A 72089-nucleotide genomic window follows, 5' to 3' on the forward strand; every position below is an offset into this window, starting at 1 on the left:
ATTTCCCATGGATGATATTGCCATACATAGTGGTGGCACCGTTACGAAAACCAGGAAGCGGAACCCGATTCCAGGCACTCACTTCCGGTCCTGTCCCGCCTTTGCCAGTTGTCCAGGTCTCCGTTGTGGCATTTCTCCTTTGGTTCAGGATCCACTCCAAGACAGCATCTCTCTTAGGGGCCAAGACATTTTCATCTCCTTTAATTCAGTTATTTGGCCTTTCCATGTCTTTGCTGATCTTGACTTTTTTTTATTTCTTAAAGATCAGACAGGTTATTTTGTAGGATGGATTTCTCACAATGAGATTACTCTCACAATGAGATGAGATTGAGGTGACACATTCTTTGGCAGGAATATCACACACACACAAAATGATAGCTTTGCAGGGGTCTTATCAGGAGGCTGGTGGTGTTTCTTGATTAATGATGATGCTTCTTTTGATGACAAGGACAGGGGCCACCTGCAGTTGCCACCCCTGGGCTACCCTCCTTCTTCTTAAGTAATTAATAAATAATCTGAAACATCCTCTGAAACTTCTTCAACTAACACATTTTTACCCACCACTTTTAGTTTTTGTTCAAGATTTTCTCCCAGCTATCACAAGATGATGGCTTTTATACACTTTTGGAGTCCTCATTTGTTCCATTTTATTCCGACTTTAAGAAAAAGATCTTTGGGCTGGGAATGTGGCTTAGTGGTAGAGTGTTTGCTTAGTCCTGAGTTTGATTCTTCAGCACTACATAAACAGAAAAGGCTGGAAGTGGCGCAGTGGCTCAAGTGGTAGAGTGCTAGCCTTGAGCAAAAGAAGCTCAGGGATGGTGCCCAGGCCCTAAGTTCAAGCCCCAGGATTGGCAATAAGAGAGAGAGAGAGAGAGAGAGAGAGAATATTCTCTTTCTCCCCACTCCCATTTGGCAGCCTATTTATTCATTATCAATGCAGAAGGATAAACTCTTTTATTCAATGTGTTATAATCCATTTGTATCTTTTTTGGATGTTCACATCCACAAATCCTTTAAATATGGTGCTAGAAACAAGAGCCACTTCTTGAATGTCAAGACACAAGACAGCTTTGGATGTAAAAGAAATTGCCAAGAAAGTAAACAGTTTTGTTTTTGATTTCCTGCCTTCCAAAAAGAACCAGATGTTAGTAGAGAAAGCCTAGGGGAAATGTTAAGAAAAGTATAGAATCCTCAGACAACCGGATTTTGATGAAGAAGGAACAGGACTTAGGATTCCGCTCAAGTTGGCTACAGACTCACAGCTTCTAATCCTCTGCCTTTCCCAGTTCTGAGCTTTTTCCAGGAGGCAGAGAGGCCACAACCACTCCAACCCCACTAATGGCTCCCACAGACAATGGTTGCCACAGACAGTGGCTTCCACAGACAATGACTCCCACAGACAATGACTCCCACAGACAATGATTCTCACAGATAATGGCTCCCACAGACCAATGGCCACACAAACTTCCTGAAATGCTGGTGAGCAGGGGCAATCCCTGCTTGCTACTTTAATTCAGAAGAGACAGACATGTGGAACTACATCCTGAGCCTCCCCCTTGAATACAAGAAGACCCAGGGCAATCCATAGTGCATTGCTTTTCTAAATCAGTTTTTATTTGTGGACATGGGATAGCTTAAGGTTCTTTTTTTTGTGTCAGTCATGGGGCTTGAACTCTGGGCCTGGGTACTGTCCCTGAGCTCTTAGCTCAAGACTAGAGCTCTACCACTGGAGCCACAGCACCACTTCCAGCTTTTTCTACTTATGTGGTGCTGAGGAATCGAACCCAGAGCCTCATATGTGGGAGGCAAACACTCTACCACTGAGCCACTTTGGCAGCCCCTTAAGCTTCGTTCTTTATGTCCTGGTCAGATGTCCTTTATCTTAGGAATCTTCTCATTATTTTACCATAAAATCCTGATTTTGAGCCTGGCATTCAGAGGAGCCTGACCTGTGCTCCTTCCTCTCCTGCACCTTCCCTCCACACACCGATACCTTTCCATCTCCTGTGCCATTGCTCCACAGTCCAACATCTTGTTTTTATTCAAGCTTTCCCTCTACCTAGAACATTCTCACCCCTGGAATGGCTTCCATTTATTTTCAAAGACTCACCTGTTTAGGAAGAGCCAGGCAGGGTTTTACATTCTTATATATGAGTTTCACTAAAACTCATCATCCCCAGAGGAATAGCCTTGGTGAGATCTGCTTTCTCCTCCCGATGAATCGCAGGTGCTGTGAGTCGCATCATCTCCCTGTGCTTAGCATGAAAGCTGGCTGAGTTGTATCTCAGTCTGTAGGTGCTGCAGAGGTGGAAGTCATCTCAATGTCCCCAGTGGACTATGCTTTGGTCCAGCCTTTGGTGGAGAACTTGTCACCAGAGGAAAGTGAGGGTTCTGGGATTTGTTAACAAAAGGCAGAAAAAAGTGAAATGGAAATATCCAATGTCTACTAGATGGCATATGCATGAACGAAGGCCCCTTATGGCTATGCATGTGTTTATCACTACTGACTGATAGTGGATAATGCATTTCTACTGGTTAGGTAAGTTGAAAATACTGACTATAAATAGATAATACCACATTTTATAAGCCATACTTTTGTGACTTCAGATGTGGCATCTATCCATCTTTATTGATTTGGTATTTATAGAACCTCCATGGTTTTGTCTAACTACAAGAAGAATAAACAGATATGAAATGTGGTATGTAATGTATAATTTTTACTATATAAGATATTCTAACAAATGTTAGAATGCTAGTGTTAACTGCACCAAAGATTCTTCAAACAATAAATAAATGGCTAATAGGTAAAAGTGATAGCTACTTATAATCACAAATTGCAAGTTAAAATGATGATTTGTTACTTTTTAAACTATCAACTTTGCACGGTATTTTTAAGGAAAGACCCATTCTCACTATTGGTAAGCTTTTAAACTTCTAGAGACTTTCTGGAAAATAATTTGGTTATACATATATCAAACGCTTTAAAAAGTTTATACTGTTTAACTCTACTCAAGGAAATCTATGAGGAGAAAATTTCTTTAAAATGTTGATGAATGAGTTGTAGTCAAGAACTTATTCATGACAATAAGAAAAAAAACTAGGGAAAAACTGAATTACTAGATAATAGGAAAATAAATTACATAATATCCCTTTGGGGGAATATCTCACAATCATAAGAATAATATTTTCAAAAGCCATTTAATAGTGTGGGGAAAGCTAAAAATAGGGCATAAAACTATACACTACATCCCATTTTTGTGAAAGGTGTTTGGGCAACATAACAGACCTTTTTTTTCTTTATACATTTCTACTTTTTCCAAGTTTTTACAGTGACAAAGTAGTTTTGATTCTTTAAAACCCAAAATGGAAATAAAAAATGATACTTAATTGTCTTAGCCCCAGTAGAAACCAAGACACAAAGACCAAACAAGTGAGTGTTTTATTTCCTCAGAGAGTGAAAATGACTGACTTCAAGAAATCTCCAGAAGGCTGCTGTAAGCTCCTATTTCAAACAAATTGTGTGGTGTTTGTAATGGCTAAATTTGAAAAGACAGCCAGTATTATTCTCATCTGTGATATATCATTTCTGCCTCTGATATGATCTTTAAAAAGGGAGGAAAACTCATTTCTTCTTCCTTTTTTATTTTAACTCCTTACGACTGTGCAGACACCATTTGATAATAGAGACAGCTTTAAAACAGTGTGCCTCATTATATCAGAGCTAGTGTAACAAAAAAAAAATAATAGTCTCCTTCGCTCAAGATTATAAATGATTAATTTGGGAAGTAATACCAAACTGTTAAAAGCCACTGGACGAATCTACAGCCTTGTTTGGAAATCGCTGGTTTGAGTGACAGCCAGGGAAACAGAGAGGTCAAAGCCAGTATGGACCAGACAAGTCTAGCCCAGCCCTCTTCTGCCCACTGGCTTACTTTAGTTTAAAACCAGATAAACCACAGTTCCAGGCAGAAAAGATTTGCTTTCCATTATGGAGCCATTTGAGGTGAACAGGATAATACCTTAAGAAACAAGAACATTCTTAATTCTTCCCAATTAATATTTTATCAAACCTAAACACTTGCCACTTCTTCAGAACCACCGGAGTACCAAGATCTCATCTATAACGTAGCATGGCTTCTGATTTAAGTAGTACAAGAATTAAGAATATTCAATTCAGTGCCAACAAGAGTTGAGCATGGGAGTGCACCCCTGTAATTCCAGCATTTGGGAGATGTAGGCCAATCCAGGCTACAGAGTCATACCCTGCTTCAAAAAAAAAAAGTAAAAATGTAGTGCAAGAAAGATTATATTCACTTTCCTACTTTTTTTAGAATATTACTTTACTAAATGGCACAAATATCAGAGCAAACAAAACCCAAATAATAAAAAAGCCAATAATCGGAACTTGACTCTCATGAGTTCACTTTCATTAGCAACAGTTAGCCTAGGTTTGAATTTATATCCTTTCTCTCAACACTCCTTTCCTTTGGAAGACCGTATCTTTGCTCAGCTTGTAGCAAAAGATGCTAATTTGATCACACTGATTCTTCTTAATGCAAAGAGTGAATTGTTTTTAGACCTCTGGTGATTAATGTGGGTATTGATTAGCTGATCAATAAGGCCACAGTGTCTAATTATTGATAACCCCTCTCCAAATGAAAGATCGAGTGTAAAGACTTCTAGTTACAGAGTTCAAAATATTAAGTGATTCAATGTGATGCCCTGTAATTGAAAGTCAAACTAATCCCATAAATTAAATCAAAACAATCCATAGCATTTACCTGATAAATCCTTTGGAAGCTGTGTTTAACTTTCACGATACTGGCTCCTCCCCCACACACACATCTCCTTACAAAGCCCCCTGGATTAAAATATGCGCTTTGTTGGAGGAAATAAAAATTTTGCTGGTGTGACTTGTCTTTGGAAAGTAGGACATCCCAAGGCACTGTCACGATGCTTTCGTATTTTAAATACCAGCCTTGGCGCTGTGTTGCATCTTAGAAAGAGGAGCAGAGACAGCTCCACCAATGCCCAAGAGGGCAAAGCTCGTCCCTGACACCTAGAGTCACTGCTCAGGTCATACCAGTCTCCTCTCTTTCCTGGGGACAATTCAGGGGACATGGTGACTGTCACACAGCCATCGGGCGGGTGGGACAGGCCACCAAGTCCTTTGGAGCACAGTAGGCCTCATCTTGTACTAGGGCCAAGTTGACTCATGGAGTCAACTTAGCATGTGCCAAGAAAATAAAGCTTCCCGTATATTCTGAGATGACAGAGCATGAATGTCCACTGGTGCTGCGGGCGAGGTGGCAAATGTGGATCACTGAGTCTCTCTTGGTCTGTGGTTAACTTGTCTCCTTGGGGCATGTACTCCCTCTGGAAAATGTCTTCTGCCTCCTCTGCCCCTTGGACCTAGGTATGCATGTGCGGGGCGTGTGTGGTCCATGGGGGTGGAGAAAGGCTCATGTCTGGGTGGGCTTGAGCTGGCTTGGATTTCATGGAAATCCTCCCTAGCAGGGCAGATCTGATCCTAAGATCTGAGGTTGAGCCGTTTTAGCCTAATAGTCCTCCAAGCTTTTCCATTTTTGCATTTTTTTTTTTTTTGCCCAGGTTGGTGAGAACAGGGTCTCCAAGCAAGCTAGTCTACAAAACAACTCCTCTCCCTCCCACCACCTCCTCCTGCCCTGCCCCTCCCTCATCGCTGTATCCGGGCTTAGAACAAAATCCTACTGTATGCATATGACCCAAGCTGCTCCTATAGAAAGGACAATTTTATAGAAATTTAGAAAAACTTTCTCTTTTACAAAAAAAGGCCTTGCTTTTGGCAGGGGGAGGGGGGTTCTATTTTTAGCTAAAATAGAGTACCCTGCATCAATCCACACTTCAAATATATATTGATAGATATATAAATGTAATATCCATCTAGATATAAAATATAACACACACACACACATATATGCTGTGTAAAGTCTTGTTTTTGTTTTTCAGGCAGCCAATTAAGCCATATAAGAACAAGTAAGGCATCCTAGACTTCAGAGGCCAAAATCCCAGGGAAAGGAGAAGAACCCTGCGGAGAGGCTGTTTTCTGTGTCCTCTGCTCACCAGTGTTGGCTGTCTGTCGTGGGGAAGGTCAGTGTCTCACCAATGAGGACTGTTGGACTCCACTCTATCCACACAGCCAGAATCTAATCTGGGCCTTTCCCTTGGCAACACACACAAACCTCCACTCTGGGCAGATTTTTGACAAATAAACCTACAAAGCTTGTGGAAGGTGGAGAACGTGTCTTCCTGACCTTGGGGTAGGCAAGAATTTCTTTAAAAAAAAAATATACAGAAACATAATTCACAAGGGAAAAGACACATGAACAAGAAAGACCACTTCAAAATGAAGAATTTCTGTGACATCATTAAAACAAAAAGAAAAGCAACAATGGGAGAAGGCAATTGCAAGATATATATTTAACAAAGAATTTCTAGCCAGATATGTAACTATGTGACAGGTTGACAAGAAGGAAACTGACAAAACAACTTTAATGAGCAAAACAAACCAAAAGACAATGCACTTGAATAACATGCGAAGTGGGGAGATGCAAATTAAAACCACAGTGAGAATAAAAGCTACTACACAGGCAACTAAACAGATCTTTTAAAATCCCCGCAGAAAGTACTGGAGTTTTCATTCATTGCACCGGAACCTAAATGGTGGCATCTCTGTAATATAACATCAATGAAGTCATCAACAAAATCATCCAGCTGACACCATACACAATAGCATGGATACATCTCCTAAAGCCAGTTTGAAAAAGAATCCAGATAAAAATTCCCACACCAGATGAGCCATTCCATGTAAAGTTTTAAAAAACAGAAGAAGAAATAAAGCTTTGAGGACAGGAGTCAGACTGGTGCTAGACCCTGGGAAGGGCAGGAGCTAGAGTTCGCTCAGGCCCTTGCCCTGGTGGGCAGAGTGTATTCACAGTATACTGTTTGTCACTACATTATGTTCATTTCAAAAGTTTACCTTTTTAAGACAAAGCTATCTTTGGAGACAATTACCTTCATGCAGATCAGAAGTTCTACGTTAGAACTCAAAGGCTCGCTTTTGAACATCTTCCTTTATCTTTTCATTCTTGTCTGGCAGTTCCGCACAAGTCCCAGAGCCGTGGATGCCTCTGGCTGGATAGGAGAACCATCGAGAAAAAGAAAAGAACATGAGTCTATTTCAAAAAAAGTATTATCCCTGCCATACTTTTCATAAAACCCAGAATCAAAAGCACAGAGACAGATGTAAATTAAAACTGTGATACAGTTTCTTAAGATAATGGCAAAAAAGAAATATTTGAGAAGACTTGCTTCGTGGTAATGAAGCTATTTAGAAACAGATATGCATGTTATTTAATGACATAATGAATGAATATAACTGACCCATTCCTTTTTGTTGCTGTATTGGCAGTAGTGGTGTTTGAACTCAAAGCCTCACACTTGTTAGTCTGCCATCTAAGCCACAGCTCTGGCCCTACAAACACAAGTTCTAGATAGTATTAGTACATGCATCCCAGAAGGGAAGTTGGGGAAACACTTTGGACAGGGCATTGCTGTTGGCTATGGGATCTAGTATTGCCCTCTGTTGGAATCTAACTTAAGGACTTGCTAACAAGACTATTTTCTCAGTTTTGTTTAAAACATAAAGACATGAGGGGGAAATACCTCATAGGAAAATTATAGAAAAAATTCATTTTTATTCATAAGTAATTGTATATTTTCTAGAATGTGATATTTTCTATCCCATAAGCATATAATTAGTATATATCTTTTATATAGTGTGATACATTCCATAACCATATACAGTTATGATCTACTTTATACACAGTGATATATTGTATCCCATAAGCACCTATGATTACTGTGTACTCTCTGTGGTGTGATCTATGATACTCCGCAAACCCCTGCAGTTACAGGACGCTCCCCAGGTCCGCACTGGGTGTGGCCACCCCGCCTTCCTGCAGCCGGCTCGGTGCCCGCCCTGCGGTGGAGGCCGCACAGGCGCAGGGTGGACGCTACAAAGACGGCTTGGACGTGAGCAGACACGGGAAAGGTCATGTCCGACAATTATTCTTGCCCTGCTGGTCTCCAGGCTCATGGATTATTTACATAGTGCTATGCACGCGCTGGATCAGAGCGCAGAAGCCTCTCTCTCCAGGTTTCATGGTTGGTGGGGTAACTCTACTTCCATCTCATTCATTTAAGTCACAAGAATTCTGTATGCTCTCCAAGCAAGCAGGTAGCGCGAGGTTGGAGACCTGGGACAGCTCTGCCCACGGTCTGTGGCCACGGCACCCTGTGGAACCCATACCCAGCCTTCCTCTGGCAGCAGGAGATCTGCTTCCTTCTGAACCATGCCACTGGTACACAAGCATGCAAGGACCACCTCCCACAGAGGGAGGAGGGAGGGGAGAGGGGAAGAAGGGGGGAGGGCAAGGAAGAAAAGAGAGGAGAAAACATAAAGTAATGCTGTGATCCCCTACCCCTCCCCACCCCCACCCCGTGAGCTTTCTGCATTTTCTCATTTTCTTGAGAAACAGAAGACATTCCTGCACCCGGGTTCCTCGTGCTCACTCTTGCCATTTCCCCTTGAACTGGCTCCACCCAGAGTTTTACTTGCCACCTGCTCCCCAAGCCCCTCCCTCCCCCTCCCCATACCTGTTAAAACTTGGAAGCCATTCTCATCCAGCCAGCAGGCCAGCCACCTCAATGCCACTGGCGTCTCCCTGTTTCTGGAGATGCTTTCCACGCCAACACATTCTTCCACGCATCACTACCGCTCTTGCTCCGCCTCCTTTCTGGCCTCCTCATTCTCTTCCCACTGTCTGAGACATCAGGATGCCTCCAAGGTTTCTGCCTGATGGTCTCCTCTGCATGATTTCATCCCAAAAGTTCCCAGGTATGTGTCTCCAACCCTGACTTCTCTCCTAGGCTGTAAGGGCCGGGCTTCCATCACCACCCCATTTCCTGTTCTTCAATCATGCAAATGCTCTGGGACTGACAGCCCTCGGGTTGCATTAACTTCGTCTTTCATGACTCTCACCCAGTTTATCACCGCGCTCTCTGCTCTCCATCGCATAATCCATCCCAAGTTCCACCTCTCTGCCTTCACCATTACCACCCTCATCCACGTCTGCCACAGATAACCCAGTAGCCCCACCCACTCCTCTGTTTTCCATTCTTACCCTTCTACAATCACAAACACAATGCCATCAACATAGAATGTCAACCAGAACTGGACACACAGTTCAAGTGGTAGAGCACCTACCTACCAAATGTGAGGTTTCTGAGTTCAAATTAAATAATGAACTAAGTAGTAAATATTTCTCTCTTCCTTTCTAACCAGAACATTCCAAATGCTTCCAATTGTATGTAGATAAACTTGGAAGTCTTCCCGTAGCCTATAAAAGTCCTACAATACCTTAGAGACATTGTCTCACCTAATTTGTCTCTTCCTTAGATGCTCTTCTCTGATATTTTTGCAGCTCACTTCTAGACATTCCAGTCTGAAATCATTTGGGCATCTCCATGATTAGCAAAGATTATTGAACATGAGGAGAGACAAAAATTGAGAGTCCTCTTCTCTTTTCCTCTCACCAATGAGTACAAAAGGAATAGAAAGCTAGATTGAAAACCACTTTGTTGCAGTTCATCTGCATATGCAGTAAACTCTTTTTTCCATTCCAATGTGCTCAAGCAAAATTGTTAAACTTCCACATGAAAAGACACCTCGAATGTCTTATAAAAATTACCCCTTGTGATCATGTACATTAATAATTCCGTGCAAATCCATACATACTAGTTTGCACTCAGTAGATGGTCAGGAAGTACACAATAGATAAATGAAAAGTAAACCATTCATGACACTTAGTAGAAGCTTTTCTGTCTGAGAGGAATGACAAAAGCACATCTTAGGGAATTATTGTCATAGGAGGAAGCAGTTCTAATGGACAAACTCGTTGAACCAAATAAAAGTCAGTGCTGATTGAACTCTTGTTGGGATAGTTAATTTGTTCCAACTATCATTTATTGTAGTCTATTATCCCAATAACCTATTTACTCATATGCTAAGCACTAGAACTAAACACTTTTAAAGATAGAAGAAGAGAGAACAGGAGGTACTGGTCTGACCAATTCCCAATAGCTGTGGAAACCCACGGCCACGTCTGAAGCAACCAAGATCAAGGTAAGCCATTATGTAGACCATAACCTCTGACCTAAACCTTCGCTACCTTATTTCAATGCATTTTACTGAAGGAAGGCAATAACTGCCCTCATTCTTCTCTTGGTGGCTACTCGTTAAATTATTTAGAAATTACTAAATCAGAAATTTCAAGACAAACAATAGAAAAGATGGTTTCATACACCATTAGGAAAACACACACACAAAGAGTTGTTGTCTCTAAAACACTCTGATTTACTCAGATTGGAGAATAAATACATAAACATTTTAGGCTAATTTCATAGAGGACAATTCAGTTCCTATTAAACAATTCCTGATGGCATAAAATCCCCGACAGTTGGATCGGTAAATATAGTTTTCCTGAGTTACGTTTGAGAGAGAAAAATTACTTCATACTTAATAAGAATAACAACTATGAGTAAACTGAGTTGCTAAATAACATCTTCTTACATTTCACAAATATTTACCGTAGTCCTTTGCTGCATCAAACCGCGGACTCAGCACGGTATACATTTCTATAGCTCATGTGAATGCCTGGGCTCACTACATCCTCCAGCACTCTGGGGGTCCTTGCTATTATTATTTCCACTTTATTGTCAAATAAACAGAGACTTGGAAAATTCAAGCGCCAGGGTCAGTAAACAAGAAACGGAGATCATTCCTAACCCACAATTTTCCCATGGAATTAGATATCTTGCCTACAACTATGTAACTACTAAGTCCCCAAATAAAATCTTCGCCAGGTTTTCAGTCTCGATACTATAGATTTTCCGTGTTCTTTTCCACCAATCAAGGCCTGAAAGGCTCCATAAAAAAAACCACAAGCCTTCCCAGCATGGGTTTTGAGTTGTCCCCTCTCAAAGTGAGATATGTTATTTTGGGCAGTCTCATGTGATGAAAGAGATAATGGGCCTCTTTGGGCGGTAATAAAAACAAAACGACTGCTCTGACAGTAAGTAAAATAGAAATCGAAACTTTCAATAATAGGGGATTTTCTGATTTCACAGATGAGCCATCAAGAAACTAAGTTTTAAATCCTCGTGTTACGTTCTCTGTCATTTAAAATAATAACATGCCCATTTATGAAGTCCTCTGGGCTCATTTTAACATGTAAACAACTCGAATTCTATTTGAAAACTTGGGCTTTCATAGAAAAGATCAGAAGCAGGGAGCTACAGGGGGTGCTGGGGTCCAGGCTGGTGCTCCAGCGAGAGGCAGCGGGGCCTGCTCCACCAAAGCCAGGCCCAGCTGGCACCGGCCAGGACCCCATCGGGGAGCCAGGCACCTCGGGTTCCAGCCAATCACCCCTCGGGCAGTGCTTTTCTTGTCACTTTTACATTCTCATTTTGTTACTATTTTGGGGAGTGAAGATCTGCGTGACACGTGAAGGATCGACGGACATCGAGAGCAAAGGTCCACATACACCCAGCACGTCAGGCCTCAGCGCCTATTTTTGGTAGAGACCACGAAGTAATTAGGTCTAAAGGCAGACAGAAAGCAAAAGAACTCCTGGCAATCCTGGAGCAGACAAGAGAAGTGCAGGATCCGAGACTTTTAGCTTGTTTCCAGTCTAAGACATCAGCCTGTCGACATCTTAAAGATATAGGAAGGAGGCCCAAGACTCCCAGGCCAGAGATAAAAGATGATCTGTGTCAAAAGTCACAAACCACAAGCACTAGCATTTTCGCATCCGTTTCTCCCAAGTTCCTTGGGACAGCATAGCGAGCCCTGCACACACACACACACACACACACACACACACACACACACCACAGCTGCCTGCATGTGCGATGCACTATGGCACAGGGAAGGAAGGAAATGAGGAGCTTAGGAACATAGCAGGCTTGATAGTAGACAGAAAACACGCCGCCTTTCACTCTGGAGAGAAACACGAGTTCTACCTTCCAAGACATTTACAAGTATCTTGAAAAGAAAGTCCCAGACCACGAGGGCAGTGCCTCTGGTAGATGAGTGTAGGGAGGCCAGAGGCCTGGAGGGAGTGGCCTCCAGCCATAGGAAGGGAGGGCTGCAAAGTCAATCCTGCTGCACTTTCGGAAGAGCTGGATGAGGAGGAAAGAATCTGCCTTGCATGAGTTTTCCTATAAGTAGATTTACACAGATGTACATATGCAAATGTTTTATTAACTTTACTCCAGAAGAGTCTAGAAAGGGGATGGGGAAAGAGCCAGCCTAGGGCGGCGGGCACCTCCGACACACTTCATCTGAGAATGTCAGCCTAGCAGAAGGAAAATGCTGGAGTGTAGTTAGCACGTGGGACTTGTGCCCACCGAGGGAAGAAATCTGGGCTCCCACACGCTGATCTTTTTTCACTGTTGGCTTAGACCACTGCAAGGGGTGCTACAGCCCCAGGTCCTTAGAGCTCTGTGTCAGGAGAAGCCAGGTACAGGAACCAGCAAAGGTAAGAACAGAGGGGATCACAAGCACCCCCAAGACAGGGAGTTGGGGGAGAAGGATTGAATGATCTCTGAGTGCATAGAAGAGCCCAGATGCATGTGTACCGCTCGTAGACCACGCCTGCTGTTCCCAGCTTCCTCCAACTGATGGGCGCTCATCACTTCTAGGGCAAACCCTGCAGGAGACAGGCTGGTAAAGGACCTAATTGCTGCTCATGACCCTATTCTGCCACTTGCCGCTCTAGATTTCCCTGCAATGCTGCCAGTCTAGGTGGCTCTCTTGGCGGAATGAGCCATGCCTTCATCTCAAGAGATCTGAGCCCAGCGAGCTCCGTTGTATCAGGCTGTGGTTGCTGTCATTTTCCATTCACAAATTTCAAAAGGGGGCTGAAGAGCAGTGGAACAAAGGCCAGGGCATACCTCAGCACCATTTTGGGGTGCTGAGCAAGTACATAAGGGCAGCAGTGCTTCCCGATCAGAGACCAATTCCCCTCACCTAGACTCCTGCTCCTTTCTTACTGGGCCTCTGTCACCAGGAGTGTAGAATGACCAGGTGCTGTCCACATCTTTATTGCAAGTAAGACTCTCACTGTGCACCTTGGACACCGTGATCCCCTTCTCTGAATAAGGACCTCCACACTCTGAGCCTTCCATGTGTGCTCACACTCTTGCTGTCTGCATGCTTTGCTCTAAGAGACTCTGGCTGAGCTCCAAGCTCAGACTCTTCTGGTGTTCTGTGCAGGCAGACACAATGATTCCAGAATTTTTTTTTTGTTTTAAATTTTATTTTATTTTATTTGAGAACATACTGTACAGAGGGGTTACAATTACATGGGCAGGATAATGCATACATTTCTTACCAAGCATTGCAGCCTCCTCCTTTGTTTACCCTTCACCTCCCTTCCCAGCCTCCCCCCTCCCCCCCACCCAATCATACCCTCCCTCCCCCTCCCCCACACCAACATTGTAAAGCTGGTTTTGACATGACATTTTGTACTTCTCATTGTTGCAACAGATCCACCTGGTTTTTAAATTTTTTGTTGTTTTTTTTTGGGGGGGGCCCGGTCATGGGGCCTGAACTCTGGGCTTGGGCACTGTCCCTCAGCTCTTCAGCTCAAGGCGAGCGTTCTACCACTTGAGCCACAGCACCACTTCCGGCTTTTTTCTTTTTGCTTATGTGGTGCTGAGGAATTGAACCCAGGGCCTCAGGCATGCAAGGCAAGTGCTCTACCACTGAGCCACCTTCCCAGCCCTGATTCCAGAATTTGAAAGGCAGTCTTTCAAGGAACAGTCACCAATTGCAGTAACCAGATACAAAAGCTCACTGCAGTCAGGAGAGAGACCCTGAAAAAAGAGGGCACTTTTAGGAAAGCTGGGTGGGGACCCACAATATTTGCTTGAATCGGATAACAAGGCTCAAAGCAAGCCATTGTTTCAAGAAGGTGGTAAGCTTCTGTCCTTCATCCATTCAAAATAAGTACCTACTATGTGCCCAGAACAGTATAGATGCTAACAGCACAAAGAAGAAAAGCATAGTCTTACTGTGTGCCAGGAGCAGGGCTAGATGCTAACAGCATAGAGAGGAGTAACTCAAAGTCCATTCACCCCGAAGAATCTTGCAGTTCACTAAGGGAGACTACCAGATCAAAGCAGAATATTTTGGTGAGAAGGAGCACACGCAGGAAAGGGAGTCACTGAGAATCAAGGAGAGCTTCATCCATTCTGCCCAGTGTGACTTCCAGTCAAGCATGCTCTGGGTGTGACAATGGGGTTCGACATCCAGCAAAGTGTGTGATGAAGAACTGGTGTTGCCTTCATTCTCTGAAAATGACAACAAATCCTCCTTTTGTCTGTTTCCTCTGATTGGGTTTTCCCTGAAGTATATGTCTTTTTTTTTTTCTTGCATCATAAGCTCTGGTCATCAAATGGAGACCTCCAAGCCTTATGGTCAAGTTTTGGTGAGGAAAACCACCATGATGGAAATCCCCAAATTCCCTGGAGTCCTCACACACACAGCTGTCCAGAGACAGCTGGATTGGACCATGGGAAAACTGCAGCATCTTTCTCCTGAATTTGCCAAAGCTTTAATCCTTTAGACTGATTATTTAACTAGAAACATGCACGAACCTTAACTTATCCAATCACCTGTATCCGACAGAGATCCAGCCCAAAATTCAGAGCCCACGGAGATGGGGCACACCCAGAGCACACGGAGATGGGGGCACACTCAGAGCATGAGAAGGCACACACTCAGAGCACACGGAGATGACTCACACTCGGAGCCGTGGAGATGACTCACACTTGGAGTAGTGGAGATGGTGCAACTTGGAGCAGTGGAGATGCTCACACATGGAGTAGTGGAGGTGACTCACACTTGGAGCAGCAGAGATGGTGCATACTCGGGCACTGCCTCAGCTTCATGGGCTCCGCCATGGCACAATGTCAGGGCTGCAGACAAAACTCCCTCTCTGCCCACAAACTGGAAGCTGAGCTCACAGTTTCTCTGTCCACCGAAGCACGGCTCTTTCAGCCCTACCTGGAGCTTGCACCTCAACCAAAGTGGGAATATTGACTTAGAATGGACAGATGTTTACAGTCAGTATTTTCAACAAATATTTATTGATTATCTGCTAGGTGCCAGATATGAGATCTATGCTACTTACTCCGTGGCCAATAAAAGAAGTGTGTCACTGACCCTCATAGGCTTCATTCAGATGAGGGACAAAAATCTAAATGCACACATCACTAAAGTCACGGCAACAATTACAATTAAGGTCATGAAGAAAAAGCAAGACTGGCAGTGTCTAGAGAAGCCAACAGTCCTCTTCAGAATGGGGGTCCAGGAAAGATGCTTCTAGTCAAGGCCTAAAGGGTCACAGGAGCCCACTGGCCATCATTCCGGAAGAAGAGCACTCACTGTAGAGTGCACTATTTACACCAAGCAAAAGCAGGAAGTGGCTTGGTGAACACAGGAAACAAGAAATGTCTAGGTAGCCGAGACATGATGCGAAAACTAAATTGCTTAGGTCAGATTGGCAGGGATAAAGAATAACAATTTGTTCTGGGTGTACCCTGATGCTTTAAGTAGCTGGTAATAACTCAAATTAGGGGGTTTGTTGTTGTTGTTGGGGTAACTGACTGTTTTGACTTGGTTTTGGTTTGGTTTGATCTGGTTTTCTGGCACTTGGGATCGAACACTGAATTTGCCACATGCTAGCAAGTGTCCTATCCCTGCTCTGTGTCCCCAGCCCATCAGTGTAGAGTTTTTAACACTCTGCCTGGTTGATGGGTAAAGAGTGGATTCTAAAGGTAGGATAGATAGCTGTAAAGTAAAATGGAGAAAAAAGGGAGAACTAGACTTCAAGTCTACAGCCATCAAGAAGCGTTCCCCTGTTTTATCCATTTGTCTGAGGTTCGTCACACCTAAAGAAAGAGTATACGTAGGACCAGAAGAATTCCCTTTGTTTCCATTTCCAAGTATAAACTTGGAATAGGGCTGGGTGTTAAACACCAAATGCTGCCAAAGCCACCCACTGAGAAATGAGTGAATGAGAGCTAATCAAAGACAGTGCTTTACGGTCCACGGTTCATCTCTGAGTCTATTTCTGCAGGCTACTGGGGAAAGGGGATGGCTAGAAATGCACATAGAATTAGGGAATGGTTTTCACCTCAGCAATTGCCCACACGTGATATGGCATAAATCACCAAGAAAGTGGTTTTCCATGGGGAGATGGTGTTTTACATATACAAAACTCATCATTTGTGCTTATTGAAAAGATTTGGACGTTGGAATGTTATTTATGTTTTTAATTTGTCTGCACCAGTAAATAACATCCCACTTAGCAAGCGGTTCTTAGTAGAGCATTTACTTCTGAAATACAGTGTCCGTGACCTGCACTGACCACCTGCATGCCCGGTGCCGCTGATCCATAAAACCATAATCAATGTCCTCAATAAATATTTATAGACTAGACGGATGACTACGTGAACCCTTGTATCTTGTCTCTTTGTGAGAATCAACTCAACACAGCACTTGTTTTACAGGCTGTTATTCTACTTAATTAACAGCGTCAGTTCCCCTTTGTAGCTCATGAGTTTTATTTCACTGGAACTACAAACCAATTTGTCATCTTTAATATCATTGTGTATTCGCGTGGGTATTTTTTATGTATTATAGAACTTCTAATTTATAAAGCACGCTTAACTATCCATCAGCATTCATTTAAGGGGCCCTCTAGAAAAAGTACAGTTTCCACACACTTCCTGTTTAACCTTCATTTGTATATGTTTAACCAAATCTACACAATATATACCCACAAGCCCTCACAGCAGCCATAAGGACAAACAAGACTGGCCATTTCCAAAGACCTTTTCACTGGACAACCTAAGCTCACCGACAGCCTATTGATTCAACTCCATATTCCTCCAAACCACACCCCCAGCCACTTTCTTCGCTTACCTAGACTATTGCAATAGTCTCCTAACTGTCACTTTAAAAAGAAAGCTGTCTTTTCTTTCCTCTTCTCTTCCCTGATGTCTAAAATATATTTTGAGAAAAGACAATATCATCAATCCAGGGCAGAGGGATTTTAATAAATGGGCTTTTGACATGTTACATCATAAATGAACCTTCCAAGTTTATAAGTGCTCCTTTGACAGGATGCATCCTGTCAGTCTATGGCCCAGAAACGTTACTGATTTAATCCATAATTCATATAGTAATGGATCCTGAAAATTCCATTGCCTCCTTCCTTCTAGCTAAGGCAGCTGCGCTTGTACAATTTGAGACCCGTCTATTGGTGCTGGGCAGATAAAACAGTACACTGGCCTTAGTGGTCCCACACGCAGCATTTCCCAAACTTCAGTCCTAATGGACCACTCGTCATCTAGGGCCAAGCCCACTTGCCTTTTCTATTGTTCTCAGCATCATTTTTGAAAATCAAAGCAATTTCTTAAGTTGTAATGTTATGCCACCAACACAAACAAAAAGCCAGTTGCAGTTGTCATGAAAAGAAGCTTCAACAGTACCAGCAAGAGCTGAACTCATTTCTGCAGGAACAGAACATCACAATTTGGGGAAGAGTGGACCAGCCAACCCTACTGCCTTCCGCTGGTCAGGAAGAGAACTGGGATATGATAATAGGGCATCCTAATCAATGCAGCATTGCCTGGTTTAGCATCCATAAGCTAAAATTAGATTGGGCATCCACGTAACCTGTACGTCCGCAGAGTTTCCTGTGGGTCCCTGCGTGAGCCATGTTGGCTGGGCCTTCCCATCTAGTCTGAGCATGGAAGCATTTGTTTCATTGTCTGCTTTTTAATAGAATCAGTTGGCTTTCTTGAAAAATTGAAATCCTAGGAGGATCAAGGAAGGAATAAGGAGAGGGAAAAAAATGACTTTTGGTGAGCGGTTTTAAAGATATGGAAAAAGAAGGAAAACACAAAGACATGGCAGGGAATCATAAAAAGCGGAGCCTGCACAGCCTGAAGACAATGTGGTAAATCTCCCAGAACCATTTTTGCTAATTGCACATGCACAAATTAGTCTGGAAATCCTACCATAAAACACAAAGAACACAAATTCCTTCTATCATCTTAACTGTTCTAACTCTATATATCCAAGTAGGAAAAGCAATGCACCTGTTTTGGAAGAGGTGATAAACATTGGTTTCATAAATCTGGACAGAACCCGATTAAATTTCAGATGTTATGTATTTTATCTTCAATTTTTGATGCTACTAAGGGCGGCTAGTAAGGACAACCATGTTGAGAATGACCAAAATAGTAACAATACCGCCACATCATCCCAATTCTCTTTACTGGTGTATATTTGACCACTAAAATAATCTCTAACTTAACCCTCATCTCCTCAAGGAGATAAACTATACCCATCTTTCTTTGATTCCTGTCCTTCATATGTCTATCTAGAATTCTCCTGTCTTTGTCACTCTAGTGGGAGTGTAGCAGACAAACACATCCACACACCTCATCACTGCTCCTCAAAACACCTCCAACACCCTGTGCGTGAAGCTGTCATCCTCTGGGTCTCTGGGTATGCATGCTTTATTCTAGACAAACCCACCTACAGACGAGGAGAAGGGAGAGGTAGCCATGCAGCACTCTGCAGTCTAGGCCCCCTGCATGTTGAGAATGGTCTCACCCAGGCAGACAGAGAAACCAATACAGCACTCTTATTTTTTTTCTGTCATTTCTGGCTACATGGCTCAAAAAACCAGCCCTAGACCATTTGTCTCGCCGATGGAATTGGATGTGGAGAAACCCAGTACCCATAAAACTACTGCCAGTTACTTGGCCTCTGTCCACCACTCAATCCTGCTTATATTTGTCAACGTGACCCAGAATAATCTTTCAGAACAAAGTATCCAGTGAACCTATCAGCCTCATTTAAAGTGAAGATGACTTACAGACCTTGTTTTTGGACAGCAACTAAAAAGTCCCATAACCCAATTAGTGCTTTGAATTATAGGCCTTGCTTTTACTGTAGGATTTGGGGGAAGTTTTACTGGAAGTAATTCCAACAACCACATCTAAACAAAAAGACCCCAAGAAAAGACTTCTTTCACTCTTGTTTTAGCCTAAGAAAATGCATTGGCCTGGTCTTCTACTGAGGATTTTTTTTTTTTAGTAAGGAGAGTCCATCTTTATAACAAAATGGCCTGCATTTAATTCAGGTCAAATCAGTGCATATTTGAATACAACTTCTGGATCAAGGCAGTGGAAGATAAAAATAACAATGGTACCTACCCTCACTTTTTGATAAAAAGGAATATAGTGCACCTAGTTAAATTTGAATTTCAGATAAGCACCAATAACTTGCTAATATACATAGTTTGAGTATGTCCCACAAAAAAATTGGTATCTACTTACTCTTTGAAAAGTTGTTCATCATTTATCTGCAATTCAAATTTGACTGAGTATATGCTACATGTTTAGTTACCAGGTCTGGCATATCTGCCTAGAACAGAAGAAAGCTTTAACAGTCATAGAAGACTAAATGTGCTCTCTGCACCATGTGTGATAAATAAGCACACCAAAGGCCTTAAGTTGGAAAATAGAGAATGACACATGTATGCTGTGTATTACCAATACACATTTTGAAGAGGAAGCACACAGGAATAACACTGAAGCAGCCAGGTCAACACAGTGGTCAACTGCGAGAGGAAGCCTGCATGGCCAGCAACGGGCTTGAGTAAGGACTGTGACTCAGGCTGACTGTTCTTGCTTTCCATCTTCTCCTCATTGCAAGTCTGACCTGCTCATGACAACACCAGGTCTCCCTGATGCTGCTTCATCACTGGGACAACAGAAACCCCTCCCACCACCTCCTACTTCCAAGGACCACCCCTCACCAGGCAGGCTGCCAAAAAGCCTGCCCTCTCAAGTGAAAAGAGCCAGGAATTAATCGCACAAATTGAGAGCCTAACACTGCTCTTCTCAGAACCTCAGAGACAGGACTCACAAGAGAAACTGAGCCACCTGAGCCTCATTCTTGTTTTATTATTGTTGTTATTATAAAGGTGGTGTACAGAGGGATTGCTGATACATAAGTGAGGTAATGAGTACATTTTTTTTAGTATTATCTCCCCTTCCCTTGCTCTCTCCCTATTTTCCCTCCTGCACCCCCACAAGTTGTATAGTTCATTTTCCACATCGTGTCTAGTGAGCACCAGTGTTGCATTTGTTCACCCTTTCTCCCTCCACTGCTGTCTGAGCCCTGATTCTTGGCCAAGTTCATGCTCTAAGCAGCTCTGAGGCCAGCAGCAGAGAGACTTTGTGGCTTGGAAAGATCATCCTGGGGAACAGACCCAGCCCTTTATGTGTACATTCAGGAAGAAAGTATTCCCAAGAAAATGGAAGCCACCATTGCTCATAGGGCATGGAATGAGACACCCTTCCTGCCCAGAGAGGAGCTAAAGCACACCCCGGCGTCTCTACTCAGCACTAGATCGTGGATGGGCTTGCAAAGGGACAGGAGGCTGGTCCCCGGTGAGTCTCCGGAGGGAGACCAAGGAGTCCAGAGCTAGAAGCAAGCCTTCACCCTTCACAATGGGGCATGGGAGTGGCGGGAGGGCGGGGGTTAAAATGTTTAATAAAATGTTCACTAGAAACGGACGGAAAAGAGGCATCTAGAGTAGAAGACTTGCCCGAAGTTTTCCAGACACAGAGTTTAGAGCACTCGAGGCCCCGGGGACTCCTCTTTTTCATCCTCTGAAGCTCACCACATGTCCCAGACAGCTCCTAGCATTTACCACTTCCTAGCACAGCGTGCACATTTACTCCTGTTCTCGGCACCTAGACAGCCTTCTCCAACCAGTCTGCCTGGAAAACTCCTATTAACTGAAGGCTGGCAGCTGGGCTCCCTGATTCCTCTTTGTGAAGTCTTCCTTGACATGGGAGCCTCACCTTCCAACACACTAGCGCATGTGTGCCACTGGCACACTCACACAGCCACGGTCCCTCGCCTCCTCCTGAGAGGCTACCTCGGAGCCCTGTCTTCACGCAGCACTCACAAACCATATTACTCAGTTAGCTGGTTATTTCCCTCTTCCTGGCCAAATGTGAACTCCTTACAGATGAAGATAATTCATCCTTGATCCTGCGCTAACACACAGTCAACACATAGTATGCACTCGGGAAGAAAAAGGGACACACAGGAGGAGAAATGAAAATGAGAGAGGAAAAGCCAGGTCTGGTGGTGCATGCCTTGGGTGGCTGAGACAAGAGGATTGCAATTTCATGTCCAGCTTGTACTATATAAACTCTGTCAAGAAGGAGGAGGAGAAGGAAAGAAGAGGGGGAGGGGGAGGAGGAGAGGAGAGGAAGAGGAGGAGGAACAAGAAGAGAAAGAGGAAGAGGGGAGGAGAAAAAGAGGAAGAAGAAGAGAAGAGGAAGAAGAGAGGAAGGAAGAACAATAACTTTTCTATTGAACTGAACACATTATATGAAATACCAAATTCTCACAGATAACTTTTGAAGAACATGTTGGAAACGTTCTTCTCCACATGGTCGGCATCCATCGGGAAGCATCTGAGACTTGAATCCATCTGACAAAGGAAGGAGAGAGGAAAGTTTCTTCCCCACAAATGTGGGGGGGGGGTGCATGCTCATCCTAGCACATGAGAGAATTTGTGTACTAAGCAAATTCCAATATTTTAAAAATTTGTGTGCTTGACAGTTATTTTAAAATGTCAAGCTATCTGTTTCTATGGTGAATATTATTTTAAATCTAGTTCTGACCCACCATCCCCGTTTGGATAGGATCCAGACAAGGATTTCAAAGAAAACTGAGGGAAAAGGTAGGATCAGATCATTGGCAATTTTTTTCTACTAATTAAACTTGGGGCTGTGTTATAAAATGAAATAGAGCAAATTTGGCGAATGTCACGGAAAAAAAAATGTGATCATTTCCTCTTTCGTGCTGTGCCATCAGAGTCTGTTAATGGAGGAGGTCTTACTCTAATGAAGGCTCCAGAATACAATCTAGAATTATCTTTATGAAGACTAATCCTCTTTCAGGTCCAGAGGAGATTTACAATCCGATTCGCTGTAGCGACGTGCGTGTCACCGTCACTGAAGACTGACACCATTTTCTGTGTGCTCGAACCTCCCCCCCCCCCCCCCCCACCGTTTCTCACACAAGTAATTCCGTCCTTCCCCACACTGTCAGCCCTGACAGGCTGATTTAATCTGCAGGATCCTGAAGGCCTCTGACCACAGCGGCGAGTCATTAACCTTGACTTGCATAATTGAATTCAAGGTTGATTGCCTGTGACCCTCCGCGCAGAGGTCTTCTAAATGTACATATTCATTACAGGCCGCCTGGCTAAACGGATTGCACAGAGAAAGCTGTAGCAGTCTGCCTGTTTGGTATGCAGGGGGCGAAGAGGGCACTAATTGCATGTTAGAGCTGAGGATTAGATTATGAAACGAGTGAGAAAATGAAGATAGATGCTCTGACACTGTCGGATTAGGAGCAGCGACGTGCAGGAAGATGACATGGAAATTTACAGTGACATTAACAAAAAGATAATTAGAACAAATAGACATTGGACATTTTTGAGCATCTTTCTATTTTCCACAGACACCTCATAAACAGGACAAGCAAGCTAGCATTTGTGTCTAGTACAAGAATGGATTTTTTTAAGCTTTTCTAAAGAGGAACGAATCACATTGTAGTTTAGCTTAACATTCCATGCTACGTAGTATGTAGGCCATATTTAAATAATTGGCTTTACATAGCCAATGCCATTTTCAGTTGTGCAGAAAGCACACACATCAGTAGATCGAGAGAATACACAAATGGTAAGTGTTCAAGATTAGTGTGAACAGTTTCATTCACCAATAAAACTGTGGCGTTTAAACTTTAGCCAAAACCAGCTTATAAAATTATCACTCGTCCTGTTTTTTTTTTTATTGATTTCATATCACTTCATAGTTAAAACAAGTGCCTACTTGTTTAAATCAAACACATCATCTGGTGCATGAGCAGATGCTGGAGTTAATAGCAAACAGTTCTACAAATCACTTCCATTCTCCTTAAAGAAAAAAAAAAGCCATTCACAATGTTGCCCACACAATAGCAACTAGCTTGACCACAGGTGAGGCTGTATATCAATTTCTTCTATCAGTTTCCTTCTTCTTGCCCTCTAGGTATAAAACACTACTTGGCAACCCTGTCTTCACACTTTTGTCAAATCATTTTATGATTTATTTTAAATAAAAATAACAACCCGTCTCTCTGACAATAAAAAATGCACACAAAATTTAATGGCATAAAGTGTTTTAAAAACTGAAAACTCAGAAGTTCTGGGCATTGGATGGAAGCTAGGCATTGGATGGAAACAGTTCTTGCTCTGAAGACACGTTCCATTTTATTGTTTTTCTTTTTTTAAAAAAGCCCACAAAATGGTCCCTGTGGTACTGCAACATAATACTCCAAAAACATTCTACAATAACATTTTTTAAATGATTAAACTTGGGTTGCACTGATTTCCCCAAATAAAACTTACTTTTTGCTCCCTCAAGAAACTCTACACGGCAGAGATAACTTCCAAATAATTATGGGAAATCTTACATACTGAATATGAAATGAACTCTCTGCAACTAAATCACCAAATCATGGCAGCAAGAAAGGTGTGGCTGGCTCTGGGGCCTGGGAATGCTTTGACAGACTGCACTCCCTCCACAGACAATTAAATGATATTTGCAGGCATTATCCATCATCCAACTCTATAAGCACATGAGGAAGTCAACTTTCACATAAACTAGACATTACCTTTTTCTTTGAGCCCAGTGAAATATGGAACCCGGAAATCATGCTAGACAAGCATCAGGTTTTTGTTTGTTTGCTTGCTTGCTTTTTTGTCCTGGGGCTTGGGCACTATCCCTGAGCTCTTCAGCTCAAAGTGAGTGCTCTACCACTTGAGCCACAGCATCACTTCCAGTTTTCTAGTGGTTTATTGGAGATAAGAGTCTCATGGACTTTCCTGCCTGGGCTGGCTTTGAACTGTGATGCTCAGATCTCAGCCTTCTGAGTAGCTAGGATTATAGGCGTGAGCCACTGGTGCCTGGCAGTCCCCAGGTTTTTAAGTGTGGCAATGGGCCAGTTCCTCGCCATTTCGGATTATCAGACCTCTTTGGGGTATTATGAAAAATGTTGCCCAATGTTATGTCATTTCAGCATTGTTAAGATTACCAAAAGCACTGTGGTTATCACTCCCCGTTGCCAAACAAACCACACCGCAACACAATAGCTTCACGTCAAAAGAATTGGTTCTGTTCGGAACTCTCCCTGTTAGCCATTTGGACAGCTGTCCGTCTTGCTTGGTACCATTCACAAGAATGCCATGTGTTGGCTTGATGGGTTGGGTGGACCCAAGATGGTTCTCGTCATGGGTCTCAGAGTGGAGTCTTAGTTGGGTCTCTTAGCAGGGACTTCATTCATCTCTCAGCCTGGGCCCTTTCATCCTTCAGAAAGCTGCAGTGAACTTTGCTCAGCATGATGATCTTGAGGATGCCACATAGCCTCGCGAGGCTGCTCTCTGGAGCTCGCATGCCGTCACTTGGCCCATAATGTATTCTATTGATCAAAAGAACTTCCCATCCAGCCGGCCTGGATTCAAAGCACAACGGAAATAGATGCCACTCCGTAAGGGGAGAAGTCACAACATTCTCTCAGAAGGAAGCACAGACAGGGATGTGTGAGTCAGTCTTGTGACAAGCCACCCCTAAAATATGCATGAGACTAATGCTTCATCACTATAAAAGAAAGCGTATTAATTCATTGATATTTAATTTGCACCTCCCGGCACTGCCAAGACTGAAGTTCCTGGCAATCTTCAGCCCCACTTCGGTTTCATTTATTCAGTGTGTGGATTGTTGGCCTACAGCACTGGCATAGGGCTCACCCCCTCGTTCTGAAGTGCACAGTTGTCTGTGCAAGCCGGCACAGATACAGCCGGCACTGACACCAGCATCAGATGCTGCACGGAGGGACAATGATGAGGCACACTGAGATTTATTAGAGTCTCCGCGCATAGACTTAAATCTCAGCTCCACAATTTACTAGCTCGCTCTCTTTAGGTAGATTATTTAATCTCTGTAAGCCTGGGCATCCCCATTTGCAGAAAGGGAGCGATGATCGTAATGACTTCACATCGGGCTGCAATGCAGATTAAATTAACATAATACTTATGGAGCTCCGGGGCAGCGCCCACGGCGCAGCGCGTGCCCAGGTGACGAATGTCACCGGAGGCCTTCGTTTGCATTCCACCCAGCCGGGAGCAGCACGCCAGGGGACAGCTTGTCCACCCATCATCCGAGGGCCTCAGATATAACCCGAGTCACCAACGCCTCCACTCAAAATATATGTTTAGGAAAAAGGATGTAGCTCCATGGTTTAGCACTTGCCTAGCATGCAACCAACTGCGACTGAAACCAACCTCTCTCTCTCTCTCTGTCTTCCTCCCTCCCTCTCTCCCTCCTTCCCTCTCTCCCTCCCTCCTTCCCTCTCTTTCCTTCTCTTCCCCCCCCCCACACAGGATATATAGGGAAACATATATTTTAATATTTTAGTACCTCTTGCTACTAATCAGAGTTGACAACAGCTATATAAAAATAGGTCTCCCTCATCTGTGAGTCTGCCCTAAAGCTTAAGTTGTTGGTAGCCGCAGCTTCCCCAGCCAGCATTTCTAACCACGCCAGACGCAGGTGGGCAGCTTCTGCTCTCCTTCTGTCAATTAGAAAATATGAATGTGTCCTAATGGGAACGCGACATTCGCCCTCCACCTGCCCAGCCACAGCTCAGCTCATCCACACTCTCCGCTCCTGCCAGAGCGCCTCAGCTCCACCATATTGATCACCCATCACCACTCCTCGCTCTTCAACTTCCTGCCAAGGCAGAATAAAAAATTGAAAGTGTTTTACAAACTGGCTATCCCTCCATGAGGTTTGTTCTTCTTGTTATTTATTATTGAAGACCGCCTCATCTCCTCCTGAGACTGAACAGCCGAAGAACGGGTTTCCACTCTCGAGGTGCCTCCGTGGTAGCCACCATTCCGCGTTTGGAAAAGAAAGCATTCTGCGCGGCAGGGGCAACAAGTCGTATGAAAGCAAGGGAAGCTGGGACACACGTATGCAGAGGAATTGGAGGGAGGTTTAAACTCTAAAGTTAATGGGTAGAACAACAGCTAGACTGTGTGTTGCTCTTCTTTTCACAGACATAGAACTGCTGAGATCTAATAAATGTTAATCATATTTAAAACAGCAAAGAAAGAAGGCCTGGTGCCCATCTGGACTAAATAATGCTGTCTTAAGTGTATGCAGTACCTACTCCGAACTCCAGAAAATCCAGGCACCTTCTCTGCCATGACAACCCGCCCGGGGTATACTGGGAAAGAGGACAAAGGTTGTGTCCACTCGCACTCCAGAGAATTCATCTCCTTTTCTTCCCACAGGCTATTCACATCAGCCATTTTGCACCAATCCTTCCCAGTGAAGAAAAGTCAGCTCAGGGCAGCTCCCTTAATACTGGCTGACACGCATTCCGCCCAGCATCATGAGTCACTGGCTACTTTTAATTGGTGTGGGGAGTTATTTTCTGGTTGTGGTCACTGTTACTGTGTGATTTTTTGTTTGTCTGTTTGTGTTGTTTGGAGGAGGCGGCAGGGTAGAGGAGTAGCTAGGGGTTAAATGAGTAATAGGTGAAAGAACTCAACAAAAAGAGAAACATATTTTTATGCCCTTGGCCCTTCGACATTTCTTCCAAGTCAGTTTGTACTTGGGTAAAGTAAAGCAAAATAAAAAAAAAGAGAGAGGAACATTTTTCTCAAAGTCCACCAGATTACCCTGGCACCCAGTGAGTCATACATTAGAAACAAAGTGTGGAGGACCAGGGGAGGGGAACAAGCACTTTCCACACAAGACCCGGAACTGCTTGTCACCTCCTGATGGGGAGGTGAGCTGCTCCGGAGCAGACTTCTCAGAGAAGAGTGCTAGAACATGAGAGATTTTTCAGTGTTGTTACGCAAAGGCTACACTTGTTTAGCGAATCTATCTTGATGAGTTTGAACATACATAGATACCTGTAATGCCAGCACCACACAGCAAAGCACTTCATGCACAGAAGATGACTCAGTTTTAAAAGCAACTACTGACTCGTGCCTCGCTAGGTGCCTCATCCCCTGTCCCGCAGCCCTCAGCGGCAGGCAGGGACCATTGATGAGCAGGCAGTTGTGTATGATGACCATACCACAAGTGGCATAAAGAGAACTCATCAACACGAATACCTGACAGCTCCAAACTAGAGGTTAGACTGAGCTCTGACTGCCTTCCTGTGCCGGCCACGAAGTTCTGATCCTGACCACAGCTTTCTAGGGTGAGCTACAAACAAATATATACATGGCCACCTCCCTGCAAGGCTTCCTGTTGTCATTCTCATCTGCAATCCCAGCTGCTCAGGAGGCTGAGGTCTGAGGATCAAGGTTTGAAGCTAGCTAGGGTAGGAAAGTCTGTGAGACTTTTATCTCCATTTAAGCACCAAGAAAGCTGGAAGTGGAAATGTGGCTCAAATGATAGAGCACTAGCCTTAAGCACAAAAAGGTCTGAGGCAGTGCCAAGCCCTGAGTTCAACCCCAGGACCAGTGCGCTCGCGCACATACACACACACACACACACACACACACACACACACACACACACACACACACACACACACACACACACACACACACACACACTGTCCAGGAAGAATAAGATGGACTCTGATTGGATTATCTTAGGTCATGTGCTCATACCTGGGCCAATCAGTACACCTAGGGATCGAGCCCACCAAATCAACATGGCAGCCACAAGGTAGGAGAATGATATGGATGTGCCCTGGAGTTCTCCATCCACACTTGGGTATCTGAGTGTTGGGAACTTTACTATGGCCACGAGTAACAGTTCATGCCTGTAATCCTAGAGAATTAGAAGGATCACTATTCCATAAAGAGTTTTCCTTGAAAAAGTATTTTGAAAAATTGTTCCTACATCCTAAGCCTCAATATCTGTCAGATCACATGTATATGTAATCAGCTCTTGTTTTATTTTTTTAATTTTTTAATTTTTTGCCAGTCCTGGGGTTTGAACTCTGGGTATAGGCACTGTCCCTGAGCCTCTTTGTGCTCAAGGCTAGCACTCTACCACTTGAGCCACAGCACCACTTCCAACTTTTTTGAGTAGTTTATTGGAGATAAGAGTCTCACAGAGTTTCCTGCCCAGGCTGACTTCAAACCACAATCCTCAGATCTCAGCCTCCTGAGTAGCTAGGATTACAGTGCCCCGCTTATTGTTTTGTTTTGAAAATAAACATACAACTGTAAAAAAAATTTTAGTTGTCAATCCAACCACAAATATCATACCACTTATGTCATGTTGAAAGCTTACATTCTGAGCTTAGCCTGAGGGTTCCCATTCCAGAACACTCTAATCGCTAGGCCATATTAATATCCATCATCAGTTTTGTTTTTCCAATATTTTTAAGAAACATTTTCTATGTCCTGTCTGGTTGAAACAGAAAAAACAAGACACTCATCATACTGCAAAGCCAGAACAACTGTTGCCTGACTGACTCTGCAAATAAAAGGGAAAATGCAAAACAGAGCACCCACTCCACTGTGACGCCAGCGTAGCTGTGTACGGTGGCCTTTGCATCCGGAGAGGCCCAGAGCTGCAAGAGCCACACTCACTGGCATAGGTTCTGACCACAGCCTGCAAACACCCCAGCCTGAGGTAGGACAGCCTTGGCCAGCCCTGCCTGCCGAGCTCCAGTCTCCTAAAAAGCATTCCTCGGGCCATGGCTGCTGGTGAAGATAGTTTCAGGAGACACCGTGAGGAAACCTGGACAAGCTGAGCCTGGAAGAAACCCTGAAGCCATTACACCCCTGTCATAAATTCTCCTAACATTATAAATGGATGCAGAAGCCCCGGCAAAGGCTGCAAAGTCCAGAGATTAGATTGACACCACTCATATAAGTCAAGGGATCGCCAGCAAGCCTTCTTGTCTCTTGGTGGCCGTGCGTCATGATCGGCATGTGTTTCTCGTGTCAAAATGAGTCTCTGCTCCCCTCCTTCCTCCTTTCCCCCCATACCTGGCCTGAGAGGTCTAGCTTTGAACCACCAAAGAGTACTTTCTAACTAAGGATGCTAGCTATACAGTCTGTATTAAATGAGATAAGATGCCCTCCCCACCCTGAAAAAAAGGCAGACAGGCAAGGTTGGCCCCTGCTGAATCAAATGTGAGGCCCAGAACCCAGGACTTGTACTTGACTCTGCCACTTCAAGGACTGTTGGTATCACAGCCTGCTTGTTGTCAGCACACAGATTCTGTCTGTAAAACAGGATCTGGTGTTGAGTACAATTTCTATTCTCAATAGAGAACTTTAAATACAGAACGGAGCAAGTTAGGCTGACTGCTGCAGGTTAATGACAAAGGCAGAGTTTGCAAAAATGTGTGAAACAATTTCTTTAAGTGAAACTCCAAAAGCTTGGAACAGCGCTGCACACCTGTAATCTGGCACTAGGAGTCCAAGACAGGAGGACTGATGAATTTAAAGCCACCATGGGTTACATAAGGAAGTTCAAGGCTAACCTGGGCTACATAACAAGACATTGTCTCAAAAACAAAACAAAAAGCTGACAATCTCAAGAGATGGCAATGTATTAAATCATCTTCCTGTTGTATGCACATACACACATACATTCCATATCCACACATACATTTATCAGCATAAATAATTCACACAAAATGATTTCAATGAGATACACAATGTCCTTTGATTCAATTTTCCTCCTCTACTATTTCTCCCATCCCCTCCCCTAACTTCTTCTTTTAACAATTTTCTTGGCAGTAGGGGGCCTTAATTCAAAGTCTCACATGCTCTGCTTGCTTACTTGCCTGGCGTTCTACCACTTGAGCCACATCTGTAGCCCTGTCTTTTGCTGGTTGTTTTGGAGATGAAGTTTAGTGGACTTCTCTGCCTGGGCTGGCTTTGAACCATGATCCCCCTATCTCAGCCTCCTGAGTTGCTAAGATCTCAGGTGTGAGCCACCAGCACCGTTCTGAGCAGTGTTTAATGAGTTTCATCATACTAGGTCTCTAATGAGCAAGTTCTCAGACTGTCCCACACTTATTCCTAGCACCAAGCACAATGCTCTGTGGATGCTGGCATATTCTACATAATCACAAGCTCTTTGAAGCAGGGATTTTGTGTTATTTGACTTGGGCCACCAATATGTGCGTTTAGTTTGTCAGGATATGCAGTTACCTAATTAAGCCAGTGTTTTATGGAGGCCAGAAATAAGGAATCTGCAGCTGATTTAAATGTGATTATTTGGTATGAGTTTCATCACCAATTCCTAAATATGAGGTACCATTTTTACCCATTATCCTTCCCTATAAAACAAGTGGGACAAAGTCATTCCATGTGCAAATACAATGATCTGGTGAGGGCTTAGCCTAAATAGAAGCAAAAACATGCCTAGGAAGGGTGCAAACATCCGCTTGGAAGTTCAAGGATTTAGAAAGTGCATGCTAATGGCCCATGGGTAACTTCTGGAGGCTCACGGTTCCGTCAAGTGTCAGATCACCCCTGTGACACATTCTAATGAGCTTCGTCTCTGCATCCCAGGCCTCCAGCTCACAGAAACCTGACACAAACTCTGAGCACAGAAAGACTCCGCCACACCCGGCCTTGCCTGGATTTCCCTGCAGCCTTGCTATTCCTCTGCTACCATCTGATTCTACTTTGAGCACTATCTGCCCCATCTTTCATGGATCTAACCCTGCTCTCCTTCTGGTTTCCAGAGCCTCCTTCTGAAGTCACCCCATGTGCCAAACCAAGATGGTTCCACTATCAACATGGATGCAAACCCCCAAATCTTTAAGACATCTGTAAACAAAATTCTGTGCTTTTTTCTTGTTTTATTTTGTCTACAGGAATGAGTACGCACAGGGAATATTTGTAGTGAAGTCAGAGGAAGAGGAAATTACCTTGAGGTCTTTTTCTCTTGGTAGAAAATACTGCTCCTGGCTTTCCTCCCTTTCTGTTTCTCCAAAATCTAAGCCATTGAGTCTTCTTTGGAAAAGTAACTGCTCTTAATGCCTGCTGGGTTTTCTTTAGTAGGAACGAAGGTCAAAAATTTGAATTCTAAATGCAGACACTCAGCAGGCCAATGAGTTCTTCGTGCTAGGTGGCACTTGTAGCCTGTTTTATCTGGTTCTGTTCAGGCAACTTCTTCACATATTCGGTGGCTCAGCAGAGAATTCTTGGGACTTGGTTTTTAGAAACTGGGTGCTGTGCTTTGCAGACACCCACAGGGACTGACGCCCACCCCACCCTTAATCAGGATAGCACAGATGGTAGAAATAGACCTGCAGCAAATACTGCAGGCCCCTGCTGTGGACCACGAGCTACGCAGGAGCAGAAACCTGGGTCTGGGCTTGGGGCAAGGCAATGACATCAGCTCGGTGTTTCAGGACAAAATAATCATAATCATAACAACAACAATGCCTGAATGAAATCAGAAGCTGGCCTGAGAAGACTGGAGAGGGGAGTCCAAGGGGCAAAAAAAAAGAAAACACGAAGTCAACAGTGGAAAGTTCCACGTAGCTCTGGCCTGCAAGCAAGCTACAGTTACAAGGCTGTGATGCCACGTGTTTCTGCACAAAAGGATCTGATAGGCCAAGGTGAAAAGTTTTTAACTAAAAAGTGAGTTCTCAGCTAAAAGAAAATGATCCCAGGGAGACACAAAGGTAGTAGCTTATGCCTATAATCCCAGCTAATCCGGAGACAGAGACAAGAAGATCTCAAGTGCAACGCCAGCCTGGGCAAAATTATCTAAACCTTATATTGAAAAGAAAATACAGGGCTGGGAAGGTGGCTCAGTGGTAGAGTGCTTGCCTTGCATGCCTGAGGCCCTGGGTTCGATTCCCCAGCACTACATAAGCAGTAAGAAAAAAACCGGAAGTGGCGCTATGGCTCAAGTGGTAGAGCGTTAGCCTTGAGCTGAAGAGCTGAGGGACAGCGCCCAGGCCCAGAGTTCAGGCCCCATGACTGGACCCCCCCCCAAAAAGAAAGAAAGAAAAGAAAATACAACCCAAAAGGCCTGAAGTTGGAGGCAGACACAGGGCCCTGAGTTCAATCACTTTGTTCAAGTACTTTGTTAAAGAAAACATCACTGGTGGCTAACTGGTGGGTGACTTGCATGTCGGTAAAGTTAACAGTTTAAATCAGAAAGAGCTGTTGCAATAGTCCATGAAGAAGAGACAAGGGCTGAAACCAAGGCAACTGCTGAGGGATTGGAGACCAAAGACAGGAAGAAAAAGACAGAAAGAAAGATGTAGAGGAAAAGAGAGGAGAGTCAGGAGGGAAGAGGAGGGAACGAACTGAGGAAAGAAGAAGGACTGATCTTGTGGTAGAAACATGTACAGACTCAGAAAACCCCTAGAAGATTGCAAAGTGGAAGGAGGCCTCGGGGCAGAAGGCAGCCATGTGGGATATTGTTCTGTCACTTCCTCCCCTTACCCCCCAGAAGAAGTGTTTGTGGGGTGGGGGGATGGTTCTCTGCTCCTTCTCTTCGCAGGAGTCCTCAACTCTTAAATCCTTTCCCAGGTTCACAAATACCAGGGCCCAATACCTCTCCCTTCCAAAACTCAGAGGCCTGCATTTATCTGCTGCTTTTCAGCAATAATGCCAAACGTTTTTGTTGTTGTTTCCCTACTCTACAACATCAACTCTTCGCAGAGTTCTTTTACTTCCCAGATTTTTTTAAAAATTTTAACTAGAGCATAGTGCTCAGAGTTTGACACCCATTGAAATGTCTCCATTTGTCTGAAGTTTGAACAATTTGTCATTGTCTTTCAGTACTTCTTTTTGTCCTCATCCATCCACATGTTTTGGCTTCCTTTTTAATCAACCCATGAGAGGCAATGACAAATGTTAAAAAGTTTGCATGCTCTTAAATCCTTGAACTACTTTAGATAAAACTTGCTTCAACCCAGTGAAATGTCTTTGAAATTGTGACAGCACCGTTCACAAATAACAACATTAATGACCTTTCACACTGTTTTGTAACCATCCCTAGTGTAAAGAAATCAACGATAGTTAATGCGAGAATTTCTCTGTATTCTTGATCTCCCTAAAAGGGGTAATTTTGCTAATGAAATTTCTTTTTCCTATTTTAGTACAACTTAATTTTTTTAATTGAGAAATTATGGCAAACCACTGGCAGCAAACAAAGCCAGTGGCACACTAATTTTATACTTGCTGAAAAGAGAAACAAAGAACAAATCTTGGCTATCATGTGTTCATGGACAAATGTAAAATTATAGTAGTGCATGATGAATTAGGTATATGCAATGCCTAAAGCACTGTACCAATTCAGGTAGCCCTCATCAACCATTTTTAATACTCTAGAAAAGTGGTAATTGCAAGGAAGACAAAAATTCAGAGAGAAAGAGAGAAGTGAACCCAGATCAAAGATATTTTTATTGAAATTAGGCCTAAAAGAAAATGGTAAAACTCGCTTTTGCTTTAAGCCAACTAAAACACATGCTCACTTTAATTTGCATTTTTATACAAATAGTTTTGGGCACAGAAATAGCATAATTTTGCATTGGCAAATCCTTTCTGTATTCTTCTTTAATAATTCATTCTCTTGAAGGTATTTTTCCACTCTTACAATTTAAATTTTTTTAAGGGTAATTCTACCTTCCACACAAAACACAGACTTTCCATTTATAAGCCTGTTACCTAGAGGCACAATTAAAATGGCAACATTAAATAGAAATAAAACATAATTCTCTGATTCTTTTCATCCAGCAGCTGGCTCATTTCATAGATTCTCTCTTCGGTGAGTTCCAAAATACATTAATAGCCCATTACCTATTTGCATATCCTTCACATTGTAAAATTTAATTGTTAAGAGTTCCAAATCAGGCAATGCTAAATGTCTGCACTTTATAAACAAAGCATTTTTGTGACAATAAGTTGAGCCTTTAGACCAAGTTCCTTAATCAATGTTTTCTCCAGATAGCTCTACACAAGTCCCTATGCTCTGCGAAGGAATTCCTTTGCTCAGCTCTCCTGTTTTCCTGGCAAGGAGCCCATCTCAAAAATCAGCCGATCACTGGAAATTTCCTTGTTTACATCTTGGGGAAGCCTTGAATTGTAAGGAGCAAACTTAATTGTAAATGTGAGTCCTACCCACTGCCTTTATTCATTTCTGCTTTTGGGCACCTTGAGGTGCTTCTGAGCATGATTGCATGGGGTTGGGGCTCATTTAAATAAACGCTGTTGTGATAGCTGGTTATGATTTTCTGATGTTTTTCGGCAACTCTAACCATGTGTAATTTTGAATTAAATGAAAGTTAAGCACTAAAACGTTGTGCCCAAAGGGAATTCAGATTCTCAATGTGCTTTTAATAACTGTTTGTAAAACATTTAGGAAAATCTATGGCAACACATTTAGGGGGGGAAAAATCAAATTACTATTGCCTTAAGATGTTATTCTAGTGTCTAAACTTCACATAACGGCCTGTGTGGCCCAATTGTTGAACTAATCCAGTCAGTAATACTTGAGAACATATTGTATATATAGGACCTGAATTCAATTTCTGTAATATTTTTAATAATACTTTTTTAAAAAAAAAAAAAGCAGTAACACTCACTGAAAATGTTGCAGACAGGACAAAATAAGTCTCCTCAAATATTTTTGAAAACTGCAATTATAATCTAGTAAAGAAGCATTGTACAGTGAATTCCTTGAATCAGATTTGAAGCCATTCAACCACCCTTTCTTTTATTTAAAAAATAAAAGGTCAAGTCTCAAGGTTTTCGCAAAAATTCAAAATGAAGCATCCTGATGTACTTAAAGATAAATTTCAGTGGCTCCTCTGGATGGCTGGCTGGTTGTGTAGACTTTTCTTCTGAAGGTACAACTTGAAAAATGAACAGAAGTTGGAATGTGACCTGAATTTCCATTTTCTGTCAGACAGAGAAATGCCTATGTCCCTAATTTGGGAAAAATTCAAGCCATAACCTTCAATGTACAGCCCAGAATCTGTGCTAAATGTGAATCCTGAATCACCTTTCATGGGCAGAGGTGCCCTTGAACGCAGCCCGGACGTAACGAGCCTTCGCATTTGGATTCCTCACCCAAGGTGTCCTTACCATGCGGCCATCTCATCCGGCGCTCAGAGTCATTTCCTGGACTATTCAGATTTTCATTTCCCTCGGTGGCCATGGAAACAATTACAGAATCTTGTAAAATTTGTAATCCATACCCATCGAGAAACAAGTGAATTGCAGTGATCTGAAGCAGGGTGGCAGGGAAAAAGGCCTTTCCTCTGAAAAGATCAGGTTTTCTAAGTAGCTGAGACACCACAGCTTCCCCAGCAAGGATATGACTGGAATTTTTATCCAGCACTCATTAGGTTATGACACTGTGCGGCTTGATAGGCCCTGAGTGACACGGCGTCTGGAGCGTCAGATTTTTCACAAATGACTGGAAACAGGACAGTTCTGTTAGCAATTCATGCACTCGCATGCTTCATGGCTATCTCCCAGCCAGAAGAGTCTATCAGATGGATTTGATTGGAGCCACTTTGCCACCTGTTACGTGAGACTCTCTCGTGTGATCGCAGTGGGCCATGGTAATTACTGACGATAAGTAATGGCTGTCTGCAGACTCGTTCTCCTACTCTCTCTGGGTTTGTGGACTATGAAGTACTTGAGGATATCTGTAATGAAGATGGTTTAGAGGATGTATAATTTTTCAAAATAGGCACTTTGAGGGAAATCGTTGAGTGTGACCCATGCCAGGATCCGTACACACACCGGCAATCCCAGTGCCTCACTGCACTTGGCAGCTTGAAACCCTTCTGTGAAGTGTTCAACAAGACAGTGACAACAAATACTCCCAACGAGAGCAGTTTCCACATATTGATAGGAAGCTGGTATAAAATAGGAATCCAAAAGTGAATATAAACTAAAGTTGACTTTAACTACCAAATTGGTAGCTAAACTGCTTCCTTTTGTTATGGTTCTGGGGTTGGGACTCAGAAGCTTGCTCCTGTTCGTCAGGCCCTGCTCTGCTGAGCTATGCTTCCAGCCCTTGTTTGTTTGTTTGTTTGTTTGTTTTTGGTCCGGTCGTGGGGCCTGAACTCTGGGCCTGGGTGCTATGCCTCAGCTCTTCAGCTCAAGGCTAGCACTCTACCACTTGAGTCACTGCACCACTTCCGGCTTTTTGCTTTTTGCTTATGTGGTGCTGAGGAAGTGAACCCAGGGCCTTAAGCATGCAAGGCAAGTGCCCTACCACTGAGCCACCTTCCCAGCCCCCTCCAGCCCTTGTTTACACCCCTTTTTCCTGTGACAGGCTCTCACTTCCTATCTGGATGTCCACTTTAACCGTGATCCTCCTATTTTAAGCTTCCTGTGGTACCTGGGGTACAAGGAGCATCCCGCCACACCCAGCTTCTTTCCACTACTCTGCCAGAGTTGGCCTGGAACCATGATCCTCACAAACTCAGCCTCTTAAGCAGCGAGGACGACAGGTGCATATCACTGTGTGTGGCTATTGCTTTGAGAAGGGGCTGTGTGTGTGTGTGTGTGTGTGTGTGTGTGTGTGTGTGTGTGTGTGCGCGCGCACCTGAGATGAACACAAACCACATAGCATCCTCTCAATCTGCACAGTTAGCTGGGAACACAGGGCTGAACTGCCCATGAAGAGGCCCTGCCTACCCCATCCACTGTGGCAGCATGCCTTGGCATGCGCACTTGACTCTTCTATTTTAGAGTCCAGCACAACTCAAAATGTTCTCATAGCTAAACATGATGGATTACCCAATGCCGTGGACTCCCTTGCAGCTGCGTCTCTGAATGCTACACTTCCCTGAACTCTTGATGTCTTAAGTCATTTGCTTCCCATCGCCTTTACACCAGGCAAGCTGATTCGTCCAAATTACACCAAATTTCCAGCAGCTTGCAAAACTCACAGCATGGACTGGAATTCCGGCATCTTCACGTTGGTGAGGTGAGCACCATTTTTCATGACTTGAGGAAAAAGACATCCCTTCCCCTCCCTTTGACAGGGCACCAGGTCAGCTCCTCCTCATTTCCTTCACCTGTGGGACATTGCTTAGGACAGGGGGGCTAATATATCTAATGAAGATCTATACTGTGTGTGAATGAACAAAGTTTTTCTTCTTCTCATAAAGCTAGAAGAGCCACCCTCCAAGAAGAAGGACTCTGCCTCCCCCCCATCCCGTGACCTCTAATCGCTGTGCCTCCACTGTGGCCTCTCTGCCTCCCCATTCCTGCCTGGCAGGGCAGCCTCGGAAGCTCCTCCCCTCGAGCCGTGCTTTCTGTGTCCTCAAAAACGTGCAGTGTTCTCGTCCTGTCACCTGCAGGAAAGCTGATGTTTTAAATTGTTCACCATGGCTTCCCATGAAAGCCTTTTTTCTCCCTGCCCCCACTTAAAAAAAAAATACATCTAAACCAGATTGAATAATTTTTTTGATGACCTATATTTGGAGATGGTCATATTAGAAAATTTGTTTGTCAGCTTCTGAAAGAGTAACACAACATTCGGTGTGACACCAACCTAAAGACTTCCATAGAGAAATAAATTGGAAATGTAAATTTATTGCAAGGACGATAAAGGAATAAATTGCTATCCCAGAAGTCTCTTCCACACCAATGTGAGGAGGTCTTTGGACTGTTCGGTGCATTCCCTCCACACCTGTCTTGCAATTTTCCAAGATTCCAGCAGCTGAAAGGTGTAGGACCTACTATGCGCCTGCCTCGCTCACCATGTGCGCGACTCACGCACTCTGCGTGTGTCTCACCCACGTTGCGTGTATCTCCTGACAACACTAGGACAAGGATTCTCTACTTCAACAGGATGGCCTTGGCTCCCTCTCCCTGTTGTGAAGGATGCTGGCAGTATCTGTGACCTTCACCAGCAGATGTCAGTAATCCTGCCCCCTGCTGCCCAGGTAGTTGTGTGTTGCAACACTAGAACTTCCCAGAATCCCTTGAGGACTGAATTATCTCCACGTCAAGGGGTCTCCCCAGTAGGAGCTTACAGACTGAAATTGGAATTCCTGAAAATGGAATTATGGGAAGCTGTGGGTTAACAAAGTCGAGCCAGGAACCCCAGGGTTTCTTCTGAACGTAGGGCCCAAACTTCTTAGATGGGGGAAGAAGGCAATGGAAGAAAGTCATGATCTCCTCTGGAAATACTGGCATTTAGGCTCTTGTTGATTCTCTAAATTACCCATGGATTCTCATGTGGCAAAGATACAAACGTTTATGGTAGTAACAAAAAAAAGAAACAAGTATCACAAACATGTTAACAACTGACAAATAAATGGTCCTACAAGCCCTAAATATCTGTCCCTAGAATATGGCTCAATGTAGATTTAGAGAAAAGAAAGGAGGGAAAGGAGGGAGGCATACAGAGAGGGAGAGAAATAGGAGAAAAAACTCTGATCAAGAGACACAAATGGTTTTATAAAAAAAAATTAAAGGATTTGACAAAAGAGACATGTGAAACTGAGCAGCCTAGCAGACAAATGAAAGCTCTCTCCCTGCGGGAGGAGAATAGCTTTTGTTTCATTTACCCAATCCTAACAGAGACAGTTTAAGAAATTTGTCCCTAAATGGCCATTTCTTTCCTCATGACAAAAGGATCCTAATTTTTTTTTGTTTGTGGGAAGAAAAAAGTTCTCTGCTAACAAAAAACAGTTGTAGACATTTTGTAATTCTTTTCAGGAAAAAAAAAAAACTGAAGACACATCTTGTAATTCACTGCAGCTGAAATTTCATTTACTAACTAACCACACTAATGAGCTGCGGCCCGGGACTTCTAATTAGATTCACTGGATTTCTGTCACTGACATTCATTTTCTTTGACTTTTAGAAAAAAGTATGATTTTTTTATTTTGGATTTTTTAAAGATTTCAACAGTTTTTAACCAATCCTAATTTTTATAATGATGGCAGCTTTGTGGCATAATATGGTACTGAATTGGAAAAATACAATGTCGACATTCATGTACACGTCAATACTCATTTGACCAAGATGACTGGTAAGTCCATATTTGAAACTGCTGTTCATTATACTATTTTTATTCTTTTTGTGTACTCTGGGGTTAGGTCAGAAAATTAAGTCCATATAGCCATCCAATCCTGCTCTCCACATCAAAATTGCACTCAAAGGATTTTTCAGAAGATTGGCTTCCAACTGGTTTTCTACTTGCTAATGCTGTAATTTAAAACAAAAACTTTGCTTTGCTGCTACTTTATTATAATTGTTATTGCACTGAACTTCCTGCATTATTCTCAGCATGAAATTGGAAGGCATACTTTTCAAATGAATCTTACGTGCATCTTCCATTACATGATTGAACAAATAAACACAATGTGAGCACTGCCTGGTTTATAAATGCCAGACTTGCAACCCAAAAGAAAGAAAAAAGAAAGAAAAACCCTTGCTAGGGCTGCGTAGCATGGCTGTCCTGCCCTAGACTCAGGCCTAAGCTGTCTCTCCTCTGGAAATGCCGTGGAAAAGCTCAGAACTTCTAGAAAGAACACAGACCCTAAGCAGCAGGCCGCCTTATAGGTAGAGGTGAACCTGCTTGGTCTGTGTTCCCAACCCAGAATCTCATCTATTACACACTGTCTGAAGTTTTGCAGAGCTCGATAGCATAGTAGCTAATATTCTTTGAATTACAGATCTCCTTGAATGAATGAGCATCTTTAAAATGCACCCTTCTCCCAGAGAAGTAATTATGTTTCTGAATGAAATCAGATCTTGTTGTTCTTAATGCCCACCTCATGCTATCTGGGAATGGAGGCTGGCCAGGGCCTAGGGGTAGCTGAGCCATGGTGGCAGCACGAGGAATGGCAGTGGCAGTGGCATTAAACATTCCCCATGTGTCACAGCCTGTGTGGCCAACTCCAGGCCCCGCCCTCCCTTAGCTGCCTCGGAGACTGGGCAGGACTTGCAGAGAACCAGAGAGCCGAGTGGTGGCTGTCAGCGTGGCTCCTGGGTTTGCAGCAGCAGCAGCAGCAGCAGCATGTGGGCACTTTCCCAGGCCTTTCCCCCAGACCCATGCCTGTGTGTGAGCAAGCCTCCAGTGCATTCTGATGTTCGCTAAAATCTGAGCGCCACTGGACAATTTGCAGAAAAAGACCACATGTGAATATGCTCGTGCATGCGCACATGCACACACACATACCCCCCCACACACACACACACACAGAGCCAGCAGCTTACTTAAATAAGAGTATAGAATCTGCACAGAAGGTGAAGCAGCCTATGAAGCAGTGCCAGACTCATCCTCCCTGTGGTTTTCTGGGGCCTCTCTCACAGTCACGACTGAGGGCACAGGATTGGCTTTTGCCCTCCTTCAAAGAAGCCCAAACAACCTCTTTATTGAACAACTCCCTGGAGGAACGTGGCCCAACCACTTGACCTTTCCTAGTGTTCAGGATCAACTCAAACACGACGTTCTCAAACCCAAGAAGGAAACCGAGCCAGCCCTCAGCCCTCTGAGAGTGATGTATTTGACTCTGTCTAACGGGAAGCCCAACGCGCCTACTGCCACGTGGTGCAGAAGAGTCATCGCCTCTTAGTCCATCAGTTGGTATTCAAGAGCCTAAGTAAGCCACAGCACTGGTAGGAAACTTTCGAGTCTAGAGAAACTCAACGTCAACTGCAAGGACTAAGCCTTAAGCCACCACCAATTAAGGAGCACCGGGGAGGGAGGTATTCATTAGAGAGCAAAGTTGCAGTTGCGTTAGGGCAGAATGAGAAGGGCAAATGGTCAGAATGGGCGGAGGACCAGAACTATCTATCCACTTAGAAACCCAGCAAGGCTAAGCTTATGCCCTGGTCACAGAGATGAAGTGTCTCATCCCCTTTCCCCTGTCCCACATGACCCTTCATCCTCATGACCTAGGATTCACCCCTGATCTTTCAGTGCAAGGCAAATGCAGGGAACTTCAAACGCAGGGAACGCAGGATCTATGGGCGAACTGACGATGGAGGCTGGACAGCATTTACAGTTCATCTGGAGCTGGGCGTGGTGGTGCACACGTGTTATTCCAGCCTAGGGAGGCCACAAAGAGGCCCCAGCAGGAGAATCAAGAGTTTATGGCCAGCCTGGGGCTACATAAGGAGATCCTGTTTCAATCAAATAAAAACAAGTAAAATAAAATGGATCTAGGAAAAAACATAATGAGCTACTATAAGTCACAGAACAAAGCTTAGAAAAGGCCATTGCTGAGAAAGGCACACACATCTCATCACTCAGGCCCTTCCTTCCACATCCATGTGCATCGACGCTGTGTTCCCCTGGTTCTGGCTGGCACTTCCCAGATGGACCCTGCTGATAGCCTCTTGCATTTCTCTGTGGCCCATATTTTGTTGGACTCCAGGGCCCTCTGCTCTCTGGCTGGGCTTAACAAGAAGGAGGAAATAGCTAAAGATCAAAGACTGGAAGGAGGCTCAGTACCTAATCCGTCCCTCAGCCCAGCTGGTGCTGGTTTGGCAGTAGCTGTGTTCCCGCAATCACCATCCTGAGAGAGAAACCCTCTCCCAAAACTGTGGGCTCAGTGAAGTCCAGGAACAGCTCCTCCCTTGCCTGTTTTCCTTTTTTATCATTTGGATAACTGTTTGTTTATTTATTTATTGTATAGATGATATACAGAGGGGTTACAGTTAGGAATCAGGTAATGAGTAATAAGCACAATTCTTTTTGAACCATGTGTCCTCTTCTGTCACTCCCTCCCAATCTTTCCCTACCATCCCTACCCACAAGATATTGATTTTTCCATATAGTGTCTTGTACATACAACATACTGTTGTATTTGTTCATTCTTGTTCCACCTTTTAAGTGCCTTTCCTTATCCTCCCAAATACTTAACAAATTACAAAAGGAAAAGAAAACAAAAATAGCAACAATGGCTACTAAAAGACAGAGCTAAAAAAAAAAAAACCCTAAACATACAGCTTCCTAGGACGCAGCAATCCCACTCCTGGGCATTTATCCAATGGACCACAAACCAGACCACACTAAAGCCACCAGCACAACCATGTTCATTGCAGCATTGTTTACCATAGCCAAGATATGGAATTAACCAAGATGTCCTGGATGAATGGATCAAGAAAATGTGGTATATAGACACAATGGAATTCTACCCATCCATTAGAAAGAATAATATTGTACTATTTGTAAGGAAATGGAAAGACTTGAACAAAATTATATTAAGCAAAGTAATAAGCTAGAGTCAAAGAAATGTATACTGCATGGCTTCCCTCATTTGTGGTAACTAGAATGTGCCTATAAATCTGTAAGTAAACACACTGAGACATATGCACACACACTTGGACATGATAAATTATACAGAACTCTAGACATTCACACACTAGGGCCAAAGGAGGATATGCATAGGAGTGGTGGACAAAGGCTCAATAGCTATGTGCATATATGATCATATAAAATAATGTTCTATGAAATGAACTCCAAGAAAAGAAAACAAGAGACATTTTTTAGTTGCCATTGTTACCCCTTTCATTGACTTAAATCCTTTGCCATCTCCTAGTGACTCCCTACATTCTGTCAACTATACCAACCGTACCAGAGCAGATCATCCATTTCCTACTGAGATTGAGTTGTGCAGGCCACAATCGTGGGTTCCTAAGCATGATGTTTCTTCCCAGATCTCTATGGTTTTGTGTGTAGAGAATCTTCTTCCAGCGTGTCCCGCACACTCATGCCACTATCACACCACAAAAAACCTGTGCTCCACATAAACCTGGACTTAGACAGCAAATGCTCAACAAAAGGCAAATAACATTATTATTATTATTATTATTATTATTATTACCATTGTTGCTACTGATAAATTTTCACTCATTATCAGGAGAACTAAAAGGGATGAACATAATTTAGAAGAAGGCAAAATTTTTAATTAGCAGAGATTAACTTTCTAATAGCTACAGGATCTAGCAATTATATAGGCAACCTTCTAAATCACATTTATATAGTGTTTTCATGTCTGTGGCTTTATATCATCTTCAAAACAATTCAAGGAGAGGTGGAATAGACAAATGGGGAGAACAGGTGGCAGAATACCATTATAATATTCACTTTATATATGTGAAAATGCAACCAGGTAAATTAAGATGGGTAGAGTTGGGAGAGACTGGGGGGAGATGATGAAGGGGTCACATTGATCAAGATGCATTTTACCCACCAACCAACATGTTGAACTTTATGCAACTACTTAATGATATGTTTTTAAAAGCAGCCCAAGAAGGCAGGACGATCATTAGTCTCTTGTTCGGATATAGAAAACTGAGTCACAGAGGCCAAATCAGGACGTGTCCAATTCACAGCTACTGAATGTGGCAGTGAGCACTGAACTCTTACTCTTGGGCCAGGTTGTGCCCTGATACCCATCTGGAAGTCACAGGGACAGCTGGTAAAGGTGCTGGGACCAAGTAGGCTATCAAGCTTACTCTGTCCGGGTGACGCTCCCTCATCTCCCCACCCCAGATGACTGCCTAAGTCATGGTTAGCTGTGCCACTGGTTCCCCGTGTTTTAAAATCTTGCTCTGACAAGCAAAAGGGAAAACAAAGTGGAAGTAGGTTCACTCTGAGACAGAGAATTACATGTGATGACTCAGGCTGGGAAGGTATAGCCCTGAAGGGAAAGTGTGGGATTGAGCCAGGATGAAATAGATGTTTCTTAAAGATCTGACCACTGCTGAGAACCACCTGGGAGAGAAGGGAACCAGGGCAAACAGGCATCAAATGGAGAGTGCACAAAACTCCAGTAAGCCATAGCCTCTGCCACCCTGCCGCTTTCTAAACAAGAGGGGAGAAGTGCACCCTGGGTAATGAGGCGGAATTGATGGGGAGGGTTGATCTTCCCATTGATTGACACTTTCAAGTGTTGCAAAGAGCCTCAGAAATAACAGTGCATGTCGTGAAATTCTTATTTGGCAAATGACTATCAAGGAAGGCACTACCTGAGTCAACACAAAGCATTCAAGGGGAAAAGAACTTGGTGCTCAGCCTAACATTTGTTTTTGTTAATATAAATAATATATTAACAAGTGAACAGCTTGGACTTGGTCCAAACCACTCTATTGTAAGTGCTTTGCTACAACTTACCAGTGGTATTTACTTCTATAAATAACAGCCATAATTGGAATAGATTTCTCGATACATCAGTTTATATCTTATGACAAATACCCTCTTAAAGATCTTTCTCATTGCAAGCATTTTAGAGGAACCTCTGAATGAGGAGGCAGGAGAATGGTCTCTGACTCACCATAGTGTGGTAGTGAAAGAATTCAGAGTTAAGATGCTTGAAAAGACTGAGTACAGACAAGGGAAACAATATGGACTGGTATCGAAAGCATGGGTTCCAGCTGGGTTCAGTGGTTCATATCTGTCATGCTAAGAGACTGAGATTGGGAGGACTATAGTTCCAGGTCAGGCTGGGCAAAAAGAAAAAGAAAAAGAAAAAATGTTCTCAGGAAGCCAAAGAAGCTGGGCATGGTAGTGTAAGCCTTTTACCACATTGCCACAGCTATGATAGAAAACAACTATATTTTCAGTCCAGGCATGTGGCTGGACAAAATATGAGATCCTCTCTCAAAATAACCAGTGCTATCAAGGACTGGAGGTTTGACTCAGCAATATAGCACCTGCCTAGGCAGTCTGAGGCCCTGAGTTCAAACCCCAGTACTGCCAAAAATAATAAAGAGAGCAAGACACGGCATCCAGAATAAGAAACAACCAGCTTCTCACTCCCAGCACTTAAATACCCCTGAGCAAGTTTCTCCAGAAAGTTTCCTCATCATTCAAGTGGCAGAAACAACACCTTCCTATGAGACTCTTCAGATCAAACACGCTATGTGTGGGACACAACGTAATATACGTGGTTATTGTGCCTATGTGCAGTCACCTCCAGATTTGGTCAGTGACTAAGTGCAGCTTTCCTGGAAGACTTGTTTCTTCTGTGGATCACCCATACAGCAGGCCATTTTCTGCATTGCTGACCAATGTGCACTTCTAGAATGCCAAATAGACCTAGTCTTTGCCTTTGAAGAAGGTCTCTGTAAGGTTCATCAAAATGAAACCATCACATGGCTCAGGCAGAAAAGTTTATTAGGAAAAGAGCAAACTGCCAGCCAGCCTGCATTGGAAGGTGCTCAGAAAAGGGCCAACCCCCTGCAGGGTTGGAGTTAGGTAGGGGAGTTAGCAGAGAGGGGGTATGGCCATGGTGGATGCAGACATGATCTCAGCATCTGGGAACTTCCCACTGTCTGAAGGAGGTGTGACCAGGGAAGTCCACAATGTCACCTCAGAGAAAGGGGAGGTAACAGTCCCCAGGTGTGCCCATCACCTAGGTAGTGCAGGTGCTTAGTGGAGACTTCCTCCATGGAATACTAAGGGGAAGAGGAAGCCTACGTGCAGATTCCCACATAGACTCGCGTGGAGAAAGGGGCCTTCCCAGATGGACCTAACGTCTCATAAAATTGATGGCAGCACACACATTGCTGATGAGTGCTCACAAGCACAGCCAACAACTGCAGACAGATTGATGACTGAAGAGTAAGCACTATTGTTTTCATTTATAGACATACCAAAATGAAACTCCTTTCTCTAACTAAATGGTGTTTATTTAAAATGTAGAAAATTGTAAATATAATGCAGAAAGGTGCAGGTGCTATACTAAATGCCATGTGTAATGAATCTACAGCCAACATATGCCAAACAGGGAAACCCTGTTTGTGTTTCTTCTAAAACCAGGAAAGAGATGAGAGTGACCAGTCTCTCTGCTCTTACTTAATACAGTACTTGAGTTCTTAGCCTAAGTAATAAGCCAAGAAAAAGAGAAAAAAGGACACAAAGACATCATATCATCTGTCTACAACAATATGATCCTATACTTCAAGAACCATAAAGACTTCACCAAAAATTCTCAGATCTAGTAAATACTTTCAGCAAAGTGGCAACATAAAAAATTAACTTACAAAAATCTATAGTATTCCTATACACCAATCATAAACATGCTGATAAAGAAGTCAGGAAGTCAATCTTGACCACAATGGCCTCAAAAACCTACCTAAGAATAAACCTAACCAAGGAGATGAAAGGCCTCTCCCATGAAAATTATAAACGACTGAAGAAAAAATTTTAAAAGAAACATGGAAAGAACTCCATGCCATGGATAAACAGGATTAATATTGTGAAAATGACTAAACTATACCAGATAAATCTACATAGTCAGCATAATTCCCATCAAAATTCTAATGCCATTCTTCACAGAATTAGAAAAAAGCAATCCTAACATCAACACAGAAGCACAGAAGATGAAGAATAACAAGCAATCCAGAGCAAAAAGGGCAATGAAGGAGTAATCACAAGTCCTGATTTTTATACTGTAAGCCACAGAAACAAAGAAACAACAGAAGGCATGGTACCAGCACAATGGACCAGTAGTACAGATTACAACACCCATGAATAAATCCACACTTTTAGACATCTGATTCCCAACTAAGGACCCAAAAATACATTTTGAACAGAAGACAGCCTCTTTAACAAATGAGCTAGAAAAACTGGATAGTCACATGTAGAAAACTGAAACTAAATCCTATCTCTCACCCTGCATAAAAACCAACTCAAAATGGGTCCAAGAACTTAATGTAAGATCTGAAACTTTGAAGGAATTACAAGGAAGCATAGAGGAAACACATTAAGCTCTAAGCAAGCCATGACTCTGAATAGTGCTTTGATTTGTTGCTCCCTCTCTCCATCTTCAAAGCCAACAATGGTAGGTCAACTCATTCTCACATTTTAAATCTCTCTAGCTTCTTCTACCTCAGATATCAGTGACCTCTCTCTGCCTTCTTCTTCACTTTTAAAGGGCACTTGGCTCCAATGACAATTCCCTGATACTTTTAATGTAATTCCATGAGCAAAGTTCTTTTTCCGTGTAACATAGCATATCACGTGTTCCAGGAATTAGATCATGGACATCATGGTAGGACATCATTCTGATTACTACATTATAGCTCACAAAACAGGTGACAAAGCAAACTGAAGAGCTGAAACAAGTGATGCAAGTTATGACACAGACATGCTTCTCCCCACACAACATCCGGTGACCAAATAATCTCACCAGGCAAACTGCCTTATGATCTCCTCCATGACACAGGCCAGTCTGCTGCTGTTGAACTAAAATTATACAATGCGCCAAGCTTGAAGGCACCTCTGAGTCCAGCCCTGTCATTTTTCAGATGAAGAAAATAAATCCCAGAGAAGTTAGGGTCCCACCCTCAGTTCTCACAGAATCAGATCCAGCTCCTCTAAATGTTCAGTTCTTGTGATCCTCCCGCAACAAAAGTCTGTTACTTGACCAATATATCCTCACAAGATGCCTCATTATAATAGTCAACTCTTGATAGCATGCTGAGCAGTCCATAATTTTTTTTATTTCCATATTGCCAACTATTAACCTTTACCCATGGCTTTCTAACTTCTCCCCCTTTAAAATTTCTATACATGCTCTAAGCACAGGTATTCCTCACAAAAAAAGGATTAAAGAAAAAAAAAGATTACTTTCTATTGTTTTCTGTGGGTACATTTCCTTCCACTAACCCACCCAGAACAAGGACACTGTGGTTCCTCTTAAGCTCTATCAAGCTACTACTCAAAACAAGCAGACAAAAGGAGAGTGGTCTCCCTGGATAGCTACATGCACTCTGCAGTGAACCCTGTAGATCCATCCGACCTGCCATGCAGGGCAGCTGGAGAACCTCACCACCACAGACGCACACACACTGAGGCTGTGGATCTTTCCACTCCCTCTACTATGGAGTGTAGGTGGAAGACGGACACACACACACACACACACACACACACACACACACACACACACACACACATACACACACACCGAAGCAATGGCAATTAGACCCACCCAAAGGAGATCCTGTGAAACCTAATCACAGACCTTTTGCAGGTCATCTGCACTTTCAGAATAGAGGCATGAACAACACAAATATCATTTCTACTGGATTTCAAGTTTATGTGACGTGAATGCTAACCTTTATGTGTTTTACTCCAGATGATAAGTCAGTATTTATGATTGGCAGTCTGGTCTCCCAACCCTAGAGTGTTCTATCTCAGCTCTGCCTCGGACAGCACATCTGACCTCTGATGTCAGATAAGGGCTACTAGTTGACTAGTTGTTCCTCTCACCATGTGTTGACCTTATTCATTAAACAGCACAGAACTGGCCAAATCGTCTACATTCTCTTCACAACTATCAGGTTCTTCTGAGCTCACAATTAGCATACGTGGGACCCAAGGCCTTTCCTGTGGTCTTTTAAGAGAGTACAAGGACTCTCTGAATGTTTTGCCAGTCTCATGTTTTTTGGCTCTTTCCTTCAAAGGAAATTTCTCCTGTTCAAATCTAACATGTCCACTTATGCACGGCCTTCATGTTCCCCGGCCCCCTTTTCCACTAATCGTCCTTTCAACCACTAATCTCCACTTTGCCTCTAGTCCTTTTCTTGAGCCTTCAAACCTTATGCAGTTCCCCCATACCCAGAAAATAACAACCCCCTCTCTTCTTTTTCCCTTTTATTAACAAATTTCTCAAGGAATTGACCACATGTCCTCCATTGTCCTTACATTCAGCCATACTCTCTTAGAATTTGGCCTCTGTCTTCAGCTATTTTATTGGCATTGCATTTCCAGACACAAAAGATTGTTTTCTAATCACTAAGCCTTTTTTTTTCATTCTCTTCTCTCTCCCCACCCTCACACTAACTAAGCATGTGCTGATTCTAAGGGATCCTCTCTTCAACATCTCAGATACTGCCTTCCTCCTACTCCCACCACAGCTCCCAGAGCTCATCGAGTGGATGCCAAAGCTGGAGTCTCCTCTTGTTTCTAACTATCAAAATGGTTTGTTTCTATGACTTAAAGCTTTTGAAGAATATCCACACAGTGAGGATCAGGGCTCTGTCTCCTTCATCCTTGAATTCTCTAGAAACACTTATCACTATTACCATAAATGTCTGCCCCATGAACTTGCCCCTTAGTCCAGGCCTATAGACTAATGGCTAGGCTGATGTTAAGGCTAAGTCCCCTTGGAAATACACTGATTACTGAGGAGAAGTTATCCTGGAAGGAGGAATTTGCTTGGGGCATTGGTTCAATGATTAAACCACCTGCAGATTGTAGGGTCACACAGCTGCCAGCATTTGCTCTGTTGATTATTCAGAACATTCTTTCAGGCTGGTAACTTAGATTGAAGTCTAGTTCTATGTTTTAAACACTCTAAGAGATTTACAAGTAATACAGGAGTTAGGCATCTTGCTAACAACATATCTAAAGCGTTGAAGACATTCCTAACTAGCAGAGACAGCATCATGGACAGCTGGAATAAATATAATCAAACACTGGCTGAAACATGGAAAATGGCCTCTGAAGAGCCAGGTTGTCGCTGTATACTATTTCTGTTTTGACCTCTAATGTGCCTCATGACCATTCTGTGAACTAAGTGAAACCAAAGTGGCAAAGACATTGAAATTGGCACTGTGGAAAATTTTCTAACTTTACAAGCCTGAGGATAGCCTTGTTAAAAGTGAGGTGGTCCTTAACCAAAAACACGTTTTTGTTAGTGAGTACTTTTGTATGTGTTGGCAGTGAGTTACTCCATACTCCAAATAGCATAATGGAAACAGAAGAACATTTTTAAAGATATCTGCATTCACCAATCTCATCAGTATGATACACTGGCTGATACATGTAGCTGAAATGTGTAGTTAAAATTATTAGAAGATATAATTACAATGTTTTTTGTAATCAAAATGTTTCCTTAAAAAACAATCCACCTTAGCAGCTGTGGTGGCTCACACCTGTAATCCTAGCTACTCAGCATGTGGAGATCAGGATGATGGCAGTTTAAGGCCAGTCTGGGAAAAAATGTTATGAGACCCCCCCAACCCAATAAGTAAAAGTTTAGTGTCATGGTGCACTGTCCTCCCAGCTACACAGGAAGTATAAATGGAGTCACACCTCCACTTCCAGCTTTGGGATGGCGAGTTGGAGATAAGGGTCTCATGGCGCTTTTTCTTCCACCTGAGCGAGGTGAGGAGCCTGCTCCTTAGAAGACTGGTTTACCTCTGAGACTTTGGAAAGATGAGCAGACGGGTCTGGCGCCTGGGCCTGCACCTGTCCACGCTCCCGGTGCGGGATGCCGACACGCACCGCGAGACCTGTCCACGCCTGTCCATGCTTCCGGTGCGGGATGCCATCACGCACAGTGATGGGCCCAGAAGCTCGAGCATGCACGCAAGCGCCAACCACCGCTCCCAGCACCGCAGTGCAGCTCACCCCGCTCCTCACCCCACTCACCCCTACCCACCCACCCCCACCCCTGCTCACCCGCTCACCCCGCTCCTCACCCTGCTCACCCCGGCCCCAAAGCCCATCAGCAGAAAAGCCCTCAACAAAATCCAGCGTCCATTCTTGCTGTGGAGAAGCTAGGAATGGAGGGAACATACTTCACAATAATAAAGGCCATATATGGTAAACCAACAGTCAACATCATACTAAACAGTGAAAAACTAAATGATTGCCTCTAAAATCAGAAACAAGGCAAGGATGTCCACTCACTCCACTTCTCCTCACTATAATTCTGGAAATCCCAGCCATGGTAATAGACAAGAAAAAGACATAAAAGGGATTCGATTCGCATAGGGGAAGAAGAAGTCAAACTACCCCTATACTCAGACAACATGATCTTATACCTGAAGGACCCAAAAACTCTATTCCCAAGCTTCTAGATCTGGTCAATAATTTTGGCAAAGGAACAGGATACAAAATTAACCCACAAAAATCAGTAGCCTTTCTGTACACCAAGCAGAGATGGAAATCAGGAAAACTCCATTTGCAATAGATTCAAACAAAATAATATTGGGAATAAACCTAACCAAGGAAACAAAAGACTTCTATAGCAAAAGCCATAACAATTTGAAGAAATCAAAGATGATATTGAAGATATTGATTTGAAGAACTAGAAGACAGTGGAAATGGCCATATTGCCAAAAATTCTCTACTAATTTAACGCATTCCCCATCAAAATCCCAATGACATTCTTCACCTAAGATAGAGAAAACAATCCAAAAATTCACATGGAACAACAAAAGACCTCAAAAGCCAAAGCAATTCAAGGCAAAATGTAATGTGGGTGGTATCACAATCCCAGACCTCAAGCTCTTCTGTAGAGCTATAATAATAGAAACAGGTTGGTACTAACACAAAAAACAGACCATAAGACCAGTGAAACAGCCCAGAAGGCTCAGAAATAAAACCATATGCTTACAGTTATCTGACATTTGATAAGGAAGCCAAAGATACACAATGGAAAAAAGACAACCTCTTTAATAATTGGTATTGGGAAATTGGAGATCGATATGCAGAAAACTAAAAGTGGATTCCTGTTTGTCACCATGCACTAATATCAACCCCAAGTGGATCAAAGACCTCAATGTCAGACCAGAAACTTTGAAACTACTGCAAAAAGGAGTAAGAGAAACACTAGAACTTATAGGCACAGGCAGAAACTTTTTGAAATGAGTCCCAGGGACACAGCAGACAGGAGAGAGATTTGACAAATGGGATTACTTCAAACTAAAAAGTTTCTGCACAACAAAGGACATGGTTACTAAACTAGAAAGACAGCCAACAGCCTGGGAAAAGATCTTTACCAGCAATACTTCAAAGGCTTACTATCCAAAAGATACAAGGAGCTCAAGAAACTAACCCCTTCCAAAGCTAATAAGCCAATTACTAAATGGACAAAGGAGCAAAGAAGAGACTTCTCAGAAGAAGAGGTAAGAATGGCAAAGAAACACATGAGGAAATGCTCAACACCTGGCCATAAAGAAAATGCAAATCCAAACAGCTGTGAGATTCCATCTCACCCTAATTAGATTAGCCCATTGTAAATTAGAACACCAACAAATGTTGGCTGGATATGGGACCCTATTTTACTATTGGGGAGAATGTAAACTAGTATAACCACTCTGGACAGCCGTCTGGAGATTCTTCAAAACATAGACTTTCCCTACAACCCAGCCATACCACTCCTGGGCATCTGCCCAGGACATCACAAGCCAGGAAATCATAAAGACGCTTGCACATCCATGTTCATTGCTGTACTCTTCACAATAGCCAAGTTGTAGAAACAGCCCAGATGCCCTACAACAAATGAGTGGATCCAAAAAATGGGATACCTATACACAGTGGAATTCTATACTACCATTAGAAAGAATAATAATAAGCCATTTTCAGGGAAGTGAATGGAGCTAGAATAAGTCATGTCAAGTGAGGCAAGCCAAGCTCAGAGAGGCAAGTGGCACAATGTTTTCTCTAGATATCAACTTCATAATAAGGAATTTTTAAGAGAAATAGAGTCTTGCAGCCTTTCTTGTGCTGCCATCTTCAAACTGCAATCCTCAGGTCTCAGCCTCCTGAGCAGCTGGGATTACAGGTGTGAGCCACCCTTCCTGGCACTAGAGGGCTCACAAAGCAGTTATTGTGGGTGGCTGGTCCAGTAGCCTCCTGTCCCAGCCAGCTCTCCGTCCCACTGATGGGATTGAAAACAGTTGACGCCCCTTCCTCAGTCAGTCAGGAAACAGCCATTACCTCCAGTCTGAACTTCTGCAGCCTGGTCTTTACGATCTCTCAGCCCAACAGCAAGGGCGAGGCCGTCTACTCCCTACCACATCACGGAGTGCAAAGGACCCTTAATGAAGCCAAGACGCATCGTCCACGCCACCTCAAAGCCCGTGGCTGTGGGATGCCCCAGAGGGTGTCCCCTAGGCCTGATGTCTTGGGGGGGGATGTCCCCTGGGAGCTGATGAACGTGGGGGAGGAGCACTTGGGGGGGAAGGGGAGGGGAAGTGAGGTCTGCATCCCCAGAAGCCTGTGATGCGATGCGAGGTTGATGGGAAGAGGCCAGGAAACTCCCCGGCCTCCAAAACATTGGCTCCTCCCTCGACGCTCCTCCCAGTCATCTGCAGAGTCCATGGGCAAGGAAACCTAATGTGGAAAAGAAAAAAAAAAAAGTAGACAGAAGTACAATTTAAAAATCAAGGCCAAGGTGTGATGATTAGCTGGTTTCCTTTTAGTATTTTTCTTCTCTTTTTATTTTGTAGATCTTAATCTTCTGGCTTTTATCTTGTTATAGCTAAGTCATCTCCAATTCTGTTCCATGGTTAGCAAGATAGAAATCCTGAATAAACAAAATAAATAGGATAATAGCACTGAATTTGAGCAGATCCCCGAAGAATCCTTGGCAGTGATCACAGGAAAGATGTCCCATACAAATTAAGAAAGTTATAACATGTTCCTTTACCCACAAGCTGTCAAATTAATGCTGATGTGGGACTCACTACAAAAGGCAAAGGGTCTACTTGGTTGTGGTTGTGAAAGGGGCTGTGTAAATGAATTTTTATAAGCTGATTGAAAAAGGGAAGGAGGATTTCCCTACAGTTACATAGCTACCTAAGAAAGTTTACACAAATGATGATTTTATTCAAAGTAGAAATCACATTCACTATGCATTTTCTCACTTTGCTTTAGCAAACAAGCTTGTATGGTTTTCAGAGGTTGCGTCAAAAGCTACGGAAATATTGTTGTAATCACTTTAGAAAGTAATCTGGCATTACGATTTAAGTGCCTAAAAATGTTCGTTCTCATTATTTCATTTCTGGCAATTATCCTTTCAGAAAAATCCCAAATTCAGGAAGAAATTATGTGGAATGACATAATAGCAAAAAAAGGAAACAATGTTAAAGTTTTCTATTACAGGGAAATAATCACGTCAATTATAGCATGCCTCCTAGATGACATAGCATTAATCATTAACATATTTTTGTGACACAGGAAAAGATAACTGAAAATATTCAAGATTTAACGCATTAGTGTATATATGGTATAATACCAGCTACAACAAAGGGAAGCCGGAAAATGTGAGTGGTACTTATTACTAAAAACAAATCCAATTTTGAAATACATTTTTTTTCAGAATTTCTCAGTGGTCTAAATGGCTTTGTATTGCATTCATAATCTGAAAATTTGCATCTTGCTTGTGGGTTGGTTTTCTAGACAAAAGAAATTACTTTTATGGATGAACTGCAACATTTTTTTCTGTCTTGCTCACCATGAACCTGAGGTCCAGGGAGAAGTGGCCCCAGAGGAGACTGAGGCAGGGTGTGGGTGGGCGGACCCCACAGGACCACCAACTGGAGGGCTGCTCCCAGAGTGGAGCATGAACCCCAAATGACTGCTCCCACAGGGCGGGAAGAACCGAAGCCTGAGCTCATTCAGCTAGGAGGACAGCGTCCATCAGCAGCAGCCAACAGCAGCCAACTGTAAATAAACCAAGTGATTGGGACCAACTAGAAAGAACACAGATGACACAGCTGGGAAACAAAAGTTACAATATAATAGTATTGTAACTGTCATTCATACATTCAGTAAGTTGGAAGAAAGACTGACCATGTTAGATAGAAAGATGGAAGATATATATATATATATATATATATATATATATATATATATATATATATATATATATATATATATATATATATATATATATATAAAGGCCCAAGTCAAACTTCTAGACACCAAAATGACAATGTCTGAAAAGAAAGGCTCAATTTGGATCAGCCATATGTATGAGACTTTGTAGAAAGGAAAAAACAGCTAAGCTTGAAGGCATAGAAATTGAATGATTCAACATGAAACTTGAAAATGAAGCCCGACAAAAAGGAAGGATGAAGAGTAGAATCTAATGATCAGTATAATAATTTTATGTGGCTGATATACAGTAACTGCAACCAACTAATTGAAGAAAGTGAAAAATCGGGGAAATTGCTAAAGAAATAATGTCTGCAGTCCAAAAGTCCACAAATCTAAATAGTGTGGAGCGTCTCAACAAGTCACAAGCACATTAAAACTATTCCAATGTATGTCATAATAAAATTGTTAAAGCCACTGATAAAGGGAAAACACCTGAGTCATGGCTCAGTTGGTAGAGCTCTAGCCAGTGAGTGAAAACAAAAGGCACAGAAGATACTGAGTTTGAGACCCAGTCTTGAACTAAAAGAATAGAGAGAAATCTTAAACAGTCAGAAAAACATATTATATACAGGACAGAAGTATCTCATTTAAACTAAACGCAAATCAAGGGAACCAGGTGCTGGTGGCTCATACCTGTAATCCTAGTAACTAACTTGTGAAGCTGAGGTCTGAGGATTGAGGTTTAAACCCAGCCTGGGCAGAAAAGTCCAAGAGATCATCTCCAATTAATGAGTAAAAACCTGGAAGTGAAGGCATGGTTCAAGTGGTAGAGTGCCAGTCTTGGCATGAAGTTCTAAGTTGAAGTGTCAGTACACACACACACACACACACACACACACACACACACACACACACTGATGTGACATTGTTTCTATTTAAGTCTAGAATTACACACATACTAAAAATAACTTAGAAATCAAATGAAGAGGTCTGAAAACATACAAAAGGTGAGAGAATCTATTGTCGCCACTTCTGTGGGCAGAAGGAGACAGTGCCAGATGTTGGTGTGTGTTTACATGAGGGAGACACAGGGGACGCACAAAGCACACTTTGTTTCTGATGTCTCAACCTCTTTTTCAAGATCAGTGACTAGCTGATATAAAAATCATAATAGCCTGGCGCTGGTGGCTCACACCTGTAATCCTAGCTACTCAGGAGGCTGAGATCTGAGGATGGAGGCTCAAAGTCAGCCCAGGCAGGAAAATCCATGAGACTCTTATCTCCAATAAAGCACTAGAAAACCAGAAGTAGCACTTTGGTTTAAGTGGTAGAGCACTCACCTTGAGCTGAAGAGCTGAGGGACAGTGCCCAAGCCCAGAGTTCAAGCCCCATGACTGACAAAATAAAATTACAATAATATATAATTGGGTTTGAAGCATAGTAGAAAAAACAATAGCCCGAAGTCCATCACGGCAGCAAGGAAAGCACACTCTTACAAGGACTTTCAGGAAGACCTGGTGTGCTGTGTGTATAGTGTTGCATCTCCAATCAGTGTCAACTCTCGAGTCATCACTAAAATAACAAAGGTATACCTAGCAAGCCAACAGAAAGTCAGCATGAGTCAAAAATACGCAATCTCCAGTAAGGGGAAAAAAGAACAAATAAGACAATAAAGAACAGATGAGAAAATAGAAGATGAATAAGAAGATGATGAATTTGAACCCAACTATATCAATAGTCATATTAAAACAAAATGGTCTGTATACTCAGACTCAGAGGCAGCATCTGTCAGATTGAGTATAAAGACAACACAAAGATACAAATAGGTTAAAAATAAAGGAAGGAGGTTTGAGTTGGATGTAATGAGGATTTCCGTCTAGTGCATTCACTGATCACAGCCATCATAACACTTCTTACCTAGAGGCTGGAAAAATGGACTTCAGGGAAAATGAATCCCAGAGACATAGAGATCAGTCACATTAGTGATTCAGAATATGTTGTCTTGACCCAAGTACTGGATACATCATTTGTATAGGAGCCTATACATTGGGAGAGTGGGAAGGAGTGGGGAGGAGAGGGTTAGAGAAAGGGAGGGGAAATCCCAAATATTTGGAGAGTAAATAATGTACATCCAAATAACCAATGAGCCAAAAAAGAAATCACAGAGCAAATGAAAAAGTTTTTTGAACTGAATAAAAACAAAAGAACAAGTCAAAATTATGATGTACAGTAAAGTGTCGGCAGAAAAGTCTATAACATTACATATCTATATTAGAAAAAAGAGATGTCTCAAATCAATGACCCTATCTTCTATCTCAAGAAAATTAGAAAAGAATAAAACAATTTAAAGATAAAATGATCCAGAAAAGGCAAATAATGTAAACCAGGACAGGAAGCAAGAAAAGAGAAAAAATAATAGAGAAATGCAAGAAAAAATAATTCTTCAAATAAGTCAATATACTTCTACCCAGAGGGATGAAGGGAGAAAGAGACTTAAGTCACCAGGAGCAGATTCTGAACATTAAAGAGGAAATGCGACGCACGGCTGTACACCCCTCGACCTGACAACTTCCAAGAAATGGACATATTTCCTGAAAGAGATAGACTACCACAAGGATACTCAGGAAGAAGCGGACAACCTACATAGTACTGCATCTAAAAAAGAAATTATAGCTGAGGTTTAAAACAAATTCACCTCTCCACAAGGGAAAAAGCCCTAAGTCCAGAAGGATTTACAGAAGGATTCTACCAAGCGTTTATGGAAACAGTAACACAAAATCAGCACAATTCTTCATGAACTTTCAAAATCAGGAAATTATTCCCAACTCATTCTACGAGGTCAGCATTACTCTAATGCCAAACCCAAAGACAATTCAAGAAAGAAAATGACAGACCAGTATCACTTTAAAGTTCATGACAAGATATTGCAAAATATTTAATAAAATTATAACAAGTCAAATCCAATGACATATGCAAAGTATAATGTATCATAATCGCATAACTTTAATCCTAGGGATAGAATGTTGGTTCAATGTCAAATATCAATTAACGTAATTGTTCACAGGAACTGACAGGGAAAAAAGGAAAGTAATAAGATTTCAAGAGATGCAGAAAAATCTTGTAGATAAATACAACATTGTTTACTATAAAATCTCTCAGTGAACACAAGCTGGAAGGGAAGTTTCCCAGCACCTTAAGAGTCAGCTACAGAATCCTGGTCAACATTAGACTTAAAGGAGAAAAAACTAAATGCTCTCATAGGACATGCAAGACAGAAGTAGAATTGAGTTTATTGTCTGACAGCATGATGGTTCATACAGAAAATACTACAAACTCTGAATAAATGACTAGAACAATAGAGTTCAGCAAGGTTGCAGGATACAAGAAGTAAATTGGATCTCTATGCATCCAACACTAACAAACGAAAATTGAAATTAAAAAGAGTAAGCCAGGCACCAGTGGCTCACGCCTAGATCTGAGGATCATGGCATGAAGCCAGCATGGGCAGAAAAGACTCATCTCCAATTAACCACTCAAAAACCAGAAATGGCTGTATAGCTCAAGTGGTGGAGCACTAGCCTTGAGCACAAAGAAGATCAGGGACAGTGTCCAGGCCTTGAGTTCAAGCCCACAACCAAAAAAAAAAAAAAAAATCCAGCACTTATGATAGCATGAAACATATGAAATACTTCAGAATGAACTTAATGAGGTATATATAGAATCTTTGCCCTGAAAAATAAATCTCAGAAGTTAGATTAATTAAAGAAAGCTTAAGCACATGGCTCATGCCTGTAATTCTAACTACTCAGGAGACTGAGATCTGAGAATCACAGTTCAAAGCCAGCCCAGGCAGGACAGTCAATGAAACTCTTATCTCCAACTAATCATCAAAAAGTCAGAAGTAGAGCTGTGGCTCAAGTTGTAGAATACTAGCCTTGAACAAAAAATTCAGAAACAGCACCCAGATCCTGAGTTCAAGTCCCAAGTGTCTCTCTCTCTCTCTCTCTCTCTCATACACACACACACACACACACACACACACACACACACACACACACACACGGCTTAAATATATAGACAATATTCCTTGCACTTGGCCCAGTAAATTTTGGTATTGCTACAGTTACTAATGTCCCCAAACTGGTGTGTAGATTCAGTGCAGTATCTATCAAAATTGCAACAAGATTTTGTGTGGAAATATACAAATTGATTCAAAAACTAAATGAAAATATCTATAAGAGCTGAACAAAAACACAAAGCTTCAAGACTTACCCAATCTGACTATAAGTTTCCTACTTAAAGATAGGAAAATAGATAAGTACAATAGAAGTGAGCTCAAAAATAGAGTATTCCTTGGATGTGATCAATTAAACGAGACTCTGAACATTCGCACAGTGAGACCAAAGGAGGATGTTCTCAGGAGATGATAACAAAGGCTCAACAGCTACGTGCATATGATCATATAAAGTGATGTTTATTGAAATCAAATGCAAGAAATGGAAACAAGAGGTTTTTAATCTTACTTTCTTGGAGTTTTTGGTTGTTTCTTGTTTGTTTTTTCCCTTTTGTTTTTACATCTGTACTTTTTGTCTTGTATATAAGTTTATTTGTTTGGGGAGGGGAAGGGGAAGCATGATGACAAAGAGTGAACTAACGCAGCAGCGATACTCACTAGACACTATATTGAAAATGAACTACACAGCTTGTGGGGAAGGGATTGGGAGGAGAAAACGGAGAGAAAACCAGGGAAGAGGTGAAACTCTTTTAAAAAAAAAGAAACATACTCATTACCTGAGCTATGTAACTCTAACCACTCTGTACATCACCTTTCCAAAAATAAAAATTAGAGTGTTCAAGGCCCTGAGTTCAAACCCCCATACTGTTAATAACAACAAAAATCACCACTCTATATCTGTCAATATGAAAAGTTTACCATACCTTTATCAAACTTCCATTACACATTTTATTTAAAGCCCAAAATATAGAGTGAATAATTCAGGGAAGGGTTTGTAGTTGGGAAGGAGGAGGGAGAGTGAAGAAGAAACCTAAAAATGTCATAAAAATGGAGAAATCAGAGAAAATGCCTACGAAGCAGGATTCCTACAGACAGACTCTATTATTTTGCCTGGCCAGCAGTGGACAAACGCCAATGTCAAGTTCAATTAATATTGTACTTCACTGGACATCGTTTTCGAGCCTGCTTGAAATCCTTTCAGCCTTGAAGGCCCTGTTTACTTGCCTGATGTTTAAATTACATAGAAAACTTTGAATGATGACACTAACCAAAAGAAAGGATTAGCAAATATCCCCAAGAAGCAAACTTGATTCTAGGTTTGCCTGATTAGTTTCATAAAGAGCAAGGGGGGGACCAGCTTATCCCATTACTGTTTCAAAAGTATAGTACATTGACACCCGTGTAAATATGAAAGAAAAAGAGAGACGAGAGAGCACAAGGCCAGCATGATTGGAAAGCTGATTTTATTTTAGAACAGGAGGAGTAGAAATCACGTGCCGTCTAAAAGATAAACACAAGAACCTAACATAAAATTGAAACTTTCAACTATGTCTGAAATCTATAAAACTGCAATCAGATCTGCTATTGGCAAGCCACAAATACTTTGTATGACACAGGGACAGAGGCAAAACAATCCTTCAAAATTGGAAGGGTAGGCCTGGATACTGATGTAATAAGGAACAATGATTAAACTATCAATCAAACAGATTTTTTAAATATGTTGCATGTCATAGCCAGAGATTTCAAACCCAGGACAAAATCTGGTGTTCGTTACAATGTAGATAAATTGGGTGGTCTCCTAGTCCACAAACGATCACAAAATCAGCATAATGTGGAAATCAGTTCAAGGACTCTTTTCTTCATCTCTTCTGGTGAAGATTCCAAATGAATAAAAGTGATGCTATAGATTTATGACCCACAGTCCGATAGAGTGTTTTATGCTAGTCTCCCCCATTATTTACCACGTTTCAAAGCAAAATCATTTAATATGAACTCTCTTTTCTAACTATACCTAAATATCTTTACTTTTTAAACAATTGGATTCTGCATTATTTTTTCCAGATGCACAGCTCTTCCAAAATAAAGGGGGGAGGGAGTTAAATTTCATCCCTGAGCCATCTGGAAAGCCAGTACAAATGGGGTTGCTCTACTGCCAACCCTTTCTACAGCCCATTTTATGCTCACTCACATCCAATTGAGCATCCTTCCCTATGTGGGAACATTTAATTGAAATATTACAAGGCCCCATGTGATCACTTCCTCCTCAAGTTGATTTCCAGAGAGAAATCTCTCTAACAGTGGAATGTTGTATGCTGCTTATCAGGAAAATGAAGGAAGGTACAGTATGAGTTACAATGACCAGAAACCAAATCCAAGTGTGTTCTCTACATATCATGATGTGTTTGGCCTTGGAGCCTTAAAGGAGGAAAACTTTCTCCTTCTGGAATTTGACCTCTGTTTCCTAGCAGGTATTACATTTCAACATGCAAACCGCTGTAAGATACATTAGAAGCAGATAAAATGGGTAACAAAAGTAATCCTAGCTACTCAGAAGGCTGAGATCTGAAGACCATGGTTCAAAGCCAGCCTGGGAAGGAAAGTCCATGAGACTCTAATCACCAGTTAACTACCAAAAGGCTGAAAGTAGAATTGTGGCTCAAGTGGTAGAGTGCCAGCCTTGAGCAAAAAAGCCAAACAGAGCTTGCTTGGCCTTATGCTACTCATGCTATCTCTATATGTCTCTGTCTGTCTGTCTCTCTCTCCTCTCTCTCTCTCACATAGTCTGTCTATCTATCTTGCCTTCTCTCATTCTTGTTTGCTCTGTCTCCCAGTTTTTTCACTTACAGCTGATACTCTACCACTTGAACCATGCCCCCAGTTATAACTTTCTGCTGATTACTTAGAGATAAGAGTCCCTAGGATTTGTATGCCTAGGCTGGCTTCTAACTGTGATCCTCAGATCTCAGCCTCCTTGGTAGCTAGAATTATAGACATGAGCCGCCAGTGCCTGGCTGAGTAGATGTTTCCAAGGGAACAGGGCTAAGTAATAAATACACATTATTAACCATGAAGTACCAAAAGGCCAAGTTCTATCTTATTTAACACACAAAAAAAAAATGGGTTCTGAGTTCTTCAGCTTTTGAGCAAGAAATCATATATGGTTTACTTAAATCTAGCAGTCATTGTGATAGTATTTTACTTTTTGAGTATCTGCTTTGTGCCAAGAACTGTATAATGACTATTTCATTTTATCTTTGTAAAACCTTATGTAGCAAATACCATTACCATCCCTTGAAAAGATTACAACATTTACTCATGTATTCTCCTCAGAGTGTTGAGGCAATGTTCTCAACTAGATTTGTCTTCAAATTCTTTATTGCTCATTACTCCAAATCACCTCTGAATTATCAGAAAATAAATAAATAAATGAAGTCAATTCTTATGCCAGTTCATTCTTGTGTTTACTGACCACTAAGAATTGTTCTTTGGCTCTGTACTGCACCTTATCCAACAAATTTCAGTTTTCCTGGGGTCTTGGTTGTGTCTGTGTCTATTATTTGTTGTTTGTGTAAATAATCTGATATCAGACACTCGCAATTGAATAGCTCATGCCTTTGTCTTTTTCTGCTGGCAAAATAATTGCACCTATTTAACTGTGCATGCTTCGAAAGGAACCCCCACTGCTACTAAAAGGGTGTCATAATCACCATTGCTCAGGGGATCCTCTTATAAAACTCGTTCCTTCTGTACACACACACATTGTGTTAATACAAGTGGTAATTATTTACTTACTTATCGTCAATACTTTCTCAAAGTCGACAGGATCTTAATTACTTCCTAATTATTCAGACCTCTATTTCTTCATAGAGACTGTCTTGAAGACGGCAGTTCAATAGCTCAGACGGTTTACAATTGACATTGATTTCTCCTCCCTGGTCATTTATTGATGGGCCATTCTCTCTCTTGCATTTCTTTTTTCCATGATAAAGTTGTAAATGAGCTTGCTTGCTTATTCTTTTTCATTTGTTCAGTTAGCACTAGCCCTCTTCTTTTCTTGCTGCTTCTGGCCGGAAGAGTTCTGTTGAGATTTCCCCTTGGACTCCATCCTCTGTTATCCACTTCTGGTCCACAGTCCCTTCACCTTTGCATTTTACTAGAGATTCCTAGACATTCTGTGCCCATTTCCTTAAAATTATGTAATTCTCATGCTAGCACAGTGTGTGTGTGTGTGTGTGTGTGTGTGTGTGTGTGTGTGTGTGTGTGTGTGTGTGTAGCTTAAAATCAAGGCCTGGACATTGTCCCTGAGCTTTTTTGTTCGTTAGTGCTCTGCCACTTGAACCACAGCTCCTTCCAGCTTTTTGGTAGTTAATTGGAGATAAAAGTCTCACATACTTTCGAACTATGATCCTCAGATTTCTGCCTCCTGAGTAGCTAGAATTACAGACATGAGCCACCAACACCGGGCCACACTACCATTTTTAAAGTGGTCTCTTTTCCTCTTTGTGGCTGTAATATAGCTAAAAGCTGCAGATACTCTATCACATAAATTTCAACAGAAAAATAAAACAGATTCGTCAATGAATAACATATGTATTTACCTCCAGTAGCCTGGGGAAAACAGAAACAATCAGAATAGTTCTAAAAATAGAAGCTACATCAGTATAATCTTTTAAAATTTCCACAAACATCGCCATTCTGCCCAAGGTAAGATTCTCTTCCGTGATTTGCTCCATCCACAGCCCCAGACCTTATTTATCTCTGATTTCCCATTCCAGAGCTCTAAGCTGGGCTGCAGAACGTGATGTCATTTCTGCCTGGTGCAATGGAAAAGAAAATCACCTTTCCACTCAAACACCAGGGAGCGTTCTGTTTCTCTATAACATCTATTCCTTGGGTGGCCTTTTTTTTTTCCCTCTCTCTCTATTCCTCTCAACACCTAAGAATCCTAAAATACTAAAGACTCAAACAAAAAGAAAAAGAAAAAACAAACAAAACACTATAGTTTCCAACTTAGTCATGGAATGAGATGTGGTCAAGTGAAGCACAGCATTATCTCCCCATTGCTGCTATCACCAGTTACCAAACACACAAAAATTCATTGGCTCACAGTTTCAGAAGTCTGAAGTGAGTCTCACCAGGTGAAAAGCATGATGGCAGCAAAGCTATGTTCCTGCTACGGTTCAAGACGGAGGCCGCCCTGGCCCCTGACCTCTTCTGGTTTCTCCAGGCAGCACACAGTGTTGGCTCCTGATCCCACCCGGTCTCCAAGGCCAGCAGTGGGCAGCTGAGTTCTTACAACTCTGATGGATGGTCCTGCATCTGCCTTTCACCTGGACAGACTCTAGGGTTACATCAGGCCCACGATTGTTCGGGGGCCTCTCTCCCTCTCCAAGTCCATTGGGATCAAGGTACAAGTCCCGTATTCACAGCTTCTGGGAGTGAAGACATGGCTTTGTTCTCCCTATCCCAGAATTGTGACTAGAGTGGAGTATGTTATTTGAGAACAAAAAAAATATGAACTTGCATTTTAAAATCAATATTATCCACTTCCAAGCAATCACATGGGAAGACAATATATTTCTCTAACCAGGCTGAAAATGCATTTTTTTTTTTTGGTGCTGTCTGCAGCCCCAATGGAACATTCTTAGAATATTCACAATTAGCAAATTACTATGCTTTTTAAGTATGAGTTTGCAAGCCAGGCATGTTGGCACACACCTGTAATCCCAGTGCTTGAGAGACTGAGAAAGGAAAACTCAAACTGAGTTCCAGCCTGGGCTGCATAGTAAGACTCTGTCTCAAAAACAAAATAACAAAATAACAAAAAAGTATGAATCTGCACTTGAAAAGAGCCAAAAGTCATAAGCAAGCAAAAGCATTGGCCGCCACAAATAATCTCCAGAGTATCACTAGGTCAAAAATAAAACATAATCAATGAAATAGTGAGGTCAATTGTCCAATATACTGACCCTTCTTGTAAATAATAATGTTATAGTAATAGCTGAGTCTGACTAGAGCCCAGGAATATTTTAGGAGCTATACATGAATGTTCTTGGCCTTAAGAGAGGTAGGCACTATTATTAATCCCCCTAATTATGACCATTATTAATCTAGGTGGGCCTAATGGGACCATTTCACACAGTTTCAGAACCAGTGGGTTTTAATAGCTTTCTTAATGTTACTGTGTAGGAAATAACAGCTAAACAGAAAAGACAGTGACTCAGAAGGTAAATGGAAGAGGATTGTATCCACTAAAACAAGAAAAAAAATCATGAAAACTTGTACAGTCTACTCCACTTTGTTTCTGCCTCAAGTGTGCTCCTCTGTGTAGACAGAGTCCCTGTCTCTTTCCGGACCTCGGCCAGAGCCAGGTGTGAGCATCTGGATGATCTAATGACAGCTACCCCAGCACCATCCATCCAACCAGAAACTGCTGCGGGATGCCTTCCAAAATACCTTGTAGTTCCATTCTTGACTTTAAGGACACGAATTCTAGGTAGAAACCTGATTAGCATCTATCCATCATACAACTCAAGAAGTCTCCTTGTGAATGTTCAGACACACATGCATATTCTCTGATCACATTCTCCCCCAAGTAAGCTGACAGACATCTGATCATTTATCCCATCAATCCCATCCTTTTCACTTTCCAATACAAACCCACCAATCTCCAAATCGCATTTATTTAGTCTCAAGAACATGTTTGTCTTTACTGATGTGTGTCCATCCCAAAGCCTGAAATATCCCTTCTCCTGTCTCTAACCACAAACACTTACTCACTGGCCTTCAAAAATAAGGTCCTTCCTCCCCTCCTACACCTCAGCAGATGCCATGGGACTGGAACCTGTGACCTTTTCTTTACAATTATGCCCTTCATCTGTCATCTAGGAGCATAAAGGTGGCCCAAAGAACTAACGTTACTTAAGCATTTACTGTGCACAGACATTTTGCATGAAGACTGTCTTACTTTTAACACAGTTGCTGTTATCCCCATTTAGCAGAAAATGAAACTGATGCTAAAGGCAATCAAACACTTGTCCAGATACACAGAGCTGGCACAAGAAGAAAACTTTGAACATCAACTGAGGCCACCACCTGTGCCTTCACCACAGTGCAGAACACTTGCACGATAATTTTGTTTTTCAACAACATAGTCATTTAGTTTGTCTCACCCATTAATCCAACTAGACCATGAGCTACTTTAGAAAAATAGCAGGTGATCTCTCCTAGGCTATTTATTTACATTCCTGGTCTCTTTTTATTTAGACGTTGGAGTGGGGGAGGCAAAGTAATGACATTTATTGTCAGATACAGAACACTGTTGCCTCTACTGCCCATCCGTCAGTACCTGTCCACCAGCAAGTGATTTCCACTCATCAGTTATTACTTAACACTAAAAGATTTGTGACTTAGATGGGCCAAAGGGGCAGACTAGATTCTGGAAGCCATCACCAAGCAGAATTGTCCGAAATCCTGCAAGATCAAGTTCCTTTCAGGGAGATTATCCGTTCTTTTTCCTTATTCTAGAGGAATTTTTAAAAAAATAAGAAATGCAGAGTTTGTATAAAATCAACTTTCTTTTTAGAAAAAATTAAATGTACATTTCTAGAATACTTTTTTTAAAAAGTCATCATTTGTTTGCAAAAAGTCCCAGGAGAAAATAATTTATCTTTCTTTCCTGGACAAAATTAAAAACATATCACAACGTACTTGATGATATACCAAAGCAACCGTGGACAGAATTTATTATATGAAGATTCAGATATCCCATTTCTTGTGGCTGTTAGTAAGCCTTTGGATGTTGAATAGCCTTCCAGGAAGAAAATTAATCAAAGAAAATAAAATCATATTTCTTCCTCAAAATTGTAATCGGATAAAATTTGTGAAAGGGTTCGAAATAAGCAAGTAATACAGGATTTATTTTATAATCTCCCGCACACCAAAATCCTACTTCCACTAAAGCAAATCTTAAAACCTTCTGTAGAAAATGGAAATTTGATAGATGTTGACTTGTGCTCTACATTTTCTTATTGGCTACATAATGATACCTCCATTCAATTTCCAGCAGCACCTAGGAAGCACTGGCTATGGGATTTACATCGGTGAATGTGCAAGCCCTAGGTCTTGCAACTGATTCGCTGCAGAAATACAAAGGAAGGCTAACTGTGCACACCTTGCAGAGGAGGGAGGTAGAAGGATAGAGTCTCAAGCTGGCTGGGCAAAAGCCAGACCCTATCTGCAAGAAAAAGTAAAGAAAATAGGGCTGAGGGAGGGGTGGTTGAAGCGATATGTCACTTACGAGACCCTGAGTTCAAACTCCCGAATCTCCCCTTCCAAAAAAAGAAAGGAACACAAAATACTTGCTACAGTATTGCTCTTTAGGAAATAAATGCATCCACCAACATGAAAAACAATTGTATAATACTATAAAGTATCTTGCAAACAATTCTCAAACCATGCAACTTTAAGTTTTCTATTTTTACCTCTATTCTGTATAAGCAAAAGCTTCAGGAGTGATGTCTTTGGAAATGTACCATTTCTGCTTTAGGGGAAAAAACTAGGTATAATATGCTGAAATACTTTCACAAAAATCAGACATTTATTTTTAGATTAATTTGCAGATTCTGGCTTGCTCACTTAAAATTGTAAAAAATGCTTTTACCATTAGACCCTCTTGACTCGTATAATTAGTTAAAGACTAGATGGCAGTTTCGTGTGCCTGGAGGTTTTTGCATACTTCATTATGAAAACAGTTTAAAGATAAAGACCAACCTTTGATAATGTTGATAAAAAAAATCACTTAAATGGATAGAATAGTCAATGAGGCTTTGTAATTGCATTAAGCCCCTATTAGTAGAGAGAATGCTATTAATTTTCAAAAATGCTCAATCTTAAAAAAGATATGAAACATTATGCAGATGCTATAAAGACTTCCCAATTCATTCCATAGGCATCTGGACAGGAGAAAAACTTCAGGCACAAGAGGAAGAGCACATAGCCAACTAAATGGACCTTATTCATGTGGAAGAAGGGATGGGGGGGGAGCAGAAGGAGAAAGAAGAAGAAGAAAGAAAGGCTAAGGAGAGAAGACTAATGTGTCTTGAGCACCTCCAGTTTGCCAGTTGTCATTCTATGTCTCTTGATAAGAAAGAGTGCATTTAATGTCTATGAAACTGTGGTAAGATTCCATCTGACTTCAGTCAGAATGGCATGAGGATGTGGGGGAGGAGGAATCCCCATGCACTCTTGCTGGGAAGGTAAACTAGTGCAGCCATGGTGGAAGTCAGTGTGGAGATGCCTTGAAAACCTAAAATAGATCTGTTTTACAACCCTGACCTATTTCTGGCAAGCATGTAGCTGAGAAATACAAATTGATATAGAAGAGCAATACCCATGCTTATTGCAACTCTGACCACAATAGTCAAGCTGTAAATTGAGTGCCCAGCAACAATGAATGAAGTAAACATGGCATATATTTGTGTGTGTGCATGCATGCATGCACACGCATCATCACTTACATCTTTACATCATTTACAGGAAAATGTATGGAACTGGAGATCATCATGTTGATCAAGATAAGCCAAGTTCAGAAGTCAAGTGTTGTGTGTTTTCTCTCTTTTGTAGAATCTAGACCTAAAATTGTGATGATGATGATAATGATGATGGTGATGATGATAGTAGTAATAGAAATAGGACATGAATTTAAAATGAAACCCATTGAGGGGTATTGGCAGGAAGGGGAGGGTAAAAGGGAAATAGTAAGAGATAAAGATGAAAAGATAGCATGTGTGTGTGTGTGTGTGTGTGTGTGTGTGTGTGTGTGTGTGCGTGTTATATGAAAACTACTAACACTGCTCACAAAAAGTGGTAGAAGATAGGGAATGTATGGAAATATAATGGATGAAGAAAGCTGATTCAAAGTTCTCTGTGTGCATGAATGAATTTATCACCAGGAGACTTGATAAAGAGAATAAAAAGAAAAATCACAACCAGACAAAATATATTCCCAATACATATATCTGACAAAATATTTCAACTATTTTTAATATACTCCCACAAGCCAATAAAGGACAGAGAGCTGGATTCTCAAATGTATAAAGATTGCAACAAGAACTTCATACAAAAAAATGGCTAAGGTGCATATTTGAGATGTTGAACAATGCTACTCCTCATTAATCACTCAGGAAGTGTGGATTTAAATCACAAGGAGATTTGAGAATGCCACCAAAATAACCAACACTAAAAAAGACCGGTCATTGCAAGCCAGAGGCAGGTGCTGTGGCTTGGGTAGTGGCCCCCAGAAGCCTTAGTTCCCAGTCCAGGCACTCTGAGGAGGCAGCCGGACCTTCTTCAGTTGGCCTGGTGGTAGAAGATAGGACGTTGAGGTGTGCCCTGGGAAGGGTGTGGGGGGTCACTGGTCCCTCCCGCCTCTCCGTACTTCCCAGCCACCTTACACAGGACAGGCTTTCCCCGGCACATGATGTGCTGTGCCACCTCAGGTCCAAACAAGCAGAGCCAAGGGACTGTATGTAGGCCAAAGCTTCTGGAAGCTGGCTACCTCAGGTGTTTCATTACAGTAACAGGAAGCTATACCAGTCCCACCAGTGTTCCCTGGGAGACAGCACAAGGGAAGCCACTGGAAGCTGGAGTTGACCATGCTACACCTGTTCTACGCGCTGATCTGAGGAACATGGATGTATGGAGATGTAAAGACTCATCTAATTGTATACATAGGGAACACAATCACTCTAGGAAATATTTTGAGTAAAACCTTTGGAATCTTGAACCTGTGTTCACAGGAGAAAGGGGACATCGTTTTCTTATCTTATGCCTGGTTTGGGCATCAAAATTACATGGCTCTCAGAACTTGAGCTTGACAGGCCTTCCCTCTTCGAGTGACAGGCACAGAGTCACTATAAGTCTCCCTGAAATAATGCAGTACAAAGCTGTGACTTGTGTGAGGAATGACTCTGCGTCGCCCCTCGTATGAGTGATTGCCCTTCTGTGGCAGCACCTGACTCACCTTGGAAACACTTGCAGTCGGATTCGATAAAGGCAGGTCTAACCTTTTTTGAAATAAGTATTAAACCCAAGGCTTTGCATGTACTGCTTTTGCATTTGAGCCACACCTTGCTTTGAGTCTCCCTAGGTCTCAGGCTAACTTTGCTGGGCTCAAGCCTCAATCCTCCCATCTCCACTTCCTAAGCAGCTCGGAAGACTAAACATCTTGCATTGTATTTCCTTGGAAAAGAGAGAGGGACAGGCAGAAAAGTTTGTAGATGTGACCACCAATGCACATAATAGAAGTTAACGCAGAGCTGTGGCTCCAATTCTGAAAGTTGTGTAAATAAAGAAAATCTTAATTCACTTGTACTTGACTCTTATTCTGACAGGGAATACTAATCAAAGTATGTTCCATGTTAATTATCTTTCATTTTGAAATATTTGCTGCACTCCAAATTATCTTTGCTTTTTAAAAAAGATATAAAGCTTTGTTTTTATAACCTGATACAGCTTTCTAAGTTCCATAACAAATATGAATGAGCAAATCACATTTTCATAACTTTTAGCTAGTCTTAAGTGACAAATTTATATATAAATTATATATGTATGAAAAATATAAAATATACATACTATTATACCTAATATATTTTATAATATATTTAATATTATATAATATATAACATTATATATTACATACATGTAATATATGAAATATAATATATTACATACATAATATGCATGATATATTATTAATGTATATATTTTATTATAATATATTATATAATGCAATATTATATCATGTTATATCATAATATATCATATTATAATATCATAATATATCATATTATAATCATATATCATAAATGATATATAATAAAAATATATTAAATATTGTATTTATTAAATATATAGATAAGTAGATAAATATGTGTAAAAGATATACTATATAAAATATATATTGTATATGTTATATACAATATATATTAGCATAATTGGCAAGAGGAGATAGAATAGTGCCAGGAGTTTTCATGTTGTATTTAATCACAAGAATATTACAATGAAGAAAATATTGTCCTTATTCAATTATAAAGACACTTGAGTCACAATGTTGAAAATGAACTATACAATTTGTGGGTGGGAATGGGAAGGACAAACTGGAAGAGAGCAAGGGAAGAGGTAACGCCATCCAAAAAGAAATGTACTCACTTGCCTGACTTATGGAAGTGTGACCCCTCTGTACCTCAACTTTATAATAACAATAAAATCAAACAAAATTAAAATTCAAGCCTAAAAAGAAAGAAAGAAAGTGGGGTCAGAGGGTAAGCGGCATGAGAGCCATCCCAGGGCCCAGGGTCCTCCCGCAGTGCAGGCCGGAGTCAGGGCCTCTCTTCTGCATGGCCCCTCCTCCTCACAGCCCTCAGAGAGGTTCCCACTCTGTGTGAAAATGAATTGGTGAAAGTTGAAAAGTGACTCCCCGAGTAATCACAGCCAAAGAGCATTAGCCGGAGGAGGCACTTTTGAATGTCATGTGAACATCTTGTGGTTTTTGAAGAATTATCTCTTTTCCCTGGACGCCCGGAGTCCAGTCCCATTACACACCATACGTCTTCCCGAAGACATGAATATTTTCCCTTGTTTCTTCATCTCTCTGACTTGTCAGGCATAATGAAAACAGAACAGCTTTTACCAGCAAGCTTTGGTTTTCTATTTTTTTCCAATGGACTCTATTAAAGCTTAATTAAGTGACGATCATAATACTATTAAAAATTAAAGAATGATAAAAGTTAAAATGTATTCGATACATTCAGAGAAACCACAGGTAAATGTAAATCAGAGCGATGGGCTGGGAAGGAACAGCTGTTTAATGGAAACACCCAGACACGCAACAATAAATCCAGAAGATGCAGAGATGGTCAGACAAGGAGCTCCATCAGGTCACTTCTGCTCTGTCCGTGCCGACCACGCAGGAGTGTCCAGTCCAGGAGGGGCAGAGCTTGTGGCTGGAAGACCATGGACCTGTGGTCATAGTATGGCCACAGAGGGGGGAATTGAAGAGGCTAAGGAGGGAACTCAGCCCTGGGAACTTGAGGCCCAATCAGCACTCAAACCATTCCACAGTCATTATCATAATTACTGCTAAATTATCGTTGCACTAGGGGATACAGAGAGGGCCCAGTTTTGCACTCTGATTTCACTGAAGTTTCCAGGATGACTATTCCAATTTTCAGAATAAATAATTTCC

The sequence above is a fragment of the Dipodomys spectabilis genome, unplaced genomic scaffold (genome assembly GCF_019054845.1).
Source record: "Dipodomys spectabilis isolate Male_0828 unplaced genomic scaffold, ASM1905484v1 ptg000095l, whole genome shotgun sequence".
In the NCBI taxonomy this organism is placed as follows: domain Eukaryota; kingdom Metazoa; phylum Chordata; class Mammalia; order Rodentia; family Heteromyidae; genus Dipodomys; species Dipodomys spectabilis.